General features: G+C 39.2%; 1 protein-coding gene across 1 annotated transcript; it reads left to right on the top strand.

Annotated features, from left to right (window-relative positions):
- Positions 1-16,850: 16,850 nt before the first annotated feature.
- Positions 16,851-42,812, top strand: RNF144A (ring finger protein 144A; the record flags this gene model as incomplete). Its single annotated transcript, XM_080342305.1, has 7 exons — positions 16,851-17,476; positions 32,918-33,022; positions 33,224-33,284; positions 34,350-34,557; positions 38,084-38,231; positions 39,541-39,630; positions 42,681-42,812. The coding sequence occupies exons 1-7, from the start codon at positions 17,342-17,344 to the stop codon at positions 42,810-42,812; spliced, it is 879 nt and encodes a 292-aa protein (XP_080198431.1). The 5' UTR covers positions 16,851-17,341.
- Between the last annotated feature and the right edge of the window lie 29,277 nt (positions 42,813-72,089).

Raw genomic sequence — 72,089 nt, 5'->3', positions numbered from 1 at the left:
CCACTCTCTTCCTCTCTTTCTCTTTTGAACATATAAGGATAACACCATCTTTAAGCTCTGCTGTTGATTTCTGGTTAAATTTCATATTGTAGCTACTGATGGTTGCCAATTTACCGCTCGTAGTAGGACTTTCGCTGTTAATGTGTTGATGAGTTCTGTTATACTTTTGCCAAGTCACCATTTGCTGTAACCAATATCCCAACAAGTTCTTTTAGTAAAACTCACAATTGAATTGGACCCCAGAGGTGACTGTCTGTCATTCACTTAATGTAACCACGCAAAATTAACCCAGAGTTAACTCGCACCTGGTCTCATCTGTTGAGTCAGGGCGCGTGTCGCGTCTAGGGTTAACTCATCCCTCATCCCATCTGTTGGGACGGGACATTGTGCCATATGCCAAAACCTAAACGGGATTTATTTCTCCCATTCTTTTGCAGCCTGTAAAACTGAAATCTGACTGCAAATGTTTACTTTTTGAACAGGCTCTGTGCTTTCTTGCAAGAGTCACTGGAGTTTGGGATAGTTAGGGGTTTTTTTTGTTTGTTTGTTTTTTCACTCCTGTTCAGCAAATAGGGAGCAGAGGACACTGACTACTGCAGAAGCACAAAGCAACAGGGGAAAGCAATAGGATTCCAGTACTTAAATGTGTTGGAATGTACTGGCAATGTGCAAAGTAGGGAAAGAGGCACAAATCAAGACACTTGTGTGTTTTGACCTTCTTAGACAAGAGTGAGGCAACCACTGCACACCAGTCCTTGTAGCAATTGTCTGTATTGTGCAAAGGGGTCTTGTTGCTGCGTAACAAATCAAGTCCCTGAGCTTTCACCAGAAGAACTTCTACCTTTTCTACTTCTTTTGAATGCAACTTAGACAAATTGATTACAACAGTACTTGAGAAATCTTCTTGCCCCTTCCTCGGTTCAGACATTACAGTAGGGTTTCTAATTTTATTTTTAATTAGTTTTTCATTCTCCTGTTGGTATATTGATCCCAACAGGGATTGACAGCTTTCTCCATGTTTGCTGTTATCTCAGTATTACTGAATATTCCTGCTGTCACCAATAGCTAGAAATTCAGCTCTTCCTTCCTTTTTTTTCTTTAATTCTGGCTTGCTTTCTGCATGTCTCAATCCAGTTGCGCTTTCTTGTAGAATTTCCAGGTTGGCTTGAAACCATCCTGCAGGATAAGGATTGACAGTGAGAATGAAGCTGCTGAAGAGCTCTGCATCTTAGAGAGGACCTGTCAGCTTCATGCCTTACTTTTGCCACCATGCCATATTAGTCAGTAGTCCTTTTAAAGTCTCTGTCATAATTTTGAGGTGCTGGTTCCCATTTCTGTGAAGACTAGAGCCCAGGGCTGAGGAGAAAGCACGTTGGTGGCTGGTCTGTCACAGACACAAGCTGAGCTGTGCAAGCAAAATAGTTTTCTTAGGGTCCATGGAAGAAACTTCTCCAGGAACTTGGAACCCTCTCAAACCTCACTGCTTGCTGTTCCAAGCACAACACCCACTTTTCAACCACACTTTCTTCAACTGAAGCACAAAGTCAATCTCCCCAGAAGAAAACATTTAATTTTGAGTATTAGTAGAGAAGACAGGAGAAAGTACAAACTGTCTGTGACACAGGATAATTACATTGCTTTATGCACTATGTACCACTTTGACTGCTTTTTTCCATCTGCTAAGTCTCTGACTACTGTTGACACTGCAGGAACTGAGGCCTCCTGGTTATTTCAGGTCACTAGCAGGTACTGCTGCATCCTCCTCAACCCAGCTCTGTTGATTTGAACCTATGGTTAGAAGTTAAGTCCAGTTTGTCACTCATTATTAAAGTGCTGTGTCCAAGTTTCAGAGCCGGTATTGTTGACCCAGAGGTGGGGTCTACATGTTGTCTTATTTTCAGTGTTTTCTTTAGACCTTCATTAGCGGAGTCTGGGTTTTTTGTTCTTTTAAAGTATGCATAGACTACAAATGTGCCTATAGTTAATCAGTTACTGACCTGGTTGCTTTATCATATTCCCAAACTCCCCATAACTCAACTGTGTGACTTGAGCTATTAGATTTCAGAGGATTAAATCTTACAAGCCTTGGCTTGCAGCTGGTGCAGTCAGGTCTGATGCAAAAAATCTCACTATTCTCCATTTAGAACAGAGTTCGGTATAGATGAAAGAAACCTTTAGTTTTCCATCTTCTATTGCATTGTAGGTTCTTCTTAGACTGTGTCACTCTGGCCTTTCCTACCTAAATGAGTCCTGAAGCCCACCAAGCACCTTTGTCCAAACTGCAATGCTCTTCTTGCTTCCATTTGTGTTGCAGAGAGGGAGATGCACTGTCCTCATGTTTCCAGTTTTTAAACAAATGGCTTGTTCCAGCTCTTGGCAAAGCAGTAGCCAGCTACTGTGCTCCTCTCTCTTGTTTGTTTTTAAAGTACTACTGCTTTGCTCTGGAATCTATTTAATTGGTTTCCTGCTGGAAAGAAACTGAAGGGTTGCCTGTGCCAATTTACTAGGACAAAGTTCTGTATCGTTAGACAATGTAGGTTAACCAAGGATTTAAGAAGAGATGTGGGATAACTTTGATGGTTCAATGCTTTTTTGGGGGGTTCTTTTCATTTATAGGAATTCACATATATTCCAGGGTTTAATTCCTGCCCTCTGAAAGTTTTCTTACTGTCTAGTTTTAATATCGACAAACTATTTCATCATGAAAGCATGTAGAGCTCTTAACCCCTAGCCAAGCATTTATTGTCCTTTCACCAGAAGAAAAAAATCTAGAGAATTATTTCAGGCCTGTGACACAGCTTACTCATGTAATAAGTTGTCTTTCAGAACATTAATAGCCATATTTTATATGAAATTTCTATTCTTGGCCTCCTAGATTGCTAGATGCAATAAAGTCAACCAAGAGAGAGCAATCAGATTGAGTTTGCTGCTAAGAATATCTAAAAACAAACCACAAAAGCTAATTTTAAGCAGTGGGTTGCAATCCCTGTTGTTTAGTTTAGAACCTCTGGTGCAATTCCTTTCCAAACATCTCTATTTTAAACTGGTATGTGAGACCACTGTGGCTGCTCTTTCATGGTCTCCTTAACATAAAACACTATGGGTGACCATTAAAGTAAATAGGAAAAAGTAACAATTAGAGAACTTACCAAAAAAAGCTCATTTTTTCATGCAGTGGATTCCCTTGAAATAGAGGAGGAAGGCTCCAAGAGCTGAGTGGGTGGTGTGTGTGTTTGTGTGTGTACCACGCTACTTGGCTTGGACCATAGTGAACGACCTCATCTGTGATCTTCCCAGAAGCTGAAAAGAGGGCAGGTTTCTGTGGTTTATGTCTTGTTTGGTTTGGGAAAGCACGAGTTGAACTTGGAAAGATTCCTACTATCCAAAATCTTCAACACGTGGGCTCTGGAAAGTGTAGAATATCCTTAACTACTATTTTGTTAATTCAGCCTTTTAAATATAACTCTTTCCAGTGAAATTTTGTTTTACTAGAGTTTTTTTTGCTTTATTTTAACACCGAAATAGTGTTAAATGGTTGATGTGATTACTTTCTAGTTTTTTAGACTGCATATGAAAGGGAAGAAACTACAAAAGTGAGAACTGCTCAGACAAATACTGTTTCAAAAATAGCTTGTGACACTCAAATATGTCTAGAGAAGATAGTTGTGTACTAAATTTGACTACTCATCCATTTTTTGAGGCAGAGAATTTAGTACCAATGATACTAATATTAGTAAATTTTTTAAATAACTTACTTTGTATCGATGTTAACTTCTGAAACTTGTGGTCCACTGCAGCATGCACTATCCAAACATAAAAGAAAAAATAAAATCTTTTTCCCACAGAGGAGTTTTCAATCTGAGGGTGATACTAACCCTATCCTGGGTATCCTACAGTATGGGGCAAGACCTGACCTAGTGTTTGAGGTAGTTTGCTTGATTATTGTTAGTAAACTGGCTGTAACAATGCAGAGCATCTGAGTACCTGTTGAACTTCTGAAAAGGTGTTTTCAGACATAACTGTCCAAGATGAGAGGCTTGAAGTAGATGTTTTACATGGAGAGGGGCATGTCTTCAAAGAGCTGTTAGTGGTTTTGTGGTTATTGTTTTTGTGGGACAAACTAGCTGCCTTTTAGACAATGGACTGATCACTTGGGCTTGTGGAAGGAGGTCATTATACAAAGTGGCTTATGGAATATATTGTATGTATAAATCCTTTAAATATGTGTTGCTGCTTCACTTTCTTTCTTAAGGAAGTAAAATGGCTTAATTCTGGTAATGTTAACTTCCTTTAAAAACCATCAAGACTCACCAAAGAAAGCCTTTCTTCATTTGACTGTTTTGATTTTAAAGCTCCTCATTAAAAACCCCTAGAATGATGAGCACAAACTCCAGCTGCCCTAGAAGTATTTTTCGTCCTTCCCAGAATTAGTCTATGCAAATTTTCCAGCCTTTGTGCTGTGTGCCAGATCTCTCTGCTGGGAAATTGTGAAGAAGTACATGTTTTCTATCCCTGTGCCCAGTGTGCTCTCAGCACTGTGACCCATAAGCATGCAACGAGGGCTGCATTTCAGCATCCTTGCTGCACACACTCACCAGCAGGTAGAAGTTACGGATCGAATAGGATGAAGGTGGCTTGTACAGAGCCACAAACCAAACTGCTTCTATGAACATGCAGTGTGGGATATGCCGAACACACCAGAACTGAGGACCTGCTGTGATGTGTGTGTGTTAATTTAGAAAAGGAGTTAATATGGTCTAGGTGTGCTGGGAGGCAATGCAAAATGTTAGTAGGCAATTCCTATCTTGCGAGTGGGCTGTCACTCTCACTATATATCAAAGTCAAGTGCTCTGATCACATTGGGTGTTTTTGTATTGCTTAATCATAACCTGAGGTGTTCCCTCTTTAGCAGGATGAATTATGTGGGTATGCAGAGGATGTAAGGAACTGATTTAAGTCCTTAAAGTTTTCTCTCTCCAACAATGCAGTGACATATAAGGCAACATGCTTCTTTATTTTTGCTTATATTTTTTGCAGTTCACCTATGCTGATATGTTAGAACAGATTTATTTAAATTATTTTCTGGCTAGCTTAATTGATACTGACTCTATATTTTCCCTTAATAATTTTCAATATCTGTTCTGTTTGGGTAACTCAAAAACCAAGTCTCTTCCATGATATTAAAGGTTATTAAAGATATTAAAGTCCTAATCAGCTCCATACTGTCCTTACTAAATGAATTAATTGGCAGGGAAAGTCATTTACAAAATTAGAACAGCCAGTAGTTTGTTCTTAAGGTTTTGTTATAAATGAGGAAAGAAAAAATATAGTTCAAGCTCCAACAGCATCTTAATTACAGTACAATTAATCAATGTGTAAGAGGAGAAAACTTAATGGAAACTAGAAGCAATAAAGCAAGGCCCAACACCTCTTGTTTTCAAGAGCTGTGCTCAAGTGTACAAAGCAATATGGACAAAATCTCAGTAGCATTTCTCTGCATGTGTTACCAAAATCAAATGTTGGTAACTTATCAGGTCTCATTATCTAGAAAATGGCAGCCTGGGGAGCCCTGGAGGGAGTGTTTCCTTGCTGGTAAACGTGTGCTCTTGCCTTTCCTCCTCTTGCACTTTTCTGCTGTCTCTATGTGCCCTTAGCGCTTCTGCCTTCAGTTTGTGTCTTTCTGCCTTTGCTGTTGCAGAGTTGTTCTGTGTGCTGTGCGGGTGGGGTGTTACAGTGCTGCCGCTGCTTTCTGTGATAAACAGGGGTGTGTATTATACTGCAGATGTTGTTAAATGTGAGGAGGGAAGAAAAACGACAAACATCAAAACAGGAAGCATTCCTGTGCAACAGCAGTATTGCTGTGACAGATTAGAGCTGGGGCTGCTGCTGATAATACATTACACCTCAATTACTGCAAATGCTGATCTCACTCTGCAGAGAGAGAAGGAAAACATGCACTCAGGCAGCTGATGCTCAGCCACCCACGAGCCTATGTGATGTGGTAGGTAACGCCTGGTGTGTCTGAGGCATGACTAAACAGTGAGCTGCTCAGTTATGCAGTTTGAGGCAGAAGAAGAGGTTATCAGTAGTTTCTTATGACTCGGGTGATGTTCTAGTCACTGGATCATCCTTTTTTTGGCATCTGAAATGCTGGTGGTTCATACTGAAGCAAGAACTTTCTCTTGTGTTTGAAGGTCTTGCAAAGATTGTGCGAAATGACTTAACTGGACCATCGATAAGAAGGTAGGAAGAAACCAGACCAAATTGAACTTTTGCCCCTAATGGAAGTGTTATTACACAATAAGAATTTGTCTGCAAGTTCCCTAGCCCATGTGAGTGACAGGTCTGTCCCAAGGTCTGCATTGGTTGCATGTCATGTTGGGACATTATCTGCAAAAATGTAGTTGGAACATCAAATTCTGTAATATGCAAAAAGAAACTTGCAAACAAACACCACTTTGTTCACCAAGCAAGAGTGGCTGAGATACTAACACAGACCATCATATAACCACATTTGGTCACACTGTGCTTAAAAAAGGCAAACTGCTCTCCTCCTAGAGAGAAGACAAAGCGTCCGAGGACAGTTTCCTAGTTGGACACCCTCACCTCTCCTGTTTGGCTGCTCTGGGCTACCTTGGCTTGGATAGTGTGCAGTGGAAGTGAGGCTGAAGAAGTGGATTGTGATGCAGATGTGATGGGAAGAGGACAGGCTGCTTCAAGCAGGAGGAGATTAGAGCAATGATATTATGTATAGGAGAGGAAATAAAAGTTTTCTGTGTCTTTTTAGGAGGATGTAGAGAAATGATCAATTGGACAGTCCACAGGGAGAGACTTGAATTGAGAGTTTTAAGTTTTTCAGGCCAGAAGTTTGTTGGAACGTATCCTAGATGGTAGGTGTAGTTTTTATCATGTGAAGCACCAGATGATATGAAAGGCTGACTGTTTGAGACATTCAGGAATGCTTAACCAATTTTGAATTTGGTACTACTATTAAGAGAAACAGTGAGTAGCTAGTTCTGTTGATCAGGCTAGATCCTATTTGCAGGATGTACCAAGCAGGCTGTATCAGAGCTTTTTCAGTGTTTGAGAGAGACAAAACCAACCAAACAAAAAATCCTATTGGTCTGTACTTCAGCTCACTGCACAGGCCAAGCCATTGGATTTATTGTCGGGAGACAGAATTCTTCCAGAAAGCTGTACTACTTCTGTTTTTTTATTATTTTCCTTTGGCTGAGATGCCTGATATCATACACATAATCTCGTGCTGCAGGCCTTCAAAATCGCTTTCCTTCTTCTCACTGAGTCAGTAATGTAGGCAGTTATTTTAGAAAAAAATTTAAGCACCAACAGTAGGGTAGCTCTCCTAGGTAGTCTAAATCCTGTGCTAAGTTTCTCTTTGTGCTTAGTCCAGTGTGTCACACCAATGTGGTGAGTTTGCACACCATGACATGTAATTGAAATCCACTGTACTTTTTTCTATTCTCTGCAGACCAGAAGGGTGGATCTGGGTCATAGCTGATGCACAGTGTGATATAGTATAATAGATGCTGTTACATTTGCAGGGAAGCTGTCCAACTTCTAGCTAGAGTTGCTGTTTTTAGGCATGGTTTTGGAAAAAGTGAAAGTAACTTTCCAGATGGCTGTAATTACTGCACAAAACGTTTCTGTGAAGTTTACTCTCTATGAAGTCTTTCTCTTTTCATGTACTTTGGCTATATTTTCTTTCTAGTCCTAGCGATTAAATGTTTTCTGTTGGTACTTCTCCCTGTCAATATTATTTGTCAAAGAGAACTCTTCAGAATAAGGAAGAACTCCGTGCTGATCCCTGAGGGATAGATCATGAGATTGGGAACTTGCTGTCCACACTGGGAGCTGCGAAAAATGCTGTCTCTTACAAATATCTGCCTGGAATTTGATGGTTGTTATTGAGTCACAAGAACAAAGACAGCTGGGGGGAAGTTAACCAGACTTCACCCCACTCTGAATGCTGTTTTCAGCTACCAGTGTAGCATATGAAAGGATTATACTTGTGTATTTGTTGTCTTACAAATACAATGAGAGCTGTTTTTAAAACCTGAGCTCCACTGCTAGTACACATATGTAAGATAGCAAGAGACAGTGGGTTTTTTGGAATCCAGTGTACTTTGTTCCTTCATCTGAGACTTGTCAAGTGCTATGAAAATACAGCACTGGGCATCATACCGAGCATGCATTTTGCCGTAGTTGCAAGGAAAACAATTTTGACTGGTGGAAATGAGAAAATTGCTTATCTGGTCTCTTGGAGTGTCTCAGTCAGAACTAGGGCTCCACTGCCCTTGCTCATATTTGCTCATATTTCCATTTTCTCAGCAATTTTGCACAGCTTTAAGCTTCCAAGGCTTTTCCTTCCCTTCCTTCCAACAAAGAAAAAACCCGCAGAGCCCAAGCTTGGTGTTACTTGTATACATTAATCTTACTTTTTCTGAGAGAGTCAACTGTGGAGAAGGAAAAACCTTGTGATATGTTAAAGTTCCAAACTGGTCCTTACTGATTTATTGCTATTGTGGAGACAGCTCAGAGTGCACTAATTCATTAGTTGCTTGTAAGCAGGGAGGAGGGAAAGAATAGGAGGAAGTAAGGAAAGGGGTGGAGGGGGAAAGTGTTGGGGGAGAGAAAAATAAAAACATGGGAAAATGTGAGGGATGAGGGGAAAGGCATAGCAAAGCTGTTGTTTTTGTGTGGTTTAAGAATTTCTGGAAAACAGTAAAATGTTACCCTAGAGAGCAGTGGAATTGTTTGTACCCTTGTTATTACTGTTGCTTTCACAAGCTAGAAAATAATTCAGTCATGAGTGACTTCTCACTGCCAGATAGGGTTCAGGGCTTGTTGCAGCTGTGAGTTGCACACTTAGGTTACAGTTGGCTTTGGTTAAGACCAGTCTCTTCTAGGTTGGCTTCATCTTGCCTCACTTTAAGGCCCCTTGCAGATGTTGTCTGATCGATTCACCCTGAGCTCCTGTCACTGTGGGAGAGTTAGGACCAGCAAGAAGGCAAGGTGTACAGGTGGAAAGCAACCTAAGATTTTAGGTATTTTAAATTCAGGTGGCTACTGGGTTACCTGTAGCCAGTAGTAGAGCTCTTGTTGGTATGGCCAGCAGAACTGCCAAAAACAGTCAGCACACCCTAAAGTAGGCACCTATAGCCTGTGACTATAATGGGACCTCATACTTGAAAAACATACTGTTATTTTCTTAGCCATGTTAATTAGGAGTAGGACTTAGCTGCCTTCTGGACTATGTGTCTTGGCTGATGAACGCTAGCTGTGCAGCCCTTGCTGTACCTGTGATTTTGAGCATGAATTCTCTTAACAAAGTGGCGGCTACAGAGTGGAGATCACTTATTAGCCATTAGCTTTCTTCCAGTAGAAGCAAACTCTGAAAATGTTCAGCCAGGGAAATGAGTTTGACTGTTTCTGATTTTTGTCTTCTGATGACCAAAAAAGTCAAGTAAATAGGGAGTTGCCCTTTTGTGTTTAAAGTCTCCTTGTTGTCAACGTCTGCTGAAATGGTTGTTCATATCCCAGCTCCTTTCAATAAAGATTACACTGCTTTTGTTTTATTCAACAGTTAGTGTAGGGGGAAAGTTTAGGGTTTTTTCCTGAACTCTTGTTCCTTTGTTCATGATGCAAATAAGTTTTCATCTGTGCTTGATCTCAGTCTCACTATTTCAGTCATGTAGTCTTCATTCTTGTTTGTTGAGACTTTGGGAGAAGAGGAACAATGGAGTGTGAAGTGTCACTCTTCATATGAAGAAAATCTTTATTTCCTAGATTCTGTGTGCAGCTGATTTTCCTGTCTCTAAAGTGCTTACAGAGTTTTAACATTTCAACTGTTACTGACTTAACCTGTGGTGTTCCGCAGTTTTGCATGGGCTTAGTGGTTGCCACAGTAATTCATAGATGGTACCTTGGTCTTGGTCTCAGTATTCAAAGGGGGTGGTTAATTGTATTAAAGTTTATGGGAATTTGTAATGAGGAATTCCATTGAAGTTCACGGGAGTTTTTAATGAGGATCCAATGGGTTCATTACTCTTAAAGCAACCAAATGAGATGGACAGGCTCATTCTCATAGACCAAAACGTGCATTCATGCCATTTTCAGATCCAGTAGCTACACCTGTGCCACAGTGTAGAGGTTTTTCTCCAGTATGATGAGGGGTGGAATTTTCCCCATCAGTGTGCAGGAGGATGCTTTTAAAATACATGTAATCTTGACCTGGCTATTTCAGATTATCTTGAGGCCTTGTCTCCCTGGCTGCTGAGCATGCCCTGAGGTGTACTGAGGTCTGGGTCTCCACTGCTGGGAACTGGGATGGTGCAAGGACTTCCCAGCTCCCACCTGAGGTCCTCTGCTCTTTCAGGACTCATATAATCTCTTGGATAGCCGACATTGATTAGACACATGAATTCTGAGCAGTGTCCCATAATATTACCACATCTCTGTCTGTTTGTTCCTGTCATTTTTGGGGGACATTGAATGTTTGGGGTATAATACAATGGAATTTCACTTCAGTTGTTGTACTCTGTGCAACAAAATATGCTTCTGGAAAGTACATGAAAATATACTTTGTTCATTAGGAAAAAGATAGTTTTCCCCTGTTTTCTCCCATTTTCTCCCTTGTTCCTGTGGTCTCTGTCTTCCTTCTCACCCCTTTTTGGGTTTTATTGAATTATGGGGTTTTTTTCTCCATACCTGTGAATCTTCCAGTTCTTTCCCTTCTGCCTGACAGCAGTATATTTCAGATGAGAGTAAAGTGATTTTTTTTCATTGAAGTGTTTTCACCTCTGTCTATGGGGTCTGAATAACAGCCACACACGGTTTGTTTCAAGTTGCTGCTCTTTGACAGTGCTTCAAGCCACAGAGGCACCAGAGCTGGTGACAAACACAGGAAAATGCAAGGTCAGGAAAGTCTTTGGCTTGGTCACATTATTCAGAGGCTGCGTTTTTTTGGGACAGATGAAAGGATCTCGTCCTCTGAGGTACTGCTGCATGCCCAGAAGATGAGGTTGTGACATCTCTATTTGTAGTATGATTTAGAAGTTAGAGCATTGGAAAACTGTTTGGTTTCTTTTCCGTGTTTGTCTTCATAATATTTTTTCCTTCTCTACCCACCCATGCATTTGATAGGCAACATTGTCATATATATCCATAGATTTAGAAGGTGTCCATTACTCTTACAGTATTTAAAATGTTTCGTTGTGGTCTGTGCTACAATCAAACCAAGCTATGTGCTTTTTTTTTTTTTTTTCTTATATGGTACTCCAGCTTCTCAGGAAAAGAAACAAGAAAAATTGTCAGCCAGGTATTTAGCAAATATTTTTTTAAACTTACCTTAACTCTGTGACTTGTCCTAGAAACAGTCCAGCAGATTGTTTTTTTCACTCTTGATGCTGTTCTTTGGATATCTTTCTATTAGTGAGAAACTAGCTGTTCTTTCTTTTTCATCTTTCTTTCTTGGGCACTGAGATGTATGACTGTAATCTTTGTACCTGTATGTGTTTTTATATTATATAGGCATGTGTATATATATTAGATATTTGTATATATTTAAAATGTCTTGTATCAGTCAGGAGGTAAAGCAAAGAAATATTGTGGCTATTCATGGTGTGGACTGAAGTCCCTGGAATAATTCACTTTCGACTCAAGAAAGAGCCTGTTTCCCACATGCTGTATTGGCCAGGAGACTGAAGTTGTTGACAGCACTGTAAGCTTTTACATGGTTGTTTATCTCTTCTGGGCTTGGGCCCTGGAATAGCTTGAAGATAAGAACAGGGATGGTAAGCTTGTAGTTGATGGGTAGCTGGTGTAAGGACTTAAAGGCCAGGTCTGAATAGTTCATGATAGATTGTGTTGATGTGACTTTCTGCAAGCTTTCTAAAGTTTCTTATGTGTTGAAAATAATAAATATCTGAAAAAGAAAGTCTGTTATGCTGCTGGAAGATGGAATGTGGTTTTACTGGTTGGGGTTGTCTGGAATTCAAAGGACAACCGATATCCACTGGACTTAGTTCATTGTGGATCAGATTTATGAGGAAGCCTTAAGAGTTAGGTAGGCATTTGACAGGATTAAAGAGGTGAAGGAAGGCACCAAACCTCTGTAACTCAGTAATCTCCAAACACCTAAACATATCTGTAAATCAAGACTTCCGTGTGTTAGTTTGCCTGACATCTAGCAGAGAGAATTACTCTACCTCCCAAGCAGCTCTGTGAGGTTGAAGACTCAGATACAGACAGTTAATGCAGTGATAGATGCCAGCATAGAAGCTCAGCATTGTTTAGGTCAGAGTCAAAATATTAACTTAATAGATGTGGCAGGTGGTGCTAATTCTAGAGTGCAGTGTAATAGCCTTTCTGCAGATAACACCACTTCAGAAATTTGCTTTTATTTCTCCACATAAGTAAAATATCTGGACACTTTTTAATAGTTTTTTATTTTTATATGTTTAAAAATATTAAAAGTATAAATCAATATATAAATATACTTTATATAAAAATATATACATAAAACAGTACTATGACAGATGTGTTTGACTTAATTTTATAAGAAGTGTGGCCTGGATTATATAAATATACATATTCATATGTATAAATACATTAAAAAAATCTGTACTATAACAGGTGCATTTGATTTCATCTAGTAGCCTGGATTATCTTAACTAGAGCTATTTTGACAAAGAGGGACAAAAAGAATGAGAACCCATTTCAAATCTCACTTAAATCCCCTCCTTTGACTTCTAAAAGAGCTGCTTTCCATCATGTCAGTAAATTCAGATTAAGATAACTCCTTAAGGCAGATTATTTTAAATATACATGATTAACTGTCTCGTAAGAGAGGGGACTGAAGCCCTTAATTTCTAAATTAAACCCATCCCTGATCTAAAGCTGAAATGTAGCTTTTTTGAAAGCTCTATTTTGAGTCTTGGTGAAAAAGACTCACCAGTTAAAGCATACTGTGGATGACTGTTTTATTCAACCATATTTTCCTGTCTCTTTTTTCTCACATAGCTGGTCAAATATCTGTGAAGTGTGAACTTGATGCAAGTGCAGCTTGACTGTACAGTGCCATGAAATACTTGTCTATAGTGCAGTAAGAAAAGTCGTACTGTTTTATAATTTCTTGACTTGACAGTGTTAGGCTAACAGTTGGACTTGATGATCTTAAAGGTCTTTTCCAGCTCCAGTGATTCTATGAATGACTTGCATGGCAGAAAGTTGCATTATTTCCTGCTTTCACAGAGTTTTTCACAGAAGTTTTCACAGTATTTCTGTTTTACAGTTTTCTGCAACTTCTTGAAGCTTGGAAAGAAATAATTGTTCTATTCTTGACTTAGCAGAGATCAAGTCAGCCATTTGTTCTCACTTGAAAATGTAGTCTGTGTAGGTGGACCAAAAACTGAGGGATTACTGTTCAGAAATCCAGTTTATATTCACTTAATTCATTAATTGTTGTGTAGAAAATGACAAAAGATTCCTGTCCCCTCCATACCCATCTCTCAGAATGCATAACAGTCACGTTTTAAGTATATTAACCTGTTATTACAGCAGTAAAGCTTCAGTCACTGTCTCCTGATGCAGTGGTTCCTTTTTGTGTGGACATGCACATGGTTACCAGATTAAATAGTCAGGCTGATTATTTGAGAAGACTGCTCGGAACAAACTATTACTAGAGCTATTGCTGATGTTTCCTAGTCCCAGCTTGCTTTGGGATGTTGTCCTAGAAAATGATGCACTGTGTTACTGTATTTCATACAATTCCAATATTACCAGATATGGACCACATTCTGCAAAAAATGTGTAAATGAGACTGACCTTGGCTGCAGTAGAGTTTGGAGTCCAAACTGATGACCAGCTTCTAGCTGTCTATGTCTCACAAGCCTGCTTTGGTATATCTGTTATCAGGACCTGTGAAGTATTGATATCTATACTGAGTTTGGTAATCAACACTAAATCTCAAAAGATCTAAATAACTATTGCGTTAAGATCTGTTCAGCAGATGGATTGGACTGTGGTCCAGTTGGACCTTTCCTAGCTGTATGTCTTGGGGCCTCCTAGCAGATAGTCAAAACACACGGCCAGAACTTCTACCGACTGATGCTCTAAGTAGTGGTCTTCAGCACAAGGCCACACTAGTACATATTTTTCAATATTTTGTTCCTCTAGAGGTTCTTTCAGTTGGCTTCTCTTTCTTCTTGCTGTTACTTTACATTCTTGCTGAAGTGTTGCACATCATTAGAAAGCACGAGAATGCAATCTGAAGCCAGAAGAGACCACAGCTATGGAACAGTAGGAGTCTTAAGGTAGTTCTTTTTCCTCTGCTTTTCTCTTGTGAGTTTGGCGTTTGGTGGTGGTGGGTTTGCTTTGTTTTGTTTTTTGTTTTGTTTTGGTTTGTTTGTTTGTTTTGTGTGGGGTTTTTTTTGTGTTGTTTGTTTGTTTTTGTTTTGTGGGTTTTTTTGTTGTTTAGTTTGTTTGTGTTTTTTAAGTTTCATAAGTGTCATGATATAAACACAGAAGCTTATTATTTAATTGCAACAGTGTGCAGATGATGATGAAGCAAAATCTAGTCTGTGCTTTGGAAGCTTCATTCCCTGTGTTCCTTTACAGGGGTACCCACTAGATATGTTTCACTTAGATGTGGGAGCTTTCTGTGCACATTTTCCAAGGCTAGGTGGCAGATTTCTTGATCCTTGCTCTAATGTCACTGGCAACAACTGTTATTCCCTCCCTCCACCCCCATAGTGAATGTAAGATTTCATTATGAAAAGGTGTTTGTCAGGTAGGGGAGAGCAGGAATGGCTGTGCTACCATTTGAGGCTATATTCAGGTTTTGCTTTCTGTTATTGCCATGGCTGAGTCCAAGTCATGGCTTACTTGCTAAATGTATTGGGCAGCTATTCCTGCTGGCCTACTGGGTGCCAGCTTGAAGTTTCAGTTTGGTTCACTTTTGCTTTGCAGGAAAAGACAAAGAGGAGAGATATTTCCCAGTGAAGTGTTGCTGCAGTATAGTTGTGCTGCAAAAGGAATTACCACAGTGATACCAGTAAGCCTCTCTTGGAAGTTCTGGGGCACAGGGAACAAGTGTAATCCTTGGAGCTGAAAGGTTTATATTTTCCCCTTTATCATCACTTATTGACCCACACGGAATGTATATGCATTTCTTTTTTGTCTGGATTAAGTTTTAGCAATATATTTGGTGAGTTTTTAATCTGAATTGTGTCAGATTGTACATCTCCACCATAAAAGTTGCTAGAATTTTTGTCTGCCTGATGTATGCAAGTGCATCCTTAACTTAAATTTATCTTTCTTCAGTGTTCATCTGCTTGCTGCCACAAGTACCAGATGTGCAATAAACTGGGCAGGACAAGCAAAGGAGACTCAAACTAATAGCAAACAGAGTTGCTTCAGGTGTGTTTGATCACTGCTTCTCAAATACTTCATGAGTCTATCTGCAAATGTCAAATAAAATAAGTTTGGAAGAAGTAAATTGTTTTTCCTGATACTTTGCATTAAACGAAAAAATAGTGGCAGTTAACAGTAGAAAAGCAGTCTAATAACCTTAAAAATCTTGGATTTCCATTTATATCACCATGTCAGACTTTCATGCTAAAGTCTCAGAAAAGACTGCACAGGACAGGTCTTAATTTTGTGTTGTGGAGCCATTCTTCATGTGCCAGACTGCAGGGCAATTTAATTTGTGTGGAGCTTGTGTATGGGCTCTCGGAGGAAGTGTTCCAGAGCATCCCTGGAAATGAGGTGGTTTAATCATTCTTCTCTCCCTCTCTCATCCCTGATGGATGCACTAGAAATGAGTATGATTAGGCTCTGCTGTTTTGGTGTCCTTTACGTACCTTTTAAGGGCAGCTTCAAATGAGTAAGACTGAGTGGAGGGCTAATGTAAAATCTTCACTTTGCTTCAGAGAATTTAAGAGACCTTGGTGGGGTCATGTCAACAATTCATTGAATACCAAAGACTTCACAAACACTTCTTTGAACTCTCCATGTGATTTCTTCTGGGGCAAAAAACATATTTTGCTTCAACATCTGCCTAAACCTAGTCTAATAGTTATTAAGGTAATTTATTGCAGTTCTGGAGGTCTTGGGAAGTTCACAGATAATATGATTTAGATATAAGCAGTTTCTGCAAGTGCCAATGAAAAAAACAAACAAGCCTGTAATCATAGTTTGAGCAGCACAACTGCTGGTGTGGGGGAGCTAAGGAACCGTCTAATTTTGGGAAGGAGGTAAGCAGGATAAAGTAGACCTCCCAGCAGCCTTGCATGTGAATATACTATGCTTGAAAGGTCAGTGTCACAGTGATAAAACAATACTAGTAAATATGGTGTTCAGAGTGGATATACTACATAAGTTACCCTAGATGTTATGGGGAGTGTGTGGGTGGGTGGTTGTTCCCCTCCTGTGTGTCTGACTTGTAAATTAGCATTTTCCTTTGAGGGAGTACATTCGTTGTGTGAGATTATTTTGTTTCTGGTTAGTCATTTGAGAACTCTTCATCTGGGCCCTGGAGCATACAATAAAGATGCTCTGCATGTTCCTATGCTGTTACTGTCTTGAGGGTCATAGCATGTGTTACAGCTTCTTTTTGTAGCTTGCTTCTTGTGTTCTTATTTGCCCCAGTCGATTGTTGCTGCAACAAAGTTGTGGTCTTAGAATTTATGAGAAAAATGCAGGCTAAGAAACTCTGAGGATACCGAGAATATTCACCATTCTTTCTAAACATATCAAACTGAGGGATTTGTCATGCTCTTGGGAAGAAAAATATCTGGCTCTGTTTGAGATGCAACATCATCAGGCTGGAAAAGTGGCATAATAGGTACTTTATTCATGAAAGAGAGTTTGTGAATCTCACCTGGGTAGCTGCAGTTGTGGGGGTGTTTTAAGTGATGGGCAATCAATATTGGTGAAAGAAAGTCTGTAACTAGTGGTGGAAGTGGCAGGAATTGGGAATGAGATGTTTCGCGTGTATAATGTTGGGCAAAACTCTGTGACTGAAGAATATTTCCTGCTTGCTGTCATATTTTGTCAGTTTATTATATGTTTGTGTTTATTTTTTGGTGGGTTTTTTATTTTGTATTTTTCTTCTTCTGCTTGATATGTGCATGTTCTGTCAGGCAGGGGGTGCTTAGGCTACTGCAAGTGCTGATGCTGTCAAATTACTGATTGCTGTTTGTATTTTTTTTCCAGGCAGCAGCTGACAATGACATTTTCAGTGGCGGATATGGATCAAATATCAATATAAGGAAGTGATGGAGTGTGTTTATTTTTGTGCTATTTTTCAGACTGCTCTGCAATGACTACAGCAAGATATAGACCTACCTGGGACTTGGTACTTGACCCATTAGTGTCCTGCAAGCTCTGCCTTGGTGAATATCCCGTGGAGCAGATGACGACAATAGCACAATGCCAATGCATCTTCTGTACCCTGGTGAGTGTGTTGGTTTTGTTTTTTTTTTTTTAATTAGGCATAAAAGACAATGCACAACTTCAACTGCAGAAATCACGTATGTTTTCACAGAGTGGGTTTCACCCTGAAGTATTGACGCTGTAGTGGAAATAAATATTGTTGCTCTGTACTTGACATAAATGCTAGCAAGTAAACTCTTCCGTTTTCCTGTTTTAAAAAAAAAGTTTTTACTCAGCACTTCCATATTCTGCTGTATTGAATTACCTCCTTAGCAAGTTTATTCCTGTTTTCCCTTATCTATCAGTGACTTGGATTTGGGGATTTTCTTTTCTTGGTTGTTTTTTCTTTAGTGGATTTTTTTGTCTTTTCTGTCTGTTTTGTGCTGTGTGTTTTTTTGTTTTTGTTGGGGTTTTTTTGTTTGTTTGTTTGTTTGTTTTAGCACCAAGTTCTTCTGGCACAGAGCCATGCACACATTTGTAATGAGGAAAGTATTTAATATATTATAGATTCTTATTTCACTGTATCATGATTACAATCCTGTAACAGGTTTTCATTACCATATTGCAGAAATGGATGCCTGGAATAACAGGAATCTTGTCAGTTAAGTACAAAACACTGTTTGGTAAACATAAGTGTAGAATGTAGCACAGATTATAATCACAGTAAATGGGTATTGCTAGTTTATGAACAGAGAAAGAAATGTAGGTGTAGTTTTCCATCCCTAATGATGTTTTGGAATTAAAATGTTGGATCCTTTAACTTTGCAATGAGTGCAGCTATACCAAAAGCATTCTAGTGATGGTTCAACAGTGAAAAAGTTACGGTAGGATTGATAAAAATATAATTTCTGGGATACATAGTACTCAAATACTTTAATGCTGAGTCAGACTCTTGAGAAACTAGAGGTTCAGACATGCGACTGAGTGTTTTTTTGGTGATGTGGGTGTGTTTTTTGTTTGTTTTGTTTTTATTCAAAAGTCCTTTTCAACAAAGTTTTTTGTGGTGTGTTTTTTTAATGCTGAAGAGCAAGGGTTTTTTTTAAGTAGTCTTTTCTTTCTTTTTTCTTCATGGAAATGTTACTATTTTTTAAATAACAGATTTTTTTTCGGATGGTTATTGAAAAGATACAGGTGGTTGACAACAGAGCAGACAGCTCCTTTTTGTTGCTTACTGAAAATGGCAAAAAAGAAGCAATGCAAACAGCTCAGTTTCCAATATGTGTAATATGTTAAAAACTTCAAGTTAATTGCAACCAACTTTAATGTTGATGTTGCTTTGGAAAAGAGAAAGTGAGTCTGCAGGCAGGTAAACATATGCAGTCTGTTGCAAATGCTGTAAAAGGAGTGTTTGCTTGAGTATGCAACAGTATATAAAATAATAGGCTTCATGAGAAGCAGAATAATAGGCTTCATGAAAACTCTTCTCTACTGCACAATGAATAGTCCTGATATTTACCACTGAGTTTTCTGTGACTCTCTGTTGCCTGGATGCAGAGAATATTTCAATTTCATTTTTTCACTAATATTTAAGAGGCAGTAGAAAGGCTTGGTTACCAGATACATCTTTTTCTCTCTACCTTGTTCCTTTTGACATTTGCTGCCATCACTGAGCTTCCATTTCTTCTTGATAGAATGCGGTCACTGGCTCTTACCGCTGTTTTGAAAGATACAACCTTTTATAGGTTATTAAAAATGTAACTCGCTCGTAACCTGTTCTTAGGACCTTATCATAGAAGTAAACTTGGGGTGCTGACATTGGATTGTTGTGTAGGCCTGTTCACCTGGAATCGACAGTCCATTGTTACCACCAGTCTTAGGCAGTTTGAGCAGCTTTGTTGTGTGGAAGTGAACCAGCATACCTTGTCTGCCTCAGGATTTCTATGAGCTTTACTGCAGTGACATTTGAGTGCACTGAAAAAATTATTTACCCTAAAGTTTTCCTGTGAATTAATAGGAAATATTATTGCTGTTGCTTTCATTGATGGCGGTAGAGTAAGAAATAAGAATCCATCCCAATAATTGCAAGAGGTAATAGCTATAAACCTGTTAAAACCCAGGAATTCAGCATGACTGAAACCCAAGGCCTCCATCTCTACCTTGTGGACAACCTGCAGGTTAATAAATTGCCTAAGAAAATACTCTTGTAATGAGTCAGGCAAGACTGTTCAGCCCATTGGCAATGGTTAAGGAAGAGTGTGATGACTATGCACCCATTCTTCCCCTGTTGTTCCTCCAGTGATGAAACTTGGTGCTTCTGGAAGTTGTCATTGCAGTCCTCACTCAGTATGATATGTGTTTTGTAAACAACCAACTTAAAGTTCTTGAAAACCAACAGGAAAAAAAATATCCTTTTGACTCAGTACTTTGGATGGAGTCTGTGTACAGTAGATCTGGTACATTATACTCGGGTAAGTGGAAATACACTTAGCAAAATATGTAACCATCTCAATTTTGTTCTGGCTTCTTATTTTTGTGTAAAGGATCTGAGGTAACTGATGGCTTCTGCAGTGATATGAGCAAAAAAGCAAAAAGTATGTCCATTACAAGTGTGATAACTATTTTTGCTGCAGCTCCTGCTCCTGGCTCTGGCCCTTGTGTCTAAGTCACAGCAAGCTGAGGCAGTGTATGTATCACAAAGAGATCTTTCAAGTGCAGGGCTGCTGGCATGTAGGCAGAATTTAGATCAACGTGCAGATTTCTCAATCCTGTAATATTTCTGTCTGCAAGTCTTCACTCTTTATAACCATAGAAGTGCTGTGGTAAAGATCTTGTGTGTCGGGAAGAGACAATCCTTCACAACAACACAACATTGCTATTCAGCAAGATAGAATGGGGACACTGTTGCCTTTTGCTCTCTGGCAGAGCTGTGCATGGATTGAATAGAGCAGGCTGCCACTCCTCAGCTGATAAGGCATAGATGCTGCAATTTCCCGTCATATTATTTTGCCAGTTATGGCTGTTAGTACAATACTCCATTATGGTTTTTATCGTTATGATCATTAATGCGCATACAATGCTGCGAGCTCTCTGAAGTTTTGTATATTTCATCCATTAGGAATGTATCCATTGTTGGATTGCTTGAGGTACAGAGGAACAAAAGCCTCGAGAGTAGAAAGGAAAACAAGCTATCTGGTCTTGGCTTTTTGTTTGATTGTTTTTCCGAGTATTGTCAAGGGGCAAAATAATATCTCTTTCCTTCTGGAATCATGTCAGCAACAGGACCAGTCTTAAGTGTGCTTTTGAAATTTTGAACCAAAATGCTTAGTTGTCTTTTTCTTAAATCACTTTTTCTTGCTTAAGTAGCACACAGTAGATAACCAGTAGCAGTATATTTCAAGATAGTCACTTGGCAGTTACTTGCCCCAGGAGGAGTAATTGATTTTGCATGTTTTCTTCAGAAAGCTTTCCTTATGGACACTTAACCTCCTTATGGAAGGAAAGGGAGAGTAAAGCAAACAGAGCATCACTTTTTTCTTTTGTTTAATTTTGGTTTGTATTAATTACTGCACCAAAATTTATCAGTTATTAGTTAGCCTTTGCTTTTTTTGGGGTGATGGGAAATAGGGAGGCAGCAATTTGAGGCCAGATCCTGCCTGAAATTCCAACCATTTTATAACCTATGATTAAATTCTTACGTGTCTTAAAGGATAGGATGTTCCCTTAATGTATTACTGTGATGGGTTGACCCTGGCTGGATGCCAGGTGCCCACCAAAGCTGTTCTATCACTCCCCCTCCTCAAATGGATGGGGAAAGAAGATAGAACAAAAGGCTCACCCACTACCATCACAGGAAAAACAGACTCTACTTGGGGAAAATTCATTTAATTTATTACCAATTAAATGACAGTAGGACAATGAGAAATAAAAACTAAATCTTAAAACACCTTCCCACCATGCCTCCCTTCTTCCCAGGCTCAACTTCACTCCCAAATTATCTACCTCCTCCCCACCAGCAGCTCAGGATGGGAATGGAGGTTACAATTGGTCCATCACGTGTTATCTCTGCTGCTCCTTCCTCCTCAGGGGAGGACTCCTCTCACTCTTCCCCTGCTCCAGTATGGAGTCCCTCCCACAAGAGACAGTCCTCCATGAACTTCTCCAGCATGGGTCCTTCACATGGGCTGCAGTTCTTCATGAACTGCTCCAGTGTGGGTTCCTTCCATGGGGTGCAGTCCTTCAGGAACAGACTGCTCCAGTGTAGGTCCCACACACAGCTACAATTCCTGACAGCAAACCTGCTCCAGCCTGGGCTCCTCTCTCCATGGGGCCACAGGTCCCAGAAGCCTGCTCCACTGTGAGCTTCCAATGGGGTCACAGCCTGCTTCAGGCATCCACCTGCACCATGAGCAGCAGGTGGATCTCTGCTCCACCGTGGACTTCCATGGGCTGCAGTGGGACATCCAGCCTCTGCACCATGGGCTGAGGGGAATCTCTGCTCTGGCAACTGGAGCAGCTCCTGCCCCTCAGTCTTCACTGATCTTGGTGTCTGCAGACTCGTGTCTCACATATTCTCCCCCCTCTTTCTGGCTGCAATTGCTGTTGTGCAGCAACTTTATCCCCTTCTTAACCATGTTATCCCAGAGGCACTACCACTGTCACTGATGAGCTCAGCCTTGGCCAGCAGAGGTTCCATCTTGGAGCCATCTGGCATTGGCTCTGTCAGACATGGGAGAAGCTTCTAACAGCTTCTCACAGAAGCCACCCCTGTAGTCCCACCAGCTACCAAACCTTGCCACACAAACCCAATGCAGTTACCAATTGTATATGTAGTAAAGTTACAACAGCTTTTGTTAAAGTTGATATTCTTGCATGGAAGTCCATCAGTTAGTTGCTGACATTTGTTGTGATTCAGGATTACATGTGTATGTCTGTACATATGACTTACATATGTAAAACATACACATAAAGTGTCAAATAACATGTCACAAGTACAGTGATGCCACTGCTCTTACTCAAGACAGGCTAAGCTCCTCTTGGCTTCATGTTAGATTGTTCAGTTCTCTCCAAGATTTTTTGCAGTGGTCATCATTCTGGTACTGGAGGATTCGTTGCTTACCTTTCTCAAATTTAAAAAGAAAGTCAGTTAAGTAAGCAGTCCACACATGCAAATATCTAGAAGAAGCCTGAGAGAGAACTTGTCTTTGATGGAAAAAATTATTTTGATTGCTAATCTGCAATCCACCTTGTTACTGATGGAAGGAAAGAGTGCTATTCAGATATGTGAGAGGTCCTACCATCAAAAAGAAAATAACAAAACTGATGTTAAGATCTACCTTCTGCTGCTTGTTTGTGATTTCTTGTTAGTCAGCCCTGAACATGTAGATCAGCTTTGTGGTGTTTGAAACTGACACTGCTATGCCAATTTTTTATCTGTTTAGTAAATGCATCCGCTTCTCCTTCCCCCAGGGCAAGGCAGACACCAAGAGCAGTGTGTGAGCAGGTGGGCTTGGCTGCCTTCCCTATCCCACATGCTTTGTCCCTGTTTGCTTTGGGACATCTGCCTTAGCAGGGCAGCACTGCGCAGAGGCCAGGTTGTCCCCCACCTTTACTAAGAAGAGATGCCCTGCTTGCTTTGAAATGGGAGGATGGGGAAAACCTAATGGCATGTGAGGTTTTATAGAGCTCTGAGTACTTCTTAGCAGCTCTTACGTTTTCCTGTTTCCCACCAGCTGCTGGGAAAGCTTAGAGCTTGCTGCTTTTGCTCCCATCCCCCAAACCTTAGCAGAGAACTTATACCGATCTTGATATGTGCTGTGTCAGTAGGGGCTTCACGGTTAGAGGTCACTTTCTGTTTGTACAGCAATTCACATGGCTGAGTTCTGACTTGTCTTGTACATGCTGTGATGACAAAAATCTCTGATTAAATCATAAACTCACTTATTTACAGAGTAATTAATGTACAGCTGTGAACTGCAGAACCCTGAGTGAAAACTAAGCTGGATCCAGAGCCTTCAGCTCTTGCCTCTCCTGTGTGGTGTTAGTAAATTAGATTAACATTATCTGTCTTTATCTGGGTGTTGGGAAAACGAGTTCATTTTTGTTTGCATAATGTTTTGCATGTGAAAGTGAAAACTCCTTTGTTTGCTGCAGGTGTATTGTCCTCCCACTCAGAAATAGTCATTCAGTTCTGAAATAGAATGAACTTTTCTCAAACAACCATATAAGGAAATACTGAATTTTTGTTGTTGTTTTTGCCTCCTGAATATTTGAGCTTCATCCTGCATATGTTGGCATTTGAAAACAAATTTCTTTTCATAAAGTTTACTCAGCATACTTCTACCAATCGCAGCCTTGAATAAATGAGAACAAGCAGCTTATGCAAGATAAAAGGGTTAAAAACCCAGTGTGAAAAAGATGTGTACATTTACTCAAGCTATTTATTCTAAGATATGCACAAACCATGAGATATTATCCTTTTCTTATTTGGCCATTTTCTGCTGACTCTTTACTGATGTGAAAGATTTCCCTGAAGAAAAAGTGTTCGTTTTCTATATATTTTACAGGACACACTTTTATATAAACAAACAATCCTCTGTTTCAAATGTTAAGTAGCTGTAAGTCTTCATTTCCTTCCTTCTTCCTAATAAGACATTCAGCTGGAAACAGGCACTTGTTTTTCAGGTTAATTTAGTTTGTGTTGCTTGGTCCTACTTGTGATTTCCCCAGCCATTGATTGCTGTGTAGCAAAGGATATTTGCCTTATTCTAATATTTCTCAAGATCAAGAAGTCATCAGGGCTCCTCTTTCAGGGATAGCTCTCACTGAAAATAGCTTGAGTCCCTGATTTTTTCTTGCTTCACCTTCATTCGTTGACCGATGAGCTGATGCTGGCAGATCCCTGTCCTCAAACTGGCACAGTTATGCTGCTGCAGAGGTTTTGGAGGCTGCACCCAAGAAGAGGGGTGCTACACCTCGTCCCTAATGTGAATATCTTCTCTGCAAGTTGTTTGCATCCATTAAGTGTGTATCAGTGCCTGGTGTGGTATTTGGACATATTGTCAGAAGTGTTCGGAGAGAGCTAAAGCCAAAGCAGCAAAATCTGCACTGGTGGCCACAGCCTCAATCAGCAGCTGTCTTTGCACAAACTACAGTGGCATCTGCAATGGGCCAATCTGTGCTTCTGGCAGGCTGCTGGCTATTTCCCATCCTGAGATTCTACCAGTTGATGGGAGCACAAGGACTTTTTGGACACAAGCAATTTGTACAGTTTAGGAAGGATGCTCAGGTGGTTTGTCCTGAGAGATGGAAGCACTGGGGCTGCATTTATTTTCCCCAGCCAAGATACTATTTGGCCATCATCCACAAGCAAGATGATGTGACTGACAAGATGGGCTGTAGCAGGGTGTAGCAGCTGGTGCAGTCTTTAAAAAATGACAGTGTGGGGGGAGGAAAAGGCATTTACCCTTGGCAATTTTGAACAAAAAAGCATCTTTAAAAAGAGGCCAAGTGTTGGGCAGGTGGAGGCAGGAAACCTGTCATACAGAGCTTTTTCAAATTGCTTGTCAGTTTGGAGAAAACATTTATTACCTGTGACATTACCCCTGTCTGATCATAGTCAAGGTCCCTTTCCCAGTGCGTGCCTTCTTGTTCACAGCATCGGAAGCCAAATTTGGGCACTAGATATTTCACCATTGCAGAGCTCTGGAGTGCCTTACAGGTGCTTGTCTTAAACTGAGTGGAGGTTTTGTATGCCTGTGTAACATTTTTGTCTCAGCAACAAAATAAAGGATATAAAGAGCAAATGTGTAAGAATGTTCTGCATTACCGCTTTCAAATCATGCACTTGAAGTACTGCACGTCAAGATAAATGACTGCTTCCTTCCGTGATTTATTCTTAAGGATGATGAATCAGCTGCAGGGTTAATAACAATTGGAATTTTGACAGAGGAGATTTCTTTGAAAGTAGATTATTGTCTCTGACAAAATGTGTATAGAAGTGGAAATGACCTATTTTAGGTCAAAGTAGAATCACAAACATTAAACATCTGTCTAATGTACATCTGTCTCTCAAATCTAAGTGGGTTTGAGTTTGAATATAACTTTTGTTCTTGGATTTGGTCAGTATAGCTGACAGTATATCTAATAAAGGTAAAAAAGGATCTCTCCCACAATCATGTGTATGCCTCAAACAGATCTTTGTGATTAAGTATGTGTAGATATTTTCTAGTAAGTCACTTGTTAACCCAGTAGTATTAGGATGATACTAAAAAGACAGATCGTAGATCTGCAGTAGAGAATTATGCACAGTACAAGAGTATTTCAGAGTTGAGCCTGTGATTAAATAAGTCTAGATTTGAGCAGGATTATAACTACTACTTTACACAAAAAGACCACATAGCAGGTTTGAAAGAAGCTTAAAAGCTCTCCAAGAAACCTACCACCTTTTTTTTTTTTTTTTCCCCATGTTTTCTTGTATTCCCTAAGTGTACCATGGAAATTTGGCAGCAAGTAATTTTCTTTCTCTATGAAACACTGAGCTTAAAAGTGCATTTGTCTTACCACCAGATGAACATTCCTGTTGCTTTTAGAATGAGCCACAAAAATATTAAGAAAAGTAGTATATAACAGTTATATATGGCTACAGGAATTCCCACTCTTCAGAAAAAGACAAGACTGTGACTCAAACCTTATTCTATTGTTCTTCCCTTCTCTCCAGAGAACAGCCCAGCTGCAGGCTGCTTATTTTAGGGGATTTATTCCTCTTGAGATTATCTTTGTCTGAATATCCCTACCGATGGCAAGGGAGTTGGAACTACATGACCTTTAAGGTCCCTTCCAACCCAAACCATTCTGTGATGCTACGGTAAGTAGAAGGTCTTTTTGGAAAGTGACATTTTCTTCAGGGAAGAGTGCTTTAGTCCAGAGTCAATTCGCTGTTTGGACTAAAGGAAAGGGAACCATTTTTCCAAGAGTATTAGCCTTCACCTAAGATATGGACACCTGAATTCATTTCTTTGGTATATTTTGCAGCAAGACACATTCACTCACTCATGCAGGATTGTACACTGCATCATATTTACTATTCTGATCCAAAGCTAAAAATGTGCATTACATCACATCACCTGAAATACTTACAGACAATGCGTCGACCAACATAAATACCTATCCAGCAGACTGACTGCAGAATTAGCATAGTGGAATTACCACAGAGCAGTGGCATAACCTCAGTATTACACTGTCTTCTGGCAAGAAAAGGTATCACCTTCTCAGTATTCATTTGTGACTAATGTAATGAAAAATACCTGGGATGTGGAACAAAAAGATGTTACAAAATACTATCAGAAGTAGTTTTTGCATTATATTTCCTCATATTTCTTATTCACCTGTGTAATCTCATCACATGAATGTTGGGCTTTGGCTTCATATCCTTTCAGCACAAAAACTGCCCAAACCGTAGATTTGTAGCTACAAAGCACTGCTAAATAAGTGCTTCTCACTCAATATCTTCAATATCTTTTCATGTTCTTCATGTTTTCTCAAAATGTGAGGCCAAAAGAGATCATTACATTCATCTGGTCTGATGTCAAGTCTAATGTAGACCATAAAATACCAACCATGTTTCCCAATTCTTTGTGTGGTTCAGTGCAAGTTTATATAGATATCTGTATATGTATATATATTTTGAGAATTTCATCTAATTCTGATTTGCAGATGACATAGAATTTGTTAGACTTCAGCAATTTAGTCTACATATTAATAATCACGTTACTTGGAAACATTTTTCTTGTTCAGTTTCAGCTTTCTTCCCATTATTATTTTCTATTTCCCCTGTTTGCATTGAAACCTAAGTAAAATAATTTTAGAAACAGATTTTTTCTGTTAAAAAAGACTGCCTTGTTCAAAAAGCCCGTCAGCCTTTACTTTTGTACATGTAAAACTTTTAGTGGTTGTCTGCCCAAGGTGAAGGGTTATTTTTCTGGTTAATATTTGTGCAAAATAGCATCTCGCTTTGTCTGTCTTTACTTTAATATTCACCTTTACCAAATGCATGGTAAAATATTCATTCCTTTTCTTTTTGAGAAATTGATAAAGGTGAGTTTTGTTTTCTTATGTGTGTTTTTTTTTTCCCTTTCTGTTTTATCAGTTGGTGTTTGGGTTCTTTTTAAAATATTTTACCAACACCAATAATTTTCGTGAAGTACACATTTCATTTCAGGATGGCTGTGGCCTCATGCCAGCACTAAAACATATTTAAAGTTTTAAGAAATAAACCAAATGATACGGTGATGGTATTTCTGGCTCTGCAATTCTGTCATGCTTTTTTGGCCTTTCCAAATCCATTGACTTATTTATAGAATTTCCCATATGACTTGGCACTTGCATATGCAGCATTAGAATAGTCAGAAATCTGCATTTTGACAAAATCCACCTAGTAACTGTTAAGAAAATAATACAGGATAATATTTTTGCCTGTCTAACTCTCAAATAAAAGGTTACATCTTGAAGAGCCATTCCTTGTCTCCTGCAATAGTAGCAGTAACATTTTCTTAATAGTAAATTTATTGTAACTTTTCAAAAAGGTAACGCTCACCTATTTTAAAAAACGAAGATATTCACCAAAAATACCTTCAAGCGTTTTTAATTATGTGCATTGTGTATTGTAAAATTACTTTAGGCATCAAATCAACACCTTCTTCCTGTCGAAGTAAATGGTAGATAAATGCTGCCCCAGATGGAAACAATGAAAGTCATATTCCTTCTTGTGAATAATGATGGCTTTAGTTTGGTTTTGGGTGTCAACATAAACAAGTCAAAGCACCATAATCAGAAATAGACATAATTGTTGCTTGAATTATCCTAAAAAAATCCTAAAAGCCAAATGTTTCAATTCTTTGTATTGAAATTTTGTTGTGGTCTGTGCAAGTTTGTTAGAGTTAGATGCTGCAGTGTAAATTTATGTGTTATGGTTTGGAAATTAGGCAAAAAGTAAGCATTTTGATTCTCCTAGAGTATTTTAATCTCTGTAACATTAAACAAAACGATGTGCAACATCTACCTTTCTGTGTGGCGCAATCCTTGATGTACAAAGGTTAGAACCAGAACTCATAGAGCTCTAAATGTTAGGTTGTGCTTGGCAGCCTTACAAAGGAAGTAGTTCCTTTATTAGCCATCTATCTATAAGGCTGAGGCAAAAAAAAAATAAAATGTGTGGTAAAACCACTTCTGAGTTGTTCTCTCAGTTGATCCTTGTGAGAGAGTGGATCTGGGCCAAAACTCCTCACTTCTGCCTTTCGTCATGGGGACAGCAGACGACAGTAGGATTCTCAGATAACCAGTTGAAAGAAAAAGTCATCCAGACACCAGAAAGAACAGCAGTGATGTGCAGGAGGAGGGCAGAGCAGGGACACACAAGGAATGCGCATAAACAGGGAAAAACGTAGGTGTGATGCTCGGGGGAGCTGACTGGTCTCTTCTGACTGATCTTACATGATACATCTTGACCTGCAGTTTATATAACCTTATATCAAGTTTTAAGTATAGTTTTTATATATGTATGTTTTATATATATAGTTCATATGGTCTATACATAGTTTATATATAACACATATGTTGTGCAGTGCTTTGCTTTCCTTTATCTACAGGAAATTACAGAAGTTATATGGCAGTTTTCATGGGGTTCCTTGACTAACATTCATATATGGTAGTATATTAGCATCTCCTTTTATTTTAAAAATATATTAAGTTGTAAAGTGAATGTGAAGGTATAGATCTGTATAGTTAAGGCACCCAAACAGCCTTAATAGTGTCCTAGAATGCCAGCCTGTACTAATTGTTCTTTTCCTCCCTGTAGTCATTTGGTACGCTGGGAATATGTGTGTTGGACAGAAATCTGAGCTATTACAATTACCCATTTACTTGTTGCAACTGGAATGTAAAACAGAGTAACTTGCCCAGTGACTGTTATAAACTGACATGTTATAGTTCTGAATTGGGAAAGGAGAAGGAGCACACACATGGTTTGTTACTGTAGCTTGACTAACAGCTAAAAACTCACCCACTTGGTCCTCTGTTCTTGCTGGTGAGGCAGATCTTCATTATTTGAGGTGAAGATTGTCAGAATACAGAAATGAAGTACAAAAATCAAAGGAAAGAAAAGGAAACATTTCCTCTTATGACCTGCTTAATTCAATAAAGAGTTACTTTTTGTGGAATGCCAAGTCTTTCCCAGGCTTTATCCTATAGGACTGTATACATAAGCAGAAACGTACAGAATAACCACCATCCACTTTTGATAGGTTTAGATTATCTCCAAGTGTGACTTAATTATATAGTGTTTAGTTATTTAATTATGGAAATACAATGAGGTTTTGTTCTGGTTTGGTTTTGTTTTTGATTGTTTGTTTTGTATTTTTTGTGGTTTTGTTTGTTTGTTTTGGTGGTTGTTGTTTGTTTTTTAAAGAAAGTAACAAGTGGAATTTAGCAAAAGTATTGCTTCAAATAAAGCTATAAATAAAGCTAATAAAGCGTTGACACACGACCATTAAAGGAAGAATCAAGATGCTCCTCAGCATATTGGGTTTATAAGGGTCAGTGTACAACAAGTCAGATGTCTTGTGAACTTATTCCAGCCTCAGCCCTTAGATACCTAATTTCAGCTTCTGTTTTCTCTGAGAAAAATCAGTGCAATACAATTAATTTTTAAGGTTTTTTTGGATGATTTACACTCTGACATTTTTCATTCATCCTGTACAATGCTTATTGCCATAACGAAAAGGCTATGAAGGTATTTTCTTCCAGCAGGGGATCAACTACAAGCTGCATAGAAAATGAGCAACATTTTATCTATTTCTATTTTTTTTTTCTATTTTTTATCTAGTTTCGTAGCTGTTTTGTAATTAATTTTTCATAGAATATAACTGAGCACCTAAACCTACTATGTTGTTCTGCTTACATGCTGGTGCATTTCTAGTACTGTAGCCACTTTAAAGTTTTCTGACTGAAGTGACATGTCTTGTGTCCACTCTCAAGAGAAGCCACAGCTACCCCGTACTTCAAATTCTCTTACAATCACTTTAGATTACTCCTTCTCCACTTGAGAAATCTCTAGAGTGGGGAAGTCCTGAGTGGACAGGGTGTTTTATCCTCTGACTAGTTTACAGTGATATTTCATGGGCTCAAGACAACATTTTGTATTCCCAGAAGGTATAGGATAAGAAGGGAACTTTGGGCTGGTTTCGAGGAGGTAGGGGTCGGTGCCACACTGGGGGAAAGGGAAGGCTTTTGACACTGCTTGTGGCAGGGATGAACTGTATCATTCCTTGGAGGATGTGAGGAAAGGGAAGCAGATCAAATACGCTTTGGCAATAGTCCCGAACAGGTTGAAGAAGAGGATTAACCACATTAATGATTAATGATTGCAAAGCTCATTCAGCTTGAAAAGTACTTTCTGTAAGTGCTAAGTGCTGGCATTAAAAATGTATGCATTTTCATTTTAATCCACACATGGCGTCTGCAGATGGAGGGGAAAGAGAAGAGCCAGCAGTGTCATTATGGCAACACTAATACCTCAGTACAGCTGAAATCACAGCTTGCCATGGCATGCAAGCTAGAACCTCACTATTGCAGAGCTCAGCCTGCTGTAGTTGCTGCTAGTGGTTCTCTTGAACTGCTCCACCACACTCTGCAGAGTTCTAAGCGAAGGTTTGGAAACTTTCTGCAAGTCAAACATCTGCTATGTGAGGAGTTGTCTTTGTTGAATTCCTACTGACAAAGAGGAAGACGTAAACCATAATCTATCATGTGGATTTTCTACACATGTAAAACTTTTAAAGATATAAGTTATCCAGTTTCTGTTTTTCTTTTCCAAAAAATAAACCTGTTGTCTCTTGAGTAGGAGATGCAAGAAAGGGGACTCTGACAGAAACAATTTGTTGTGCTATCAAGGTGGTGGCAGGTTGTCACCAGAACAGCTGTGTACCAGGGCAGCAGAAATTATGTGGGCAGGAAGTGAAGTTTTTGCTGCAATCAAACTGTGAGAGGTAAAATCTAGAATAAAATGTTAATATAGGTGACAGGGTCTCTGAAAGGAGCTGAATAGACATACTGACAAGCAGAACAGAAAGAGAACAGGCTGAATAAGTAGAGTCGAAGTCTGGACCTTGGCAGCTACATGCCACATACAAAGGGTTAGGCTGGAAATGTGCTTGTTTATGGACCTGTTTGATGGTGTGGTTGGAAGGAAGAAGCGGCTTTGTGCTCTGCCCTGCATCTAGGCGTGCTGGACTCGACGAGGCTGATGCAGCCCTTTGCCTTCCCAGGCTGATGGTGAGTTGGTGGTTACAGACCTTCTGCAAGTTCTGTCTAGAAATGGTACTTGAAGTCCCCATTTTGCCAGCTTGCTGCAAAAGTGCCTAGTCCTTCTCACCTCCCACCCAGCTGTATGCTGAGCTTGTTTTCTGTCTTCACTCTGCTTTTGGTCTAACCTCACTTTTTATTCACATAGCTGGTAACAGAGAGTTAGGGACCTACTTTCTGTAATTGTCTCCAGTTTGCCACTGCCAGCTGAGCTCCCAAGCAAGGTGAGAACTCCACAGGGTGACCCATCTGCTGGAAAGCAGACCCTCCTTTGCTCTTTCTGGGTCATGTCAGGCTGGTAGAAGTTGCATGGTATCTGCAGGGTGAAGGATATCTCTCTATCACTCCCCATGCCTCCTCAGCAAACACCTATGAGTAGCTCTCACCTTGATGTGGGGAGGTGGAGAAGGGTGTTTGCTCTTCAAGAATAACAAGGTTTGATCTTAATTTGCCGTTAGTCTAAAATACCCGTCTGTCTTCTCTGTTGACAGCCGTGCTGTGCTACTGTGTTAGATGCTGCATTTTCAGTTATGACTTGGGCAAAATGCTGTGGTTGCTAGGGGAGAAAAGTATTAGTATTACCATTATTTATTATTCGGTCCCCATGGAAACTATAGCTCTTCTGGGAGTCCTAATTTTCACATTTTTTCTTTCTATGGAAAAGATATAACTTTAACCATGAAGTTCAAATAGTTATTTTCTAAAAATAGAAGGCAAGATATACCACTCCCTTTTGCTTCCTGGTATGCTTGACAGATGTCTGTCTATGGGTAGTTACTGCTTACTAAGCTGTGTTGTGGTTTCCAGTCACGTAAAGATTTTTGGAGTGTGGTTAATCTAATTTTATCTTGGTGGTGGTTTATTATTTTTTTTCCTCTCCTAGCTTCATTTAATTTGTCTTTTCCCCCATTATTGTTACTTTTAAATTTGTTGCTTATTTTAAAATGAAGAAGAATTACTTGATGGGGAAATGAACTTGCTCTTTTCTATTTAAAGATACAACCGTGGCAAAAGCTATGAACATGGCCCGTGGTTCTAAAAGGAACACAGTAGTGTCTGTTTTTTCAACAGAGTTTGAGTTCTTCAGATTTTCAGAGGAAATCTGTTAAAATACTTAGTGATTTATTCTTGGTGGAATAGTTAACTCAAGTCTTTTGCTCTCTTACAGTGCCTAAAGCAGTATGTGGAACTTTTGATCAAAGAAGGTCTAGAAACTGCAATCAGCTGCCCTGATGCTGCCTGTCCAAAGCGAGGTCATCTGCAAGAAAATGAGGTACACTTCAATTGCAAAGATTTTTTTTTTCTTCTTTGCAGGATGTGTAAATGTGTCTTGCTCTATGTTACAGCTGCCACTGTTGCCAACATATGTTTTTAATAATTCTCTAAAGGTCAAATATTTTGTCTCAGTTTGTTAAAAATGCCTTAGATTATTGCTGTTCCTAACTGGAAATTTGTCTTTTCCTTCCTTCAACAGATTGAGTGCATGGTTGCGTCAGAAATCATGCAAAGGTATAAGAAGCTACAGTTTGAAAGAGGTAACACATGTAGTGCTACCCATTGCAAGTCAGTGTAAATGATATCACCCTAGAGCAATCCCATAAATCAGAATCTGGCTCTGCACATGTTCACGCAGTAGCATTGTGCTTTAATTGTTTGGTTATCATAACCCTCAGTCCCCCCCAAAAAAACAAACAAACCAAGAAAAAATACCCCCACACCACCATTGTTTCTGTTCTTGTCTGCATGATTCCCAGCATTACAACATTCTGGGAATGAGCTAAGGAAATAAAATTACTGCGTATTATATTGCTCTATAAGTAAGGGAGGGAATGACTGCTATGTAGAGCTTTGCTGTTTGAGTCAACTACCAGTATTCTAGGGGCTGGTGAGATAGACTGACCCCTTTTATGAAGCCACCATTGTCTCTTGCAGTGGCATCTGGTGCAGAATTATTAGGCAGTTCTGTATGTAATGATAGCATGAACCTTGTTAATTTTTATCAGGACAGAGACACACTAAGTGCCTATGGGGATATGGAGCTGTGTACCACAGAGAACTTAGTGTAAGATTTTGCTGAGGGCAGGACCCAGCCTAAAAACCTCTGAAGTCATTGGTAGGCTTTTATTCCCTTCAGTGGCTTTGAAACATGAAATGCTTACCAGTAAGCAGCCTGCAAAAAAAGGATGAAACTGTATAACAGTCTTATGCTCTTGTTTATCATGTGGTTACATTAGGGCAGACACCGACTTGAAATAGAGTCCTACTGGGCAAAGCACTGTAAAAATACTTTCTGATGGATTATGCCTGTGTGTAGTATATGCTGTATGTATCTTCAAGTACAACTGAAGAAAAATACATCTCATTCTCAAAAACAGTGAATGAAAGTAAGCAATTAATTCAAATGCTGGAAACTCATTTTAGTTTGGTGCCTGTTTGCAAAGCAGGCCAGATTTATGTCTAAGTGGGTAGCAAAAATTAAAAGGCTTCTTTTGAAAATGCATGTCTTCAAATGCCCTGCCAAGCAACCTCAGTTTGAAAACATTATTCTGGAAGGCCAGTCTTATAATTGAATTTTGTTCTTTTATGCCCATTTTTTACAGAAGTGCTTTTGGATCCCTGTCGGACTTGGTGTCCATCCTCTACTTGCCAGGCAGTTTGCCAGCTCCAGGAATCAAGCCCACAGGACCCCCAGCTCGTCCAGTGCAAAGCCTGTGACATTGAGTTCTGCTCTGCTTGCAAATCTAATTGGCATCCAGGTCAAGGCTGTCAGGAGAGCATGCCAATCTCCTTTCTTCCAGGAGAAGTAAGGTAAAAGATTGCAAAATCAAGTATTTAGAAGCAAAACACTCAGATCTTTGAACAAACTGGATTATTAATAATAAAGAGACATTTTCCTGATATTTTCTTTTTTAAAGCTCTTTCCTTCATTTAGTCATTCCTGTTCTTTTAATGCTATATTCCAGAATTGGATTGGCCTTGGTAACCTCACTCCTTGCTGCCATTCCTGGCAAAGCCTCTGTCAGCTGCCTTTTTGCCCCAGTGGGAAAAATAGGACATGCAGGTAGCCCATGAGCTTCCCTTCAGACGTCATCTTGTTGCTGCTGTTCTGGACAGTGTGAGGGTTGGTTACATTATACCAGAGAGTATTTTAGGATACTCTGATACCAGAGAGTGTTTTAGGATACTCTGCCAGTCATCCAAACTGCTGCACATTAGGCAGATAAGGATCTTAAGTTATGTTTCAAGCTGTTACCAGTGGCATGCTGCAGCCAGTGAATACGAAAGACCACTGTGCCTGTGTTCCACTTAATGTTTGGGCTTTTTCAAAGATTGTGTAACAGTTCAAGGTACGTTAAAGCCATGGCCAGCCTTGGACGTAGCTATTCACAGCTAGACTTCCTTCAGGCTTTGGTGTAACAAATCTCTAGTTAGGATGCTGTCATAGAATCATTTAGGCTGGAAAAAAACCCTTAAGATCATTGAGTCCAACCATTAACCTAAGACCACTAAGTTCACCACTAAACCATGTCCCTAAGCACCACACCTATACATCTTTTAAGCACCTCCAGGGATTATGACTGAACCACTTCCCCGGGCAGCCTGTTCCAAAGCCTGACAACCCTTTCCATGAAAAAAAGTTTCCTAATATCCAATCTAAACCTTCCCTGGCGCAACTTGAGGCCATTTTCACTTGCTAGTTGAGAAAAGAGACAGACACTCACCTCACTGTGACCTCCTTTCAGGTGGTTGAAGAGTGGGATAAGGTCTCCCCTCAGCCTCCTTTTCTCCAGACTAAATCCCAGTTCCTTCATCCACTTCTCATAAGGCTTGTGCTCCAGACCTTTCACCTCCGTCATTGCTCTTCTTTGGACAGACTCCAGCACCCTGATGTCTTTCTTGTAGTAAGGGACCAAAAACTGAACACAGTATTTGAGGTGTGGCCTCATCAGTGCCAAGTACAAGGCTGATCACTGCCCTATTGCTGCTGGCTACACTGTATCTGATACAAGCTAGGATGCTGTTGACCTTTTTGGCCACCTGGGCACACTGCTGGCTTATATTCAGCCGGCTGTCAATCAACACCTGCAGCTCCTTTTCCTCCAAGCAGCTTTCCAGCCACTCTTCCCCGAGCCTGTAGCACTGCCTGGGGTTGTTGTGACCCAAGTGCAGAACCAAGCACTCTACTTTGTTGAACCTCATACAACTAGCCTCAGCCCAACGATCCAGCTGGTCCAGATCCCTCTGTAGAGCCTTCCTACCCTCCAGCAGACCAGCATTCCCACCAAGCTGGGTGTCATTTGCAAACTTACTGAGGGTGCACTCGATCCCCTCATCCAGATCATTGATAAAGAGATTAAACAGAACTGGCCCCAATACTGAGACCTGGGAAGCACCACTCCTGACCGGCCGCCAACTGGATTTGACTCCATTCCCACAACTCTTTGGGTCCAGCCGTGCAGACAGCTCCTTACCCAGCAAAGAGTATGAGCAAGCCATGAGCAGCCCGTTTCTCCAGGAGAATGCTGTGGGAAACGGTGTCAAAGGCTTTACAAAAGTCTAGGTAGACAATATCCACAGTCTCTCCCTCATCCATTATGCAGGTTACCTTTTCATAGAAGGAGATCAGGTTGGTCAAGCAGGACCTGCCTTTCATGAACCCATGCTGACTGGGCCTGATCACCTAGTTGTCCTGTATGTGCCATGTAATGCCACTCAAGATGATCTGCTCCGTAACCTGCCCCACAGTCACACTGACAGACCTGTAGTTCCCCAGATCCTCCTTCTGGCCCTTCTTGTAGATGAGCATCACATTTGCCAAATTCCAGTCAACTGGGACCTCCCCCATTACCCAGGACTGAAGACAAATGATGGAAAGTGGCTTGGTGAGCAGCTCTGCCAGCTCCCTTGGTACCCTTGGGTGGATCCGGTATGGCCACATAGAACTGTATGTGTCTAAGTGTTGTAGCAGGTCATTAATCATTTCCCTTTGGATTATGGGGGCATCATTCTGCTCCTCATCCCTGTTTTCCAGCTCAGGATCTGGACACCCTGAGAACAACTGGTCTTACTGTTAAAGACTGAGGCAAAGAAAAGGCATTAAGTACCTCAGCTTTTTCCTCATCCCTTTTCATGTTTCCCCTCACATCCAATAAAAGATGGAGATTATCCATAGTTCTCCTTTTGTTGTTAATATATTTATAGGAGTGAGCTGTTGGACAAATATTGTAACTTTTGCAACCTCTTTTTGTGTGTACCTGACCAGAATTGAACCTCACTAAAATTCATGGCAAGGTAAAAAACTGAATCTGTTTTCCTTAGTATTTTGGTTGCTTTTAGTTTTTGTTTCATGCTTCAGTTTTTATTTCATTGAGGTTTGTTTTTTCATTATTTTGGAGCATAATGTGCCAGTAACAGTTTGTGCTACCATGTTTTTGGATTTTTTTAATACAGTTTAGGGATTCAAAGCATATTTCTGTAATATGGTTGCCACCAGTGTGATAATGAGTGTGTGTTCTTTTATCTTGCCCATTGGGCAAATCAGTCCATCAATCAAGGGCCAGTCCTGTTTTCCAGCAAACAGTTTATTCCCCATCAGTCATTCTTGCATCTCCCACTTGCAGTGGCTGCAGGAATTGTGATTTGTTAAGATAAGTTTTACTTGTTGATCTGCATAAAGCGTGCACATGGTAGAAAGCTACTCAAGGGACAAAAATGTTCTTTGAGTGTTTCCACATTCTTCTGTATTGCGCCCACTATATGAGAGAACATGCTACGGTTTTGCACCGTGATGCAAGACAAGAAGGGGGAGTGCTGACCCTAACTCATGAGCCATGACTGGTTGGGGCAGTGTTTAGAGGTGAAGAGATCAGCTCTGGAAGGAATGGCATGCCCAAATAACTTCATGGTTCCTGATTTGGAGGGAAATTCCTGGAAAGATACTCAAGAATGGCAGCAAAAAGTGCCATAGTCAAAAGGAATGTAATGTGAGCTTTTTGTGCCACGTTGTTCAGCTGTGGACTAGCTGTTGCGTATTTGATATATTTCAGGAGAAAAATGTATGATCTCTGTTACTATCACTAGATAACAAAAACAGCTGGTAAAGTATGTTGTAAAGAAAATACCTTGATTCTTAGGTAGACACTGTAGTCATTAAACATTTTTTTCTAGAGATATGTTTGAAAAATAGAGTACAGCCAAAATACCTAAGTAACAAAACTCAGTTGAATACCTGGATGTTTACTAATTTATCTTTTTTTTTTTTTTTTAGCACAGTTCTTAGATGTTTTCTTCTTCGTGGCTCCACATGTTATTAATTCCTCACTTTCTTCCACAGTTCAGTTTTTAAAATGGAAGAAGATGATGCTCCAATCAAACGCTGTCCGAAGTGTAAAGTTTACATTGAACGAGATGAAGGCTGTGCCCAAATGATGTGTAAGAACTGCAAACATGCTTTTTGCTGGTACTGTCTGGAATCTCTTGATGTGAGTACATGCCATGCACTCTGGTTCTCAGAAGCTTTGAAGTTCATTGCTTTACTATCCAGCTCTCTCATTAATCAGTTAAATAGGAGCTCACTATTCTGCCCAGCTTGGTAGACTGTAACCCACCAGAGCTGATGCTGGTGCTTTGATAGGATTTGTATGCTCTCTTTTACTTGTCTGACCTTTGTGATCTTAGGATTTTGTCTATGTATTTGAGTCAAGAAATAATCATTATAAAGTAAAATTTTATGAAAACATTGTTTGCAATATTTACATGCTAACTAACATGGGTTTTGAGGTTTTTTTTCCTTTTTTTTTAATAATACTTCATTTAGTACTGACTTTTCGATGTTCTTCTTCTTGAAGGAGTTACAGGACAAATATAGCAGTGTTCTCAGTCTGTGGAAGTTTATCAAACAAATTTTAGATTTGGTGTGTCACCGTGCGGTAGTCTAGCAGTCAGATTTGTTTACCATTAATTGTATTCTGTGGGACAAAAAATAGATCTGACATATGAAAGAGAATACAATGTTCTCCTAACACCAGGAATTTGTCACTCTATAAGTTGCTGCTGTCATATGTTTATGTTTTTATAAAATCAACCTGTTATCATGGCCAGGGATCAGAGTATTTACAATATACAACATCTGTTTTCCATGTCATCTGTTTTATTTTATAGCATCATTAACAATAGCAAAGGAAATGTTTTAGGTTCCTGATAACTACTCTGACCATTCAAATCCCGTGGTTGTCCTATTTGAATGCTTTACTAACAGTTGTCAAGTCACAGGCTTCTCACATGCTCAGTTAAAAGCAGTGCTCCCTTGGTACTAGCCCTGCTCTCTTGGCCAGTTTGCAAAAGGATATCAGGACAGTTAGGGAAATAATTTCTCGGAAATCTATATTGTCCTTTTATTCTTCAGCTAGTAAAAGGAAGCAACTTGGGGAAGTCTGCAGAACAAGTATTCATTTTCCTTTGTTCTTTCTGTATGTGTAAAACATATGCACTGAGCAGCTTATCTTCTTGGAGCCTCTCGCTAAACTCCATACCAGCATTTAAATATGAAACTTGAGAGCCTTAGGGAGAAGAATTCATTATAGATCTGTAACACTTGCTAAGCAAACCTGTTTGTGAAGGTGCTTAACTGTAAACACTTTGGAAAGGTTGGAACTGGCCACATCCACTTTACTAAGCTTTTATCTTCCTGTACAAATTCTGGTTACAAGTTCTCAGGAAACAGTATTTTGTAACTTGAAGAACACTTTGTACTTCTGTTTATTACCTACCTCTTCATTTAATATTTTGTAGGATGATTTTCTCCTTATACATTATGACAAAGGACCTTGTCGAAACAAGCTGGGACACTCCAGAGCATCTGTTATCTGGCACAGAACACAGGTAAAACTCAGATCTTTAAAAGCTCTATACAGGTCTCCTGTTATCATAGTACCTTCCTTTGCCTTACTCATTTTAATACCTGAGGGTAAAATTCTGTGCCAAATGATAACTGATTCTCATAACAGATTTAAAGAGGGCAGTAGCTTGGAGGAGGAAGAGTTAGTTCTCCCAGAGAGGACACTCTTTGTCAGAAAGCCACTGAGAGCTATTGGACTGGATGATCTTTGAGGTCCCTTCCAATCCCTAACATTCTGTGATTCTGTGATTTGCAGAGCTACTTTAGTGCCAATCCAGATATGTTCTCAGTAAACCTGGAGGACAAACTGGGTTGCCACCATCCAAACTATTAATAGGGAAGCTCCTCCTACAACTGGAAGGGAATTAGTTCAGTACGCTCAGTGGCTGTGGACTCCAGTTGACTCATATATGTAGGTTGGATGGAAGTTAACTTAGTGAGCTAATCAGTAGTTTCAAACACAGATTCAAATTGACAAAGAGTGTGGTAGCCTCTTGTAGTCTAGATCCAGTCTTCCTGGACCTAGCCTGAGTGCTAGTAATGGAACAGCTCTGTGCACTACTTCGATGCATACAAAATAAATGCCAGTATGTGACTTGGTCCAATCTACTGCATTTACAGTCACTTCAGAGATACAGGGCCATCTGGCTGTCTGAGTCATCCCTTCCTAAATTAACTGTGTGCCAGTAAATATCTACCTTAGCTTGAGATGAAGTGTTTTTTGTGAAATACAGATTTCTTCCATTTGAGCATAAACCCAAAGTCTAGAGAATAAACTCCAAGTCTAGAGAATAAACCACTAGTCTGGACAAATGGCTAAACTGAAACAGAAGGAGAAGGATCACACTGCTCTCCCTCCACATGCACTCCTGAGTGCCTGAGCCATAGGCTGGGTTTTGCTTGGGTTACCCAATGGTATCTTAGGAAGTTTGTGGGTACATGAGCTTTCTTAATATACCTGTAATATGAGGTGATTCATCTGATACTTGAAACCTGTTCTTAGCCACAGCAGTTAGTGCAAATATGTTTGATGAACAGTATGTTTGTTCTGGTCGTTGCTGGGAAAGAAAGTGATAAATCACCAATCAGGATATAATTCTGCTAAACCCACTAAAGCCAAATCAACATTGCAATTGTTTCCTTATGTTAAGTTCCTTTCAATATTTATCTAAGGCAAATTGAGGTAAGCCTTTGATTTGTTGTGTGTGGATTTTAAAAAATATTTGTTTTGGCCAGAGGGAATGGCTTGATGCTGAGAGAGAGGCAACTTCTTCAGAAGCAACAGAACCAAGCAGAAAATGAGTAATAGCAGGCAGTTTTATTAAAAAAAAAAAAAAAACAACAAACATACGAAAGGCATCAAAAAACCTACACAAACAACAACAACAAAGTAAGTTAATGAATTATTTGTGGCATATTGAACCTGAAAGGAGGGTTTAAATTGATATCTCATACAAATTACCAGTAGTCAGTTTGGTCCACTGAACTGCAGACTTCCAGCTTGGCTCCTTCTGACCAGTGCACTGTTAGCCTGGGTTGCAAAGAGCTGGGCAAGTGCATGTTGTCTCTGAAGAGCAATACGGCTATAGTTGCAGCTCACAGTTTTTAAAGGAGATAGGAATTTAGGTCAGTACCTCAAAAAATAAAAAAAAAGTAGTGAAACGTGCACACATCTAGATCTGAAAAAGGAATCGCCCTTGGCAAGGAATAAAATTGTTAGGGCAAGGAGGTTTGAGCTCCTTTTCCCTGGAGGGCCAGAATCCAGGATTGGGGACTGCGGGGCCGCAAGAGCAGCCGCGGGCGGCGAGTCCTGTTCCACAGCGCCACCTACTGCACCCCGCCCGAACACCCTGCACACTGCGGCTGGGAAAGTACGGACGTCATAATCACAACGAGAAATTGTCCGTGGCTGACAAAAGTACTGGTGAATCATCTCATCTATACCATGGCTAATTAAATATTTGCCTGTTAATTGAAGCCGTATATCTAACCCTGGCTAGGAGAATTCTTTAGTGAGTACTGCACTCTAATTTGATTTTGCCTTCCGTTGTGAGGTTTTGCTAGCAAATTAGCATTCCACTCCTGCCTTCATTATTCAAAATTATTCACCGACACTCGTATGTGAATACATCTAAATTATTTTCGCAAATAATCTGCAGGCGTATTGTTGCAGCATTACTCTTACAGTTGCCTGTGGCAAATGGGAAACTTCCTCAGGCAATGAACTTCAAGTTGATTTTTTTTTTTTATAATTTTCCAAATTTAAACTCTGTAGAAACTAATAAAATTTGGCACACTGACAGGATGGGTAGGTCTCTGGTCCTCTGCCCATGCTGGGAAGAAGTTGATCAATAAATGTAACTGAAAAAAATGCTTTTAGATAAGAGTTATATTGTGTCCCCTGAAGAACAAGATGAGCTCAGGTCTGACTCCAAAAAGCTATTTGGCATATGCAACATCCTTCAGCAGTCCACAGTATTTGTAATCTCTGGCTGAGATTGCCAAGCTTGTGTTCCTACTGATGGGAAGTTTGTGGGAGTCATAGAATCATTTTGATGGGAGTCTTCCCGTATTCTTTGTGAACACCACCAAAACTTTGATTTTTTTTTTGGAGATTTCTCCAGCAAAAAGGGGAGCATCTGAAAGGAGGAGTCTCTAACTCTTGTCCTCTTGATATTTAATATTTAGGCTTGATCAAGAAAAAAGTCTCTAGTCAGTTGCCACTTTAGTTATTTGAGATACAGCAAAACTCAAAAAAGCAAATATCCACCTGTATCGCTTTGAGGGAACTGAGTTATGTGGCAAGGCAGGGTTCTGACTGGAGCAATGGAACATGGAACGTGCGATCTCCAATCTCACTCACATTTGCTGATCACAGGACCTGACTGTAGCCTACACCTGGGGAGAAGTCCTGGCTCTGGCAAGGTCAATGACATCTGCTGAGATGCTTTTGAAGGACATTGATGATCCATTGGTGGCAGCAGAATCTAGACAATTGTTATCGCTAATGCAGTGCTATTCCTTTCTCTTCCAGGTGGTAGGAATTTTTGCAGGATTTGGTCTTCTACTTTTGGTGGCCTCTCCTTTCCTTCTGCTTGCTACACCTTTTGTTCTGTGCTGCAAGTGCAAATGTAATAAAGGAGATGATGACCCTCTACCTACCTAGACTTGATTGGACTCGTCACAACATGTGTTTTGATTTTATCATTGTTGTTGATGTTTCCCTCTTGCACTTACTTTGCTGTAGCCTTACTTGCCCTGTTCTGCTTTTCACTGACATGCAGTCTTGGTTCCAGGAACTGTTGTTACTACCATTGCATAGATCAATTGATAATAGACAAGGAAGGTAACAGAAGGCAAGTTTGGTGCTAAAGGGAGACCATGGATTCAGATAGCTATCTGAAATGAAGAGGTGATATTGTTAAAAATAATGCAAAAAGTTTCCGATGCCCTGCTGGTGGACAGGGAACTGTGCTGAATGACATCAGCAAAACAAGCTAAAAATGCATACAATTCTGAACTTTCTGCGTATCCGTTTGCTTCAAAATTTGGTGTCTTATTTCTGTGTATATTTCAGTTGCCTGTCATTTAAATCAGATAGTCAATTTAGTGTGACTTTATTGTGTTTATTACACATCTGTTTTTGTTAAAGCCATCACAGTGTCCTTTTCAGTACTGATTTTACCAAGTATAGCAAAATCAATAAGGTGCATATAGGCCATCCTATGCCTTTCTTGAAATTTGGGGAGGGTTAGAAGGACAAAGTTGGTCCTCTTGCCTTCTAGGACTTTTTTGAAGTCTTATAAGAAATTTGTTTGAAAGCTACATTTTAAAAATGCATTGATGAAGCTGTAAGATTGAGTGGTGACACAAACCTTCTATCTAGTCAAGGTTGTTTTAAAAATGCATTGATGGTATTGATTACCGCTGCACCACTACTGTTTTTCTGAATCGTTATTTTTTGCTGTTGTTCATGGTTCTGCTACACTTACAGGGCTACATAACTTCTAATCCAGGTATCTTAATCTTTTTTTATATATAGAAATATATATATAATCCTATTTAAACCAAATGTGTAAATAGCTGTGCTATTGAAGTATTTTGGAAGTTCAAGATAGCTTGCTTCTGTCTTTAGGGCAATTATTAAAAAATACAGGACTAACTTTACTATTTAGCAGACTCTTGGGTTATTAATGAATCTTTCCTTTTAAGTATAAAAATACATAAGGGTTATCCCCTGTAGTTAATAATAAAAATGCCTGGGATATTTGTGGAAGTTGTACTTTACATTTAAACTACTTAGCCCATTTTCAGAGTTAATATCGTGTGATGTATGGTGTATGCTGTTAATAATAATGCTGTGACTAAACAAGTTTTCAGTTGAAAAATAATCACTTGATTTGAAAGTTTTGCAGAATTCACAGTGCTGTTTTTCCAGGGTAGTAAAGTGCGATAGTAAACATACTATTAGTCATTGTAGTTTCTCTTTGGAAATATTTTGTTGAAAACCATTTTCCTCTGGTTTTAAAGCCTATAAAAATTTGACTAATAACTTCTTGCCATTAAATATGAAGCATCTGAAACAGTGTGTATGTGTGTAGTACTGAAGGAAAAAATTCTTTTGAATAGCTTGTGGGCTGAAATTTGACTGTGTTTTTTTCATTGTCATTTATTTCTGTGCATTATCAGTGTACTGAGATGGATTAATATGTTGAAGCCAGGATAACTTTGCACTGAATATGTATTAAGACCCTTAAATGCAACTGCTTCTGCCACAGGCTTGGAATATGTTTTCATAGCTCCAGCTTAATGACTCCTTTCTTTATTGTCTTTTGTTTTATACTATCTATCTGTTAAATAAAAAGACTGGGGTACAATTTTGAAAAGGGCCACTGTCTTTTTATAAAACTGCTCTTGAATTTCTTCTCCTCCCCCTTCTGGCAAGTTTAATGGTATCCAAATTCAAACTGTATCTAACCACAGATTTTAGCTCTAAGTGCTACAGCTTATCTGCAATTCACTTATTTGGCTTTATTTTAATGAGTTCAGCCATTATAACATGAATAAAAAGGGCAGCTGATTTCTAGCAAGTCTGAACTCCTTGTGACATCTTCAGATTGTTTATGGCAATGCACAGTTCAGATCTTTACTCTTAAGATCTGTTTTTGTTATCACAATATTTTTAGTGTTTTAGCTATCTTTGTTATTAAAAATTGCTTAGTTGCTCTAAAATGTCTGTGGGGAAGTCTGGGTGGTGCATTTGATCCCTGTTTGCCAGCCCCTAAGGGATGTGAGAAGCACCGCTGAGCTCAGGGCTTGTCTGGGTCTGGCAGCAGTACTGGAGTGTCCTGGTATAAGGTTTATCTTCTCTGTGCCTTTCTTAGAGACAGCCTTTATGTGGCAATATAGTGAAACTCCCATAGTACTGTGTGGCCAGTTAATAATCAATGTCAAAATTAATGCATTTCCATGTTTAAAATAAAAATAAGTCCTTTACAAATACAGACATTTTCAAATTTTCGTTTATAATTGTTCACAGGTAACAGGCTGTTGGGATAGACTGTATGCCTACATATATTCACCAAATACCAAATCCTTTCAGTTTCCTAAATGTAATTCCATCTGTATTCTTCTTGGGATTATTTTTTTTGTTGTTTTACGCCTTCCCCCCCCCCCCCCTTTTTTTTTTTTTAATTTAAATGCTGATTTGTTTCCAAAGTAGCACCTTCTGGCAGTGCTGAGTTTGGAGTGTTTTTATGTTACAGCTTATGTTGATAGTGTGACATTTAATACTCTGAAATTGAATTGTAAATACATTATTTTAAACTCTGACATTTAAACCCCCTGCCATGGAAAAGTGAATGTTTGTCTCTCCTGCTTTTTCAATGAAATTCTGTTACAGCAGCTTTGTCTTTGTAGATTTTCACAAGAAAAATAAGATTCACTGTATGACTTCTGTTGTGTTTTTACAGTTATGCTATTATTTTCTGGTTTTTGTATTGTCTTAAATGCTGTTTTTAATGGAGTGTGCAACAGTACATCATTTTCATGTTCTGTTGGGGTGATGTCCTGTCGAGTGACCATGGGACTGAGTGTGGAGTCCAGACTCCAGAGGCTTTGCATCTCCTTAGACTTGCCATTCATTTGTTAGGCTGAAGTCAGTCTTGAGAGAGCCCAGTAGCACATCCTGTGCTGACTTCAGTGACAGTAGCACTGGGTTTTCCCAACATGACATTGGACAAGTCACTTATCTCCTTTTATCTCAATTTAACCATCTTTTAAATGGATGAACCTGTGTTTACCTACCTCACAGAAGGGCTGTGAGGGCAAATTCATTCATTTTGAGGCTCTTCAAGATTGTGTGATGAAAAATTATATATAAATGCTTACTTTAGTTTTTTGTTAATATTTCAGTTTTATTCATGTTGGCATTCATCCTGAAACCTCCTACTACTGACTTCAGCATGCCAAGAATTTGAGATGCTTTCCCCCACATACCAAGCAGCATGATCTTTCCTCAAATACTCCAGCTTACAAATCAGGCAAAATCCCAAATCAGAGCTGACTGGATCGACTCTCAGTTTACAGTTGATCTCCTGATATGCAGGAAACACAATCAAAATTAGTGAAAAGCTCTCTCGTTTATGGAGCTGGCAGGGTAAAATATTCATAGATCAGAAAAAGACAAAGTGCTTTTGATTTAAAATTGTTATGGACAGGAAAATAAAAATGAAGTATTGTGCATTTCATCTGCAGGTCTTTTGCTGTATAGGATTAAATATATTTAATTCAGGCCTTTCTTATTCCAGTGAGTTGCAGCATGCATAAAGCTTTGTGCAGGTTTGCTTCTTTAAAACCGAAGTTTGCACATTTCACATACATAATCTAAAATCCTGAGGAAAACAGTTGATTGCAGTGATAATAAAGACATCAATTGCTTAATTGTTAATGCACTTGTACTAAGTAAGGCATGCTGTTTGTGTTTAGAGCCCTGTGGTCTTCATTATTGCTTTGATTTGTATCTCTCTCTTATAAGAATTCCAGGAACATTAGGTGCAGGTACATGGTACATAACTGAACCTTTCTTGATCATTTTGTCATGGATGTATTTTAAAATTGTATAGGGATAAGCATGAAGGAGTCATGCATATGTATAAATAATGTATTGGACCAGTGTAAAAATAGTTCTGTTGATGTATTTGAAATGTAAGTACATTTTGTGCCACTAACACTGTGATGTATAAAAGAGCTGTTGAATGCCTTTTAATGTTGTGTTTTGTACTTTGAATCATATTGAAGAGTTTAATTTGTAATTTCAATAGATATTTTAAATGAATATGTCTCCTGTGATTCTTCATAATGACTTTTCAGTGCTATATGTTGGCTGAAGAAAGTGCTTTTGTTATGGTAGGACCTGCTATGCTTATCTGCCTCTCCATCCTTCAGAGCAAGCACAGCCTGTAGCCTGGAGACCTGCTGCTTCACTTCTAGGCGTAACTACGGTTTCTGACTCATCGCCACCCAGCTCAGCCCGAAAGAGTGAATCTGGTTATCTCTAGAGCTCATTTGACTCATAGCTGGATCTTTGGTTCATCTCCTGTTACAATCTACTGATGTACAATCCAGCTCTGAGGATCTCTTTGAGACAGGCGTGTATGTTCTTGCCCCACAGAGTAAGGTCTGGTAGATCTGGCTGGGAGTAGCTTGTATTCCCCTCAGTTTCGGGGTGTGGAGGTGAAACTTTTAAAGGGAAAGCCCAATCCCCTGAACAACAGAGCATACTTAACTCTCTGACAGTGGGAACTGACTCTCATGTTCTTGACTCCATCAATAGGCCCTTTGCATTTTTCCTGAACCGCAGTTTAAAATGTGGTCTTTCCTTCAGTCCCCACAGTTTCTTTCTCAGTTGTTGGGATACACTTTGTCTATATCCATGAAAAAAAGCACAGGCACAATTTCTTAAAAAAAAAAATGATGTGCTTAACTCTATCCATAACTAATATGCATGTATGTGCTTTACACCTGACAATTTAAGAAAAATCAAGGCCACATAATAGCTACTACTCAGTCATTCCTTTATTTCATTTTCATGGAGCATAATGATTTTTCTTTCATAAGGGAAAGATCAGTTTAGATATTTTGTTCAATTAATTGGGCAGAAAATAGTCTAGATGCCTCAAGGGGTTTTGACCTATTCTGGGAGCAGGTATTAGAACAAAGCAATCTTTCTGCTTCCTTCCTCTGCTCCCACACTCTGTTGCTTCCAATTAGGGTATGTTTTACTTTGCAGTTTTCTTTTAGAGAAAATAATTATTTCTCATTCATTTGCAATTATCTTGTAGTTCAGTAACGTTTAGCTCCTGGGCATACCTCTTTAGCTCCATGGCGTGCTAGTTGTGAGGGGTAATGGTACAGGTTACTTCTGGGGGGATTCTGATTGGACATAAGGAGGAAATTTTTTGCAATGAGAACAATCGGCCATTGGTAAAATCTCCCCAGGGAAGTGGTAGATTCCCCAACATTGGACACTTTTAAAATCCAGCTGGACAGGGTGCTGGGCCATCTTGTCTAGACCGTGCTTTTGCCAAGGACCAGCTGATCCTTGTAGTCCCTTCCAAGCTGTTACTCTATGATTTCTTCAGTCTCTCTGTATGGTTCAGCTTACCTCACTGTAGAATGATATTTTACCCATGCCTTCAGCTATGTGACTGAGTTTCCACACAGCAGGTCTGTAATCAGAGAATCAAGCACTGCAGAAACTCAGAGTGACAGACTTCAAGGTCTCAGCTGTCTAAATTTAGAGCAGTGTAGTTGCATTCTTAAATGACAGACTTCTAGCCCCTGTACAGTCTAGTAAATAGAGCATTTCCAGGATCATTCAGGTACCAGAGGTGACTGACATCCATGTTAGGAGGGGCCCCAGCCCCAGAATAACTCCTGAATTATACCTGGGCATTGGTTGGAAGAGTTCAGGTCAAAATCATGCCAGTAACTATCCTGTAAAAACTGAGTGATTGAGACAATTGGATTCCACAGCACAGAAACATAGTGCTAGTTCTAGCATTCTGCTAGTTGTAGTGGTACTAATAGAGTTGTAACTGTAGAAACTGAATTAGGTATACACACATATGGAAGTAATGCTAGAGTTTGCTGCTACATTTTGACACTGCCAACATGCAAGCACAGTGCACACAGTGCATCAACAGAGTTATTTCTTTTTCTTTCTTTCTTTTTCTTTCTTTTTTAAATTTTTTCTTTTTCTCTCTCTCTCTTTTTTTTTTTTTTTTTAATTTTTTATCTTTTTTTGTTCCATTGGAGGTCCTCTAGGTTGTTTCTCATAGGACATTTTGTGCTGTGGGTACTTGCCTGTTAGTAGTGCATCTATATCAAGAATCTTATGCAGGATATACAGAAACTGATGGAACTTTCACTGATTTTGAAAATAAGAAGAGACAAAAGGCTGTTCCGTACAAGGAAGCCTTTGCAACCCAGACTCCACGCTCTGAGAAGCAAGATTCAGCCTTTAATCTGACACCATTCTGAGGTTTATCTTAACTTTTAGGTGTCTGGCCTTAACTGATGGTAGTCAGTGCAAAGCCACTTCTCCTGGGTCTTTGGGACACTTCCCATCTTATGCTGCTTACTAAGATAGCTTCCTATACAGTTAACTTTTTTAGCTTCTTAAGATGCTTCTCAGGTGTGGTTTTTTTTCCACACCCACTTTGATGACAGAAGAAGTCTAGACAACTGTCTTTGTCCAGGGTCATAACTTTTATATGGCTAAAACTGAGTGAAACAATCACAGAATCATTTAGGTTGGAAGAGACCCTCAAGATCTTCGAGTCCAACCATTAACCTAACTCTAGCACTAAACCATGTCCCTAAGAACCTCATCTAAATGTCTTTTATAAACCTCCAGGGATGGTGACTCACCCACTTCCCTGGGCAGCCTGTTCCACTGCTTGACAACTCTTTCCATGAAGAAATTTTTCCTAATATACAATTCTCCAAATATCCAATCTGAACCTTCCCTGGTGCAACTTGAGGCCATTTTCTCTCATCCTCTCGTCGTAGAGTGCCTTAGCATAAGTACTGCTTTCAGTTACCAGGGCAGAACTTGTTGGTACAAATTAGAACCAGGTTACTCTGCTCCCATATGGTGTTTCCAGAGGAATGTACATATATGTGGTGACTAAAAACATGTATGTGGCATTTATACAAAGTGTTTAGATGATGTAAATCATGCAGAACTCACATGCAAGTAATGGAAATGCACTTGAAAGACTGAATAGTCCAGTTCATTTGTGGTGCATGCACAGGAGAGAAAAATGTCAAGCTGTATATGCTAACTGGTAATTTTTTTCTAGTGTACCTTGTTAACTTTTTTTTATAAAACCAAAAATGAAATGAACACTATAATCAGTATGTAAATGCTAAATTTAAACCCAGGTCCCGAAGGAAAGAGCCCCTAGGAGTAAATTTTAGATGCCACTTTCTAAAAATCTGAAAGTAAATATCTGTGTCTAGCTTATGTATGGTATTCTATTTCTATATGCTGCATTTCCTTTAATGTCAAATGCTGCTTCTGGTCAGTGCAGCTTGTATATGTCTCCAGGAACAAGAAATTCTACTACATAATTTTGTAGAACAAGAAATCTGATCCTCGAGCAATGCGACTGGCCATATTAAATAGATTATTAAAGGTTCTGTGATATTTTTTGTATCTTTACATGGAAGAAAGTGTATTAAGCATAGAATTAAATCACTTCCTCCTTCAAAACATTGCCTTTTTCCCCAAGTAGCTGGAAAAGTAAAAACAAATGTCTATGATATTGAGTATTATGTATGCTATGAGTTGGATGCTCAGAGGCTGTTATTTTTTAATGAGTTTGTGTTTTCATTTTAGGTGAGCAACGAGCTCATCTTGCAGCGTAAGAGAGCACCTGCAACAGAGGCCTGTGTTTTTCTGACAGTGTTTTCTCTGCCAGTGATTTGTTTCAATTGTCATGATCTGTTTTGTGTGACAGAATCCGGGAGACTAATTTCACTGTGGACTAGAAGAGAAAGAAGTTGCATATCATTAAAGGAAAGTGAACATAACACACTAATTTAGCCAGTTCCATAGACCTGACCTGCTCATACCATTAAAGTCTGTGGGCTCAGCCATTCCTGAGATCTGCACTGCTGTGTTTTATTCTTGAGAATGATTACAAACAAGCCCACATTTTATTTTTTCTCTTTGGTCCCTTGAGATGATGTTTTGGGTTTTGGCGGGTGGCAGAAATGCTTGAGCTACCTCAAAATCCTAAGGTCCCATTATATTTTGAGAATTACACTGTCATTTTGTGGGATTACCCACAGAAGAAATGCATGAGATATTGTGGAAAAAATAATTTTAAAATTACCTTTGCATATGAGCATATGCAGCATTATGCAGCATTTATTTCTTTTTATGCATCAGTAATTATTAGTGTACTCATTTTGCTGAAATATCATGTGACTACAGTGATGGGTATGGGTTGATTGAGGGATACCTGAGCTGGAATAGAGATAGACTTTTCTTTTATGCATTTAGAAAAGCACATGCGAGGGTATTTTAAGCCCTTGCAGTAAGCGCTGCGGCTGTGAGCCAGCAGGGTGCAGTCTCTGAACACCATTGCAGATAGTAAGGACTGGCTTGCTTTGGGAGTATTGCACATAAAACCATATTAACAGGATTTCTATCTCAAGCTTTTAAAGTCTGTGTTTCAAAACCTCCACAGAGTTAATTGTAACGATATCATGGCTAAAAATAATGATGTTATGATGGGCCTGCACACTCTGCTGGGGCTGTTCTAGTCTCTGCATATTAACATATGTTATTGCTCCTGTTCTCTGAGAGTATAAAAACCTTTTCTGAAAGTGAAAAAGCCTAAGTACTTGAACTTTCAGAAAACTGATAGAAGCAGAGATGTTTCAATCTGCAAATATAAAATGAGAGGTGCAAACCAGAGGTCTCTTTCAAAATGCCATGTTCAGAGAGCGTTGATAAGTTACACCCAGACAAGAAGGGGGAACACTGAAAATCAGTTGGTTCAAAACAGATTAAGTATTGGCTAATAACATTGCATCTTCTCTATATTTTATAATTGACGGATGTTGTAACTGAGCCAAATTATTCTCTTCTCCCTTCCTACCCACGCCGGCTGTTGTATCTGTGTTCCTCAATACAGATGTTCAGCAGAAACAATGTCCAAACAATAACTCTAACCATCCGTTTAGCAGTCAACATATTTGGCAGGGGAGGCGAGCTGCAACGGGGGGTTGCTGTGAGTCCTTCTGCCTTTACCTCACTCTATTTATATATGTTCCAATGTTCATGTGTCCTCCTTCTCTGCACTCCCAAAGTATATCTGGGCAAAGCAAAGTGAAAAGTTACTTTCTTGTACTTTTTGTGACCTAAAGTTATGTTTCAGGATCCTGCCAACATGAACACTAACTTTTAAAGAAAATGTATGTTGTCCCAACTGCCACCATCTCCCTGTCAGACTTCCAGGGACGCCTGGAACCTTCTGGTTTGTACCAGTTACAGGCTGTTAGGGATGTATTTAGAGCATATTTTTTAGCTGGATCCATTTTTGCTTTTCAGGGCGTTGCAATTATCTTATGGAAAATGGTACAATTAGAGAATTGGGTTAGTATAGTGTGTTTTACCAATCTGCTAGTACTTTGCTCCCACTGTATCACTGCATGTTGTTCAGCAGATTTCCTCTGCCTTGAGCACTGGTCAGGTGGCTGCAGACTAAGGATCTTCTCACTGTAGGATGCCTCCAGCCTTTCAGTGCTGTTCGCAATACTTCCTGGCTTCCCAGCAGTAGGGTATGGTTTCTAAGTGCAGAGCAGCATTGCGTGTTGAAGAATGGCCTTTGGAAGATGCATGTCCACAGGGGCCACCTCACTGCTTCCCACAGTAGGAAACAGAAAGCAGAGAGATCCAGAGGAGCAGAAGTGACAGACACTGAAAAGAACACCTTTCCGTCCGTCACCTCTGGCTCTGTGGTGACAGATAGAAAGGTAAGTTTGGTGCTTAATGCCATCACCCTTACCAGCAATTTTTATCTTTTCCCTTTTGATCTTATGATGTGCTGCACTGCAGGCTCTGCTATCAACTACTGACATCTCCTTACAACGAAGACTTGGTAGTGGAAGGCAGAGGGAAGGTTGTGAGGGGGTTAAAATCTGAAAGCCTTACCTGAGAGCTGACCCACTGAGTCAGCTTCTCCTTTGCATTAAAACTGAGACAATTAACTCAGGTATTTTCTCTGCCATTTTTCTGTGGAAACAAAGTGAATGTGAAAAGCTACAATACTTGCAAGCAGTATCCTTGGTCCTCCTAGAGACATCCTAGGGCACCCTTGAAATCCAAAGAGTTCTGTAGGGTGCAGCTATCGCCCTTTCATAGCTTTTACCATTGTGCCTGAGAAAAACCCTTCTGAGTCACAGAGTCTGGCCAAAGGCTGTGGCTGCGAGGCAAAGGAAACTTAGAAATACCTGAGGTTTCAGAGTATCTGCTTTAAATCAAAGGGTACCTTAATGATCCTTCAGGACACTCAAGGTCTTTAAAGTTTTTGATGGCAACCTCAAATGCATAGCCTGTTAGCACAGCTCAATAAGGTTATAACACTTATTTTGGCTGGATGGACTATGACTTTCCTTACTCCAACTTGAATATAAAGCTCTCACAGGAGCTCTGGCTGCCATTAAATGCCAGCAAAGCAGCTGGGACCTGCCTGCCTGCCACTTTCCTATGCCTTGCAGCACCATGGACCACTCAGTGAGAAATGCTCATGATTGTCTCTGCTCATGGATGATGATCTCCAACACCAGTGGGCAGCAGCCCCACAGAGATGATGATGGTGTTCCTGGTGTCTTGCTTCAAGCAGCAGATATTGATCAGTTGGGAGGCTGCCTCAGGCGGGATTTGCCAATAAAACCGCTAATGGTGTCCCATTGGAAGGGTTTTATAGGGCTGTATCTTTCTGAGTATTCAACAACTACTTGTGTGAAACTCTACAAACTGTAAAAGCTCCTGGATACAAGAAGCATGTGTTGTTAGTGGAAGGAAAACCTTTTCTGTTTACAGAAAAATACCATAATCTCTTTAAAGGTCATAAAACCAGTTGGAACATGAGGTCCGAAAAATATCTTCATTACTCTCTAGAGTGTCCTATGCGTCCTTTGTATAAAATAGGTATTTCCACCCTGAAGAACTCAACCTCTCCTGGCATCTCTGAAGAGCTACTGACTCAACAGAAGGTTTGTGTGGCGGTGTGTGGGTTGTTTGCTGGGTTCTGGCTAATCATGGCCCCTGAAGCAGCTGGGAGGGGGTGGCCACAGAGGTATATTAAATGGGGGTAGTCTGCAAAGATTAGGAAAAATGATAATCACTCGATTTGCTAGGAGCACAATGAGGCAATTTAAGCTAACATCTCTGAATCATTATTATTATTTCCTTCAACAAGAAAGATTTCAAAAGCTGTCTGGCATCCACCCCTCTCTCACTCTACAGAGAGGAAAACCTCTCTGGTGTTACCGCTGACTTTCGTTTCACTAAAATGGAATTTTCTTACTATTTTAAACATAAGAAACAAAACCCAAAATTCCAATAAGCTCTTGAGTGCTGTACAATGCCTGGCTTATTTCTTTTCATGCATGGTGCCATGGCAACAGGAAGAATTCAAAATTAATTATAATCCAGGCAAGGTGGCCTCTACTTATATGTTGGGTTTAGCCTGGTCTTGTGATTTTATTTTTGCCAAACAATAAGAAAAATGCTCTTTTCTACTAAGGATTTTTCTTTCTCTGGTAAATAAATCTTGTGGTCACTAATTTGGACATGTAGCAAGCTGCCAATGAAAATTTTGACTTCGAATTAATATAAAGATAGGAGACAAAAGAAGACTCAAAGGGAAAAGCAGAAAGGTAGTAAGTGATTAAGAGAAACAGACCTTGTTAAACTTTAGTAAACCCTCTGAGAAAAACAAAGCAAGTGCTTTTTAATGGGAACAGCTCAATGAACATTGCTGTTAACAATTTCTCTAAGCAGATTTGATTTATAGGCTTAGTAATAAGATATGAGAATGTGTTTAATCTGAGAAATGTTCAGTACCTGCCTTGATATGATGATACTTTAATATTAAAGTCACTTTGATGGTACACAAAGAGAACTCAATGAAAATTCAATTGGGCTTTCCAGCCTAACAGGTGTTTTGCTTGCTCATTCAAATACAAAGTCCCGAATTCTTCATTTTTCTCTGCTGCTCTGCATTGCTGAAGAGTCATATAGTGCATACATTTTCCAATATAAAGGGCTAAATTCAAGTTTCTAGCTGTTAGACAGCATTCTTATGCCTGGAAAATGATCTCTAAATCTGTACCAGCAAGGTTATTTTGCAGTTCCACCTGCAGACGTACCATGCATTCTGTGAAGGGACCACAGCTGGCAGGAGCACTTGCGAAGATGCAGATTCCCACAGCTTCTGTTCTGCATAACGCAGACATAACTCCCATGTGATGAATGGGCAACCGATTCATGAGGCAGCTTCCCAAAAATCATGACAGGTGTAAAGGCCTAAATCACAAAGAAAATAAGTTCTGGATTCTTTATGTCCATCTATTGGCTTTTGAACCTAAGCATCCATACCTGCAAGTTTTCATTTATTATGAGGACCAGAATCAGTATATTAAAAATAACAACAACAAACACCAAAAAAACCCACCAAAACAAAACAAAACCAAACCAAACAAAAACAAACCAAAACCAAAACTGACATTTAGCACAAGCTTCAATAGTAGGATTTCTGAATAAATAATAAATCAAAGAAGATGTTGCTTTTTTATTCTTTTGTTTGCGTGAAAAATTTTACAGCTTATTTCCTTTGTACCAAGTTAGTTCTGAATTGCATGTTCCAGGTATCAGGTTGTCACAAACAACTTACTGTTGACTAAACAAGATATTCTGTTTTGTTTTTTTCTTTTAAATGGAAGGAGAAATGCTAATTTTCTATTGGAATGGAAAGCCATAACCCATATCCATCTGGGAAAGCAAAACAAGCCAAAAACAAACCAAACCAACCAACCAAACAAACAGAAACCCCAAACCACAATAACAACAACAACAAACCAACCACAACACCAAAAAAACCCCCGCTACGTTCAGGTGCTACTGTTCGTTCAGTTCTTGACTAAATGAAGGATATAAGAGAAGACTTTGAACTAATATGATAATCCCTCACAAGTCAGGCACTGAGTAGTCCTGAAGGCTTGTGAACATTGCTATCATTCAAACCCTTGCACGCAGTCAGTGCTACTTGACGGTCACTTTGACCATAAGTCTTTCCACCCTTATTTGCCTCTGTGGTCTCAGCACAACTTGTAGGAGTTATTGCACCAGATATGCTAATGACAGTGAAAGTTCCAGAAAATAATGCCACCCCCGACTTTGGCATCGAGGATCGATGGCATTGCATAACTAATCTCTGAATACTGTGACTAATTGCTATGTCAGGACAACAGCTACTCATTGAAACAATTGATGAAGAATGTGTAGGAATGGTATCAATAAGCACTGAAAAACATATTGGCACATGTCTTCCAGGCAGGGTGTTGGAGAATCAATCCACTTACCAGATGTATGAGAAAAGTCCACCTTTCCCAGTTTCTCTTGTCTCCACATATGGAGCATCAAAGAGATGAACAAAGACTCTGTTAGCTGCATTTTTGAAGCGGGAAAGTTATTCACTCATTTCTTCAACAGAAATATTTGAGGATGTAGACACTTCCCTAAGATAGATGATGGAGACATTCTGGTGTGTGATTTAGGATCAACTTTCTGAAGAAACCTGGAGGCTAAAGGAGGGTAAGAAGCAAGGAAGCAAGTAGATTTACTAGTCTCAATTACTCTGAGGAGTAGCGCTTTAGCTGTGGCTGTTGGCTGTCTTACTGCAGCTCTCTGTTTTGTATCTGTACTGCCTATAGCCAGTACTGTTTATAGCCACAGATGATACTGGAGGATTTATAGCATCTGAATTGCTCTAGCATGTTTTCAGATAGTTTCACAAATGAGTATTGCCATTTATTTGGGATATTGTTTTAAACGACTGTGTTTCTTTTATGCATGGAGATAATGAGACCCAGGTTTTTCCATATGGACTGGCAAGTAAGCAATCATCAAGAGCACTGATGTGTACCAGTAACCCCCCTTTCGCAGGAGCATGCTCCCAAATTGACACTTCTGAAAAATGTGGTCCTAGTTAGCAAAACAGTGAGACCTTGTAGGCAGCTGAAGAGAGGTGGCATGTTTAATCCATAGTTAACCAGGAGTGGGAACACAGCAGGAGTCCAGTGACTTCCTGGGCATGAGTAATGTTATGTCAGCTGAAAACCTGGCAGAGCAGATTCATAGTAGGGCAAGGACAAAAGCTCAGAGAAAGAGTCAAGTGAGAGGTGTGCAGCGGAGTGTAGAAGGATACTGTAGTTAGTACAAAAGGGAAACAAACAGAAGTGTAATTAAAAAAAAACCAACCAACCAAACAAACAAAACAGCAACACAAAACCACAAACAACATCAAACCAAACCCCCCAAAAAACCCATGCAAATATAAGTGAAAGGAGAAAAAGAACCAAATGCAAATTAAGCAGGTGTAAAATGTTTGTGTGAAAATGAATACATATTTTATTTCATAGAGTACCTGCCAGTGTAAAAGACTATTCTTCCTGGTTTTGATAAACTGTCTGTGTAGAAAAGTGTGTTTCTGGGTTACTTTGCACCCACAATGCAAATTTGCCTGGACTGCTGTCAGAACACTTTCCCTCAGTGCCAGCATCAGTCCTACTTGGCTGAGCACAAATGGACTCTCCTTCATTAGCACTCCAGCCAGGGTCACTAGAGAGGGGACACTTTGCATCTTCATACAGGGCAAGTTCAAGAACCAAACCTTGTGATACTGTAATTTTGGCATCTCATTGCTGAGTTATGTAGCTATAAAGAATGATGAAGAGGTTCCAAAAATGTCCATAGGAAACTGTTCTCAACCACAGAGGATAAAACTGAATGAAATGAGTTTGGAAATTGAGAAGAATGCGCCTTGTCAGAAGGTGGACTGAAATGAAGGACTGGTACCCTTTCAAGGGTGTTGTGGCAGTCATTATTGTTCCTGCCCAAATTAGAGGTTAAACATGCTGGTAGAAGTTGATGAGAGTTAGAGGCACTGCTTGTCAGCCAGACAACATGTCATTGATGAGAGGTTCAAACCCCTCAGGTGTCAGGGCTGGGAGCTGCTGCCTCTTATAGGAGACTGGGCTTTTAGATCCCAGCCTATGCTGGTCCTGCTGATAGGGTCCCATTGTCTTTCCAACAAAATATGGCTGCATACCACCTTTGAAACATGTCTGGCCCTGCTTTTCCCATCCTTGGTTTCTAAGAACATTTTATTATATTAAGTATTAGAACCAAATACTAAGACCAGTCGAGAAATAGACCCAAAAGGCAACAACATCACATGTTTTATATTATTCATCATCTTATTTCTTTTACTTTCCTTCTACCAAGCAGGAAAATCCTTAAATATCTTGAAGAAACTTCTGATTTTAAAAAGCAACAGAGAAAGCTGCATCAAAAGAGCAATGGCTCTAGCAGTGGTCAGTTAAGAAATAGAATCTTGCAGTAAATCAGCAAGTTCCCATCCCACTTCAGTCTGGGGAATGGGATATAGGTAGCAACACTGAAAATGTATTTAAAAGAAACAGATTTGCAAAGCAGCCTTATTTCTTAAAAATCTTTTAATCTTTCTCCCTCTTACATATATACATATAGATTCTCAGTATTTACATTTGGTGTGCTTCATTTATATTGCTCTGCAAAGTTATTCATTCATTCATTTCACAGAGCTGTAGTGAGGAGCCCAAAATTTAGTTTCTCACCCCGATTCTCTCAGTTTATCTCATCCAAACTGCATGTCTACAAATTAGACAGCTAGAAAGCAGTTTCCCATTACATTCTTTGGAAATAAACTGTCGCCTCTAGAGGGGGCTTATCTCACAAAGTATGTCAGGTTTAGACTTGTCTCTAGGTTTGCTGTCTAAGAGGGATGAGATGAGATGAGATGAACTGCTCACTGTTTCAGTTCGTTGATGATGAAGAAGTGTGGGGTTTGTTTCCCAGTAGCCCAAGCCAGCCTGACTGAAAGCTGATACAGACCTTTCCACCAAAAGTCATTTGGTTCTTCCCTTCCCAACAACCAACATTGGAGATAGTGGGATCCTTTTCCACATGTTCATTTAGCAGGACATTGCCATGGTCGTAAGTTTTTAGTCCACTGTGCCCCAGGTCCAGTGAGATGAAGAGTAAAAATGCAAAAGCACACCAGCCAGCAGAAGGTTCACTGATGTCCCTGTAAAATTGAAGTCTAAGGTGGATAACTTAAACTTCCTGAGATGATTTTATTTCTGTTTTCTTTTATGTGTTTGTATTTATAGGATTGGCTAGAGAGTTTTGTTCCTGAATATTTACTACAGAGGTGGGTTCCTATTTTGATTTCTGAGCTGACAGGATACACTTGCTGTTTTCAAGGGTTACTTCTGTGGAAAAAAAAAAAAAAAAGGAAAAAAGGAGAAAAAAAAAGTCTGTAAAACTTTTTGGGAAATGAAAACACAGTATTGCACACTTTGTACTTTAGCAGTTGAATTCCTGAGGGAAGCACCTGGTACTGGAGAAAGTGGAAACAGTGAACTTGATACAGCCATACATGGAAAAGCAAAGTGAATTTGATTAAGGGTAAAAATGGCAAACGGTTAAACTTTTGTATCTTCTGTTCTGAACTCTGATTAGAAACAGCCAGCTGAGCTCTCTGTGCAGTAGACTTGCCTAAACGCACCTAAAACAGATGGGTTCATCTTTGCAACTCTTTTGTTTATTGTTGTTTATATCCATCAGGTATGCAGGTGTGCTTTTTCCAGTGCACAATTTCACATATCCAGATGTAGCCCATATATAAAAAGGTCCATTTCAGAACATTGACAGTTTAAATCAATATCATCTTAGGTAATATTCCTTCTTTCCATTCTCTTCTAGTTCCTGTGTCTTTCTTCCAGCATAACTACAGAACACTGGTGTCAGAAGTCATATGTCTTCACTTTGAATATTTATAAGTAGTATATAGTCCCCTTTGATTTATTGTTTCTGATTGATCTTTGTTTTTAGGGCAATTCATCAGTTTAAAAATAAATGGGCGTGTTATAATCAAAAATCCTGATGAAGGATGAATGCTTTGATCTTATTCAAAAATGTGCTAAATTATAGTTTTTCATATGGTGTAACTCTCTAGGACTTGGTTAACACAAGTATTTATCTGTTTTTGAGCACTTTGATACACTAAAAGGGTATTTCATTAATGAAAAGTAAGTTCAAACAATGCAAGTCAACCTAAATTCGCTCACTGTTGCCGTTAGCGTATTTTTTGGCAAGTCTTACTATTCTAGCATATTTTGGCTAAATTCAAGGCTCACACTCCTAAATCTGAAGGGCCATGAACAACAATATTATTTCTGGAGCAGCGAGACACACCTTTTTTTTTTTTTTTTTTTTACTATTAAGTCCCTTTCTAATTCAAAGTGACAAGGTTCTGGGAAACAAAATGAAAATAAAAATAGTTTGGTTTTAGGTTGCTTGAGTGTTTTGGGGACTCTGTAATTAGCACCCTATTAGGCTGCTGAAGTATAATACATGTGGCATTTGAGGAAGGTTATTGAAACCCTGCACAGCAGAACCTGAGCTGAGCAAATGAGAAGATGTCTTGTGAGGTTACCCCAGCTTGTGGCTACTGGATGGGCCTGCAGTCCCAGCTGCACAGGAGGGCTATGCCAGCTGTATGACAAAAGCAAGAGATTTCTTTAGCTCTCTTCAATTTGGACAGTCCTTCTAACAGCTGGATAGATGTTGAGTTTCCTCTTGAAATCTGGTCACCTTCCAGCCAGTTACTTGCATCTGCAGGTATTTAGCCCTTGAAAATCTAAACTGTAATTTTCTGAGTTATGAACCAGGAGTTATAGAGTCGTTTGAAAATATGTACTTTATGTGGCTAACTGAAAGATTATCTCAAAATTCACCTGGCAGGTCTTTGTGGTCATTTACCTTTTCCCCTGATAGCATGCTATCCTGCAATGCTCAAGCTGCTTTCTTTTCCTCAGAGTGAGATGTTGGGTAGTTGAGCCATCTTCTGTCTGTAGGAAATGCATGGCTTTAGCTTGCAAAAAAGGCAAATGAAGCTAGAAACAAAGATTTACTAATAGCTAAGTCAGTGAAGCCCCAGACAGGCTAAAGATTTGGGGCTTTCTCAGTGTTAGAGGTTTTAATAACAGATTGGACGAATATCTCATAGGAAGGGTGTTCTGGTGGTGGATTGGGGCCTCCTGAAACCTCTCTGAACTCTGGTATCCAAGAACTATAAATCCATGATGAGACCTTATTTTAATAATAACCATTCTAGTAGCACCTACTCTGAATCTTCAGGAAAGTTCACACCTGTGTTCAGACACTTGGGCTGCTAAGGTGTTTAATAATACAGAAAGGCTACCAGACCCTTGCTCCTTGGCAGCAAGTACTTAAGATAGCATATGGAGGGAGGAGTCTGAGTTTGTCCCAGCAGCTCCTTCATGTTATTACATGGGTGTTGGTATTCGTATCATTACTAAGTGTCTGTTTGTGAACAAATGAGGTAAAGTCTGGCTTAATGAATGGAAGAGGCTTTTTCTTGCCCCTCTAAATGCCCAGTGAGAATGAAGGACAGAGCACCCTGAGCAATGGACTCAGTTTTAAAGAGGCTTTGAGAAAAGTTAGTAAGAGTACAAAATACTTGGCTTTGCAATAGTTTCAAGAGAAGCTTGGGAGTGAATAGAGCTAAAGAAACAAAAGGACACTGAGAAAAGGGTATTTAGGCAAAAACACTGGTAAGGGAAAGCCTTGTTTCAAACGGCTATGTCAAGCCTGTAAGAGAAGACAAGTTTACTTGTCCAAAAAGTAAGATCTGATGTAGACACATTTAATATCCTTATTTTTCTTTTGATAACCAAACAGTGAGATGGTTTGGCACGCCAGCTGTGCCAGGTTGACTTGAATTGAAACAGAACAAAATACTTCTCTGATTGGAAGCAAGATTTGCTGTCTTTGCAGATATGGGCTGCAGTGCTTAAGTTAAGCATTTTATGAAAGGAAAGAAATAGCAAGCAGTGCTTTTTGCCAAGTCAGACATACTTGGGAAGTCAATAGACTAAATCTCTGTTCTCTTTGTCTTCTTATTGTTTTAGTGGAGTGAAATCATCTCACAGAAGCCTGTCATACCATGGTGTTCCAAGAGTCTAGAGACCCTTTCTAAATGTATGCATCCACACTGCACAAAACCAAATTGTTCCTGGTCCTACCTTGTGTAGATCAAAGTGAAGATAACATTCCCAGGGACATACTGGCAAGTTACTGTTTTCCAGGTGCATATTATATTCTTTCTTAGTCCCTTTGGGCTAGCTATGAGGTGGACAATTATATTGCAGAACAATACTTGCACTGAGGACCGGTAGTCAGGCTCGGTACTATATATGCAAGCCTTACGCAGATTGATCTCATACAATATTGCACGTGTTTGGAAGACCCTAGCTGGACCTAAACTCTCCCCTACTCCCAAAGCAACGGAACAAAATCCTATTAATGTGTTTTCCTATGAGATGAAAAGCAAGGAGACAGCTGCACTTTCATTTTTTTCTGGCATACTTTTAATGTAAGATAGCAGCAGAATTTACATACGGCAGAGTGGCAGGAAAAGATGTGACTCATAATATAATCTCACCTGGGAAAGGAGGGAAGGTATTATTCTTCAGGTTGTCACAAATGCAACACTGTACTTCATTTCCACCCTTCCTACCTGTATTCTTTTGTATGGAATTAAAAAAGCAATATCTCAACCGTTTCAAAGAAACAAAACACTACAGAATAAAGTAGAACATGAAGTCTGATTGGTCATATTCCAAAGTAATGTTTTACATCTGACTGTATATGTTATTGCTTTATCTTGTGAGAGAAAAAAAAAAAGAGAGAGAGAAATAAATCAAAGTAGGAAACAGAAAGGAGCCATGGGAAACAGATGAATGATGACATTCAAAGAATGGCATGAAAAACTGAAGAAATGCTACACAAAGCCAGGAAATTGTCATTTTACAGCAATGGCATCTATCTGTGATTGTCTCTAGTACTGTTTCACCACATCCATCAGTGAGGGACGCACAGATGTCACCATGAGAAATTCACAATTTGAATCAAGTTCCACAGCAAGCAATGGAAAGACTTTGATTGACTCCAGAGAGCTTTGTATCAGGCTCTTTCTATATCCTGGCTTGTTTTGGCTCAGGACCTGAAATCACTGTTGTTCTTTTTAATAACGACACTTTCTACTTCTATAGTGACTTCCATCCACAGAGCTCAGTGAAAGGCTGTAATATATCCTTTCATGAATTCTATTAATATCAAGCACAATAAAGACCTTTCGGCTTGGAATGCATGTCTTCTTACCTTCTACTGCTCTCATAGTTCAAATACAGCTGAAAAATGTGATTTTGAATAAGAAATTGTAACATGTTGAAATGTGCTTTCATTCTGATTTAGAACAATGCTTTGTTACAAAACAAACATTATAAAACATAATAACCTAAGAAGCTCTCCAGATTTAGAAATATCAAGTGAGAGATAATTCTTGAGTTTTATATTTTACTTATGAAATGGGATTTTCTTCTTCTATATATATGACAATCAACATCTATTATTAAGTACTATCTGAAAAGAAAACTATCACTGCCTGGCACACATCGTAATGTGATAAAAATGTGATTGAAAGATCCACGTTAGGGTTTTTTGTTTGTTTTTGCTTGTTTATGCATTTTGTTTTGTTTTTTAAAATTGTGGGGGGAGTTGCTCTGTGGTAACATAGTAACAAATGAAATATCTCTCTTTTTCCCTTATTTTTCTTTTTAAAATCAATATCTCCTGTTTATGTATCAATGCAATGGTTTGATCCTTTAAAACAGAGTATCACACTATAGAAACTAAAGGCAATAAAGTAAAAAAGTCACCCTTGAGCACAAAAGATAGGAAGAAAGTTTTTCTGCTATATATTTAAGGAATGGAAAAAGTGCTTGTGTAGAGAAGTATGATAGTGGATTCTTCTGGGAAATCTATCCCAGATTATAAAAAAAATAAAATTTTTATTTTGAATAGAAAATCAGTGACTTGTAGAAAATGAAGATAAAGTATCTCTGCAGAAATATAGACAGCAATGAGCACACAAGACACATGTGTCTGTGTGTGTGAGTGCAGGTTGCCCTCCTCTCCCCTAGGTGGGATTTCCAAATCCCAAAAGATGAGACCAATAAAAGCAAACAATACTGCTGCTATTTTAGCAACAAGAAACAAGAAAAAAAGCAGCTCTAGCAGGAGCAGCTTGATGCAAGAAAAGGGCTTTTATCTCTCCTTCCACCCTGATATCATAGCCAAGCATCATGATGAGACTTTCAGTTCCAATGTAACAGTACATTCCATTTTTAAAGACCAAAGCGGATTCTGATGAGGCTGTCTTGATTCATTAAAAATAGCCTCATGCTGAAGTGGAAGAAGGCTTGTTCCAGAGCCCGCTGAAGTCAATAGGAGTTGACTTAAATTGCCTTTGGATCTAGGCCACAGTAATGACAGAGACACCATGAGGTCATAGCTTAACAACTTTGTTCTAAAGGATAAAAAACCTAAAATGTTCCAACTCTCATGAGTTCCTCACTTAGCTGCAGGAGGCTTCAATGGCCAGTTTTCATTATGAATTGAATCCACTGTCCTTTTAGTTGAGAGGATGCTACCAAGTTCTCAAGTAAGAAAAGCTTGTGGTTGCAGTGGTTAGGGCTGCCTCTAGAACAGTGAGGGCTCTCAGGGAGCTCTGAAGCTTTCTCCATAAATTACAACAGAGCATCTCAACTCCCTTCTTCAGCTGCCACCACAGATGGTCTGGATGGGTACAGTAACTGCATGTCACTGCAGCTGTGATTGCAGAGATCTTCTTAAGGGCTCACATCAGTAATTCAGCATTCAGGCCTCTGCAGCAGCTTCTTCATAGAAGATGTTGTTGGTGGCAGTTTTGTTTGGTTTATGTTTGTTTGTTTGTGTTTTGTTTGTTAGTTTTGTATTTGCAATAAGCAAGTAAACATCATAAATATATTGACACTATTTTTTCCCCTCTCTCTCAGTTGTAGAAGCTTTCCTCTTTGTATGTCTCCTGGCTCCCAGCACCATTACAGTCCTTTGTTCCAGCCAAGCAGGTGTAGCAGATCACACGTTGCTGGTGTCCTGCCTTTGCACCTGGGCCTTTAGCTATGCAAGGGGACCTCATACTAGTTTGCTGGGTAACCCTGACTCAGTATGGTGTTACCTTTGCTTTCATCCCACAGCTGTTGTGCAGGTTGTGTGTATTTCAAGATTGCCCTCAAGTGAATGTTTTTCTGAGCCCAAAGATGGGTTTTGTCATTATGTTGTGCAGTGGTGTCACTGAGATTGCATGGGGCAGTGCTGGTGCAAGGTGCTTTCTGGTGACTCCCCCAGAAGCACAGCTGAGATGTGTGGGAGGTTAGTGACAGGTTCAGGATGGGGCAAGTGAAGCACATGTGAAAAGAAGTTAAGTCTAATTTTTGACCCAACCTGAACCAAAACACAGTCTCACATATAAACCATGTAAAACCTTTATCTTTTACCCAAATTTTTGCCTGAAGGTTTGGTTCAAGTGTCAAGAGGATGGGACCAAACCCTTTTCAGTAGTGCCAAACAACAGGATGAGAGGCAATGAGCATAGGAAGCATAGGAAGTTCCATCTAAACATGACGAAAAGCTTATTTACTTTGAGGTTGTCAGAGCACTGGAACAGGCTGCCCAGAGAGGCTGTGGAGTCTTCTTCTCTGGAGACATTCAAGACTCACCTGGACACATTTCTGTGCCATCTGCTCTGGTGAACCTGCTTTAGCAGGTGGGTTGGACTAGATGATCTCCAGAGGTCCCTTCCAACCCCAACCATTCTGTGATTCTGTAAAGAGCCTCAAAATGCACGTTCAAACATAAACAAAATCTATGAAGAACCATTACAAATTAAACTATTACCAGCAAATAAGTCCCAGCTGCCCCTCTGAAAGGAAATGCTATGGAGAGTTTCTTTTTCTTTTGCAACAGTTACAAAATCTAAAGAAATAAAAGAAAAAAAAGAAAATGTTGTGACTTTGGGCTAGATTTGCCTGTGCAAAAGAATCCCATAAAATAAATAGTCTAGTCCTGTGGGGCTGTAGCTTAGATGATCTGGATGAAATATCATAATTGTCAGAAATATCTTAAAGTTTCTAAAAGTATCAGTTTTTGAGAAGTATTAGTATCTTATAAAAAATGTAAAATCAAGATAGGTTTGTTCCTGGGAAAGAGTAACATAAGCCCTTGATATAAACAGAAATTTATTAATTCAATATCCCAACAACAACAAAACCCTCTATCTATCTTTGGCTTATGTATTTCCCAGGCTAATTATTTGCTGTCTGCTGGACTTGACAGATACAGTCCTCTGTCTGGTTCCAGTAGTCTGAGCTCTGGTATTTCTGGTGAGTTCTGCTGCTAAGATTGCTTGCTGGTTCTTATCCTTGATTAAAACCTACGTCAGGAAGTATTTCACACCAGTACTATTAAAAAGGTAGCTTCGATTAATTAATATTAGCTAAATAAATCACACAAATTTTATTTTCTGTACACGAAATGATTCTTTCATGGACAGTAAAGTTTTTGTCCATTCTCACTGAATAAACAGTATTTTAGTCTATTATCTCCCATCATTATTGTAAAGTTACTCAATAAAACTAAATGCTTTATTTGTTCAGCAGGGTGACAGTGTATTTCCTTAACAACACAACATCATTGTGTGCTTTAGGAAACAGCTGCACAAGCCAGTAAAGTGATGACACATACTTGGAATTTTCTCCATCTCTCAACCACATTTTGATGAATATCCCATGAAATGAATAAAAGCTATCTGCTGTAAATGTCAGGCAGGTGCTATGCAGCTGCACACCAAACACGGAAAGACTATTTCATGAGAATCTATCTCTTCATCTCTCCATCTCTGCTCTGTGTCTACCCATCTACATATTTTCTGTCCATTCTGCCTGAATCTCATCTCTAAATCTATTTCAGTCCAATTTCAGCTTACTTCTGTATAAACTCAGCCTGCTCTGTCTATGTCATTCAAACCTTTTTACTAAGAACGTTAAATACAGCTTATTGTCTAGATTTGGTGTTGGTTGGAATGCCATCTCACCTTTAGCTACGATTTGATTAAAATCCTCATCAAAGTGTGACTAACTTCTGAATTTTGAATATCTGACCCTAACAGCTCACACAATTCTGCCAGTGCAGAGAATTCTTAAAAGGAGTGTTGCACTAACATTGCACTGGATAGAGGCAAAGTGGCATTTTAATGTCATCTTCCCAGTGGCTTATTGTCAAGGTAGGTCTATTTGACTCAGATGTCTGATAGACAGTATGTACTTGCTTCAATGAACCTTGATACTATGAACAACAGTCTCCAGACTTTCTGAAGAACTGGTAGGACTAGGAGAGTGTTGGTGTGTGGTGGCTTGGCACATGCTGGCGATCAGATTTGGAGGGGGACCTTCACTATACATATGCATGTTTATCTCTATTTTCTGTAGAATATAGATGGGATCAGCACTTTTCCAAATGTGCTTAAAATGAGCTTTGGCTACCTAAAATCTATCCACAGCTCACAAACTTGTCTATCTTACATGATGTATACCTATGTGATTACCAATGTGTCTATTTATATATATATGTGTGTATATATATAGATATATACACACACAACCCCACAAACACAGACATTTGTGTGTGTGTATGTGTATATATATATGTATATATATGTAACAGAACAGAATATTTCAGTTGGGAGGAACCTGCAACAGTCATCTAGTCCAACTGCCTGTATGCCTGTTCTGTATATTCCAGTGCATAATATCTGTGTTTGTGTGTATGCATGTATCTGTTTTGAGGAGAACCACCAATTCTGCATGTAAATCCATAGCATCAGCTTCTATTCATGTGCTTGCAAAATTGGGAGGAGTAGCTAATATACCAGATTCTTGTGCTGTAATCCAGAGGGACCTCAACTGTCTGGAGAAATGGTCCAATAAGAATCTTACAAAGTTCAACAAATGGAAATGCCAAGTCCTGCAGCTGGGGACAAATGACCCCATGCACCAGTATACACTTGGGGCCAGCCAGCTGGAAAGCACACTAGATGACCTTTTAAGATCCCTTGCAGACCAAACTATTCTATGAGTCTATGATTCTCAGTGGTATCTAATGAAAGGAAAGAGGCAATGGGCACAAGTTGAAACACTGAAAATTCTGTTTAAATATCAGAAAAACACTTTTTTAATGTGAGGCTAGTTGAACACCTAAACAGGTTGCTCAGTGAGGCTGTGATGTCTCCATTTTTGGAGATATTTAAAACCTGATGGAACACAGTCCTGAGAAACCTGCTCTAGCTGACTCAGCTTTGAGCAGGAGCTTAGACTAGGCAATCTTCAGAGGTGCCTTCCAGCTTCAACATTTCTGTGATTCTGTGAAAATATTATACTTATTTGCTCCACATCTTGCCTTAATTTTGAGTCAGTCACACTAGAAACCTGGAAGCAGAAATTTACCTTAAATACACTCAGCAAACTTCTAGAAGCACTGACATTACCCATCCAGTGCCTGAGAGACTCAGACTCATGGATCACCTTCCTTGCTGCTCCACACTGTCTCTGAAGTCCCCCACTAGCATCTATCTTTCACAGATTTTGGTACAGAGAATTTTATCAAAGTGTTATATTATGGAGATTGTATCATTCTCAAGCTTTGCTTGCAATGTCAGTGAGATAGTGCAAAAATAATGTAAAATAAATGATCCCCATTCCAGACCTTTGTGCATTGCAAAGTGCAGAAAGTGTTTTCAGTCAAACTAATCCATAGTCTTTCCTATTGTTACAATCCCATGAGTAAGAAAAAAATGATGTAAACTTTAAGCTTAGCTAGCTGTTCTGCATCGGTTTCACTGGCATTGATTATTTGCACTGAAAAACCTTGCCAGGGAGAAGAGTAGCTGAGGTCTGTTTTTCCAGCTTTCCAAAGGAAGAAACAACATCTAAGCGAACCAGCGTTCAGTTCTAGTACACACCACTCTCAAAAAGGAAGACATTCTCAGCTGAAAAGAGTAGTGAAGGTATGGATCACTTTTCTTCTGACATGGTAAAAGCTAGATGAATATAATCATTACCTGACTTATCCCAGACTAAGCCTCATGTCATTTCATTGAACAGATATGTGAAAAGTTTTGTCCCTATAGAAGATAATTTTTTTTTTTTTAACTTCCAATGCATATAATAAAACATATATGTAATAAAAAAATCCTCTGTCTTTAATCAACCAAATTTTCCTTTTTCTTTTTTTAGTTCCTGAATATTACATTTGCATTAGATAGAATTGATAATAATGTACACCAAAAAGGCCTCTAAGGGCCTACAGTATATTCATTCCCATGGTTCATATGAAAGTAGAAGAAAAAGTTCAAATACCTGCAGGGACTGCTGAAGACTTAATTTTATTTGCGTTTTCCCTCCTTAGCTAGTATATAAATGTAAATGGACCAGGAAAGGACCAGGACAGTTAGGTGCTAGAAATAATTTTACATAAAGACAGTACATAACCTATATTTTGTTGTTGGTTTGGTTTTGTTTGTTTATTTGGGGTTTTTTTGTTTGTTTTTGTTGGTGTTGTCGGTTTTTACAATTTCTTTTTGTTGGAGTCTATGAGCACAAACAATTAAGTCCTCTCTGAAATACAGATTCTTCCCATATATGCATGAGAAAAAAAAAATCTGCCTTTAGTAACAATGAAAATGTAGGATTGAGATATGTATTAAAAAATGAGAGAGGTAAGATATTTCCTCAGTAATTAGAACTGAAATTTAATTTTTATTTATTTGTTATCATAACGGAAAGTGTGTTTATTTACTTTTCACATAAAATGAGACATCAGCCCTTATTATGTTAAGTCAAGGAAGCAGCAAAATTTCTTTTTTTTCTATAGCACAAAATTTGTAGGTAAACATTACACTTTTAGTTCCTTGTCATATTTGCATTAGAGTTTATGAGACTAAATCTACTAAACAAAGAGCTGAAAGGAAATGCTTTCCTGTTGTGTCTGTTTTTCCTTTTTTATTTGTTGTTGTTGTTTCTTAATTATTTTGTATATGTTTAAAACTGAGTGTAGCCCTCCTCTTCTGTTCTCCCAGCTGAAAAGGTTTTTTGACTTATGTGCAAAGATTTTGGGCTGAAATGCTCATGGGTAAAACTTTCAGTCATATGCTGATGACCAAAGAATGTTCTTACCTGGGAGATAAGGAAAAGGAACAGTTATTTATGCCTTTTTCACTCCCCAAATGGACTAAATTCATAACATACTCCAGAATATGAATCTGTCATCAACATGACTTTCAAGCTCTACAGTGGTTTCAAAGCCTTCAACATACACTATAGTCTAAACCAAGGATATCTAAAAATAGCTAACTCTATGCTCATGGGTAACTCAGTTCCTCCGCATGCTTTACAGTGAGCCTCATCTGCAAGCAAGATGAAAGTTTTTTGAAGGAGCAGTAGTTATGTCCATCACAGAGCTTGCCACCTTCCAGAGAAGATTGTATTCCCAATGTCATGACTATTTCTTATATTCTCCATGTTTTTCTTTCTCAAAATGGATAAAGGAACTGATAACAGGACTGAAGCAACAAAAATAAACTAAAATTGCTCTGAATCATCTTTGTTCCCTAAGAAGGAAAGAATAGGATCCAATGAAGATTATGGAATCAAAGAAAACATATAGGGAAGGGCCTAAAAGAAGTAATCCAGACTGCATAAACCTAAGGAAATATTTCTATCTACCTAACTACCTAGTAACTTTGTACAATACCTGTTTGCCTAACCTAGCCCACAAACTTTTAGGATTCTATAATCATCATTGGCAAGCTAATCTGGTACTTCCCTCATCTTGCAGTAAGAAAAATAAATGCAAATTTCCACTGTTGCAACTTCAAGCCTGCAGTAATTGTTCTACCTCCAGTGTTCATAAAAATGAAAACTCAACTAGAACCAAACATTTTGTTCTCTTTTTCAGTAAACTTTGATATAGTTGAAAACTGCCTCTAAGTCTCTCCTCCACTTCTTTTATTTGCATTAAAAAGCAAACAAACAAACAAGCAAACGATCAACCACAACCAACCAACCAAAAAAAAATTCAAAACCCAACCAACCAACCAAAACCCCCGAAGCAGTTAATTAAAGTTTCCTTGCTAGGTCTTTATCTTCAAATTTCTGACCAGATTTGTCACTGACCTCTGGACCCTCTCCAGAAGTGCTCTGTCTTTCAGGAGCATATGTAAAATGGAGCTGAAAGATGTTACTAACCAGCTGGTACTAAACACTGGGACTATTTTTTTCATTTAATTCTGTGCATACATTTATTTTAACCATGTATTCCTAACCTGTTTATGAAATTGGGACAGAAGACAAAGTCAAAACTTAAAAACGAATGTACATCTTATTGATTTCTTTTTTCCTATTCACACAGCTTTTTATTCTGTCATCAAAAGCCTTTCAATGGACTTTCCAGTGTTTTTTATTTATAATTCCATGTGTCTAATACTTATAACATTTTTTATTTATTCCAGTGTCTTTCTATTACTGAAGTTAAGCTACACTGCTCCATAAATTACTGAGGATTACTTCCCCCCACTTCTTATACCTGTTATACTGTACTTTATCTTTTGAGACTTCTGTAGCCCAGCTATCCTCCATAATCACTAGATTTTCTGGTATTGCCCTCTGAGGAGAATTTAAACAAAGTAAGAAATGATTTGAAAACATTTAACTTATTTAGATAGCCTCTGAGTTGCTCTTTTTCTATGCCAGCTGACTTCATACTTCTTTGACATGGATGTTAATTATGTTAGCTATCTAATCACAGTTGGTGAAGACTAAAGCCAGAAAAACATAAAACACTTCATATCCATTGGTAACATCTGTCATTAGCTTTCCCTCTTCATTAAGCAGAAGATTAGATCTTACTACTGAAAAAATTACAGAATGCCTTCTTGTTACTCTTCTTCTTGATAGTGTTTTGTATCAACTGTACTGAAATTATCCTGTGTTTTGGTCTTTCTGATATTACCATTGCATGTTTATGTCATTCTTCATGCTTGTCATTGACAATCTGACCAGTCTTTATTTTATATTAATT

Source organism: Nesoenas mayeri (genome assembly GCF_963082525.1).
Source record: "Nesoenas mayeri genome assembly, chromosome: 3".
NCBI lineage: Eukaryota > Metazoa > Chordata > Aves > Columbiformes > Columbidae > Nesoenas > Nesoenas mayeri.
The sequence above is the reverse complement of the archived record's forward strand: the minus strand, read 5'-3'. Positions and strand labels throughout refer to the sequence as shown.